The sequence below is a fragment of the Trachemys scripta genome, chromosome 1 (assembly GCF_013100865.1).
Source record: "Trachemys scripta elegans isolate TJP31775 chromosome 1, CAS_Tse_1.0, whole genome shotgun sequence".
Classification (NCBI taxonomy): Eukaryota; Metazoa; Chordata; order Testudines; family Emydidae; genus Trachemys; species Trachemys scripta.
In genome coordinates this window covers 233370455-233442543 of record NC_048298.1, presented here as the reverse complement: position 1 = coordinate 233442543, position 72089 = coordinate 233370455, and positions in this window count along the sequence as shown.

The window sequence follows — 72089 nt, the reverse complement described above, 5'->3', positions numbered from 1 at the left end:
TCGGGATGGTTTGTTCCTGCAACCTCAATAAGGATTCTTTAAAATACAGCCAGCTCTCCTGGACCCCTTTGCCCTTCATGTTATTCTCCCAGGGGATCCTGCCCATCTGTTCCCTGAGGGAGTCAAAGTCTGCTTTTCTGAAGTCCAGGGTCCATATTCTGCTGCTCTCCTTTCTTCCTTGTGTCAGGATCCTGAACTCGACCATCTCATGGTCACTGCCTCCCAGGTTCCCATCCACTTTTGCTTCCCCTACTAGTTCTTCCCTGTTTGTGAGCAGCAGGTCCAAATACTCCATTAAGGCAAGTAAAATGTCATTAGTGTGGGATTTTTTTTCCCTTTCATTAACTTCATCATAAAAGTAAAGGGTGGCCGAATAGGTTTTGTTCCTGGGCTGGTAAAATTTTATGACAGTTTTGCAAGGCTGTTTTCTCCAGATAAAGCAAGAACAGCAGCAAAAGAGGAAACTTATTGTTCCACATTTCATTTGCCTGAGTACACTGTGAACTGCAGAACCTAACTGGGACCATGAAACACCAACATCAATAAGCAAAGGTAATTAAAAAAATCTTTTAAAAAAGCCTGGAAATGAAATGAAAAATGGTTAAATATATTGGGTAATTGCTGTTTACAGTATATTGTCAAAATGCCACATACTGGGTGTGTGTTATGTGGTGATGCTTTGGCCCGTAATATTTTCCCTTTAACCTGATTTTATTTAGGATTATTTCAACGCAATATAACATTGCACTAATTTGGCTTTTTGCATCAAGTATTTTATTATATATATATATTATATAATATATAGTATTATATATTATAACATATATATATCCTTCCTCCAAATTGACCATAAATATACAATAGCTAACTTTCTGTAGTGCAGTAATGATGATATATGACGTTTGTGTTTATTATTATGCATTTACATCATTAAGAGAAGTGACATGTGTGATGAATCTTTGACTTTTAACTAATAACTTAAATAGGTAAATTAAATTGACTAACTTATTCCTACTTCACAAAAACAATTATTTGGCATTTGCTGGTGCCTTTTTATAAACGGTTGAATGTAACGCTAATAAAATAATAGTGTCTGGTTGGTGCATCAGGTAATGCAACTACATAATTTGCCAAAGGGACAGGTGCTAACAAGTGTTTTGCTTTTCTTTGACAGAGTCGTTACTGTGCAGTGAATATTTGGCCTTTGCTTTAAAGTTTTGGTTTATAATATAATAAAAGCAGATTTGCCGGGGCTGCTGAGAGAAAGCGGCAAATCTTTTTTCTTTTTTAATTCTGAAAGAAACAACAGTACAAAAATAAGAGAGGTGTCCATTCCTTTGTATTTTAAAAGTTAAAAATATTAGGCTGCTGTGCTTTACACACACACACACACACACACACACACACACACACACACACACACACACACACACGTGTTTACTCACAGGTAGCAAAGCATTATGTACTGCCATCCATCCAAAAACTAGGCTTTGTCATGACCTGCATGCAGTTGAACACCAGGGAAGCCATGAGCAGCCTGTCCCTCTGATTATATGGTCTGTGGAGAACAAGGGATTTAAAAGAAATGGAGCCAACATTAGCTGTTGGTTTAAGTAGAATTGGTTGGCTATTGCCAGAATTTACAATACAAAGGGACGTCCATTGCCAGGCATTTGAAATATAATGGGGTCTTGCCAAAAAGCATGATTGGCCTGAGTCAGAGCTCCTTAGTACTATTTCTGGGAAAGGCACTTTTCAAAGGAGGGACTGGGGTTATTGTACACAGCATAATTACAATGTGTGGCTAAGTACTAAATCCTTCTTTCCACAAAAAGCCACTAACAAAGCTGGCTGAATGGCTGCTATCTACTCTTCTGTCTGACTTGTAAAATGTGAATAAACCTCTTCCAAGCTTGACACTAATCACAGTATTCCATCCTTCTCAGTGCCTTGAAGATTCATGGGAAATGGAAAGGAGACAATACTACATGATGTTTCTTTATTACAAAACCATGGTAGGGACTCCATCATAGAAGTATAAAACACTTCTTATGATCAGCCTGATTTTTGACTCTTCCTCTGACTTCCACAAGTGTCTTTCCCACTTCAACTATGTAGTATCCTGCCAGAGAAAATGTTTTGGGAGTGGGGATGAAGGAGCAGAGTTTGAGGAAGATTTGACCCATCCTTTATGAAGTATAATATTAAATATTAAATAATAACAATTAGAATAATTATATATCTACATTTTGCACTGTCTGTCTCAAGACCAGAGTGTTCTAGGAAGCTGAACTGCCAAGTGTGATGACTAACAACAACAAAAGTAGACAAAGTGCAAAAAAAAAAAAGAGTGACCATTTTGTCAAAATTCTTTTTACATTTTTTCAATGAAATTAGAAATATTCAACTATCAAAATTTTGATAGTTAAAAATATTAAATACTTTTTTGATACTTAAAAATATTCTACCCGCTCTGTAGTATTAGAAAAACACATCACAAAAGTGTGAAAATGTCATCAAAACTTTCTAGGTGATGGTCAGAAACTAAAAATATTGATACAATTTGTTGAAAATTTGAATTTTGGAAAATTTTGACCAGTTGTGGTCATGACACTCACAAATTTTTACCTGTCCATGTGTTTAAGCAGCTCTGCTGGAATCTCAGGCATCCAGCTGCAGTGGGAGGAGCAAGCAGCAAATTCCTCTGCTATATCTCCTCCTGGGCAATTAGGACCAGTGGGATGTTTGTAAGCAGGCAGCCAGCCTCTCTTTCTTCCTCCTCTCTCAGTGGCACTGTTCCCTCCAGTAGGGGGCAGAACGGTATAGAAGGGATGGAGAGACTGAGGAAGAAGGCAGCCAGCAAGACTCATAAGTATGGCCTAATATCACCCTTCCAACCTTGTTGCCATGCTAAGTACGTAGTCAGACTGTAATCACCCTCCTGAGGGGACAATGGAGGAGAAATCTAGTTAAGAACTTTACAAATACTAATTAGTCAGCAAAGATACTCCTTAAATAGACACTACCTGGGTCCAAATGTATGAACTCCACATTTTGCCACATCCCTATCTGCCTAGTAAACAAGAGTCACAAAGGCAACTTCCAAGTCTGGGTCTCCCAGTCACTTAAGTATATTGTTTTTTTTTTTAAATCATATCTATAGTTTGCAAATTCCATTTTAAGTAGACAAAGTCCTAATAGGGCCAGAACATGTTGAACATTCGTCAAAAACAAAATTAGAACAGGATTCTGAACCACAAATACAAATGAAAGCCATCTGCCAATTTTGTAAAATACTTCACCTAAAGATCTTGTAATTTTTCTTGTACTCTGAGTATAAAAGACAACCTACCTCTTAAGCAACCTTTCTTTGATGGGTTTAGTAGGCATCATATTTTCTAGTCACTGCTAACCATCCAAGAACTATCTCCTTGCTGATGTTTTCCTTCAAAGAGAACATTGGTAACATGTTTGCAGAGAAGGGCCACACTTTTTGTATTATTTATTAGTTTGTTTTAGGTCACTAGAGAGCTTCTGAAAGACACCTTTTCCTTTTTATCTTATAAACCATCAGAGAGTTCTCAAATAAGCACAATTTACAGTTTGTCATCCTAAAATAAAATCATGATATGTTCCTAAATTGATAGAAATTGCATAGCACCAAATGAGAAATAGGGATTTTTATTCTCTCATTTATATATGCCTGTCTCTATGTCTATAAACATATGTTTGCACATACTGTGTATTGATAGATTAACATATAAAATTACAATATTGCATTTGCAACACTGTACTTAACGTTGTGTCTGCATTTTTACTTCAGGGGTTTATATCTCAGCCATAAAAATTATCTGTAGGCTGAAACTTGGCATAGATTGTCAAGATAGGATTTTTTTATTTCTTTATTTTTTGTAAAATTAGAAGAAAATTTCCAGGGAACAGTCTCTCTCCCCATCATTTCCTTACTCCCTTGCAGAGCCAAAAGAGGCTCGAGGAAAGATCCTGAACGGTGTCAATTTGGCATAGCTGAACTGAATTCCATGGCGCTAGGGTAATTTTCACCAGCCCTCTGTCTTTCAAAATGAAATGTTGCAATCCATTAGCCATAAAGGTGGAATACATGATTTGTCTATTTTTGATCATTTAAAGAACACATTATTTCATTTAAATCATCATCTTTGTGCATGTAGGACAGCCTTGCTTACCAAAAAATCCATACTGAATTTTAACATAAAATATTAGGATAAATTGAGTAAGGAGCAAAACGTATCCCTAATCCCCAGTAGCTGCTTTTGGTGTTTGGGAGCCATCAAAGGATTTCTGCAATAGGTTTCTGATGTCTCCCATGAACCAGCCCATGCCTCCTCTCCTGCCCTTTGTGCATCATCTTTCTGTCCCATGCTTCCATGGAAAAGGGGCTAGATTTGCCCCTTTACTGCATATATGTGATAATACCAGCCTCAAACTGCCATAGTTGCTCAGATCAATGATTTGCATAGTTCAACTGATACGTTCAATTTGCTAACTATACATGTTAGAATTTATACCAATAGAGCTTAATAGTTTAAAAGGAAACAGCGTGGCCTGTTGGGCAAAACATTGACTTTGAAAACATCACAAAGTGCAATGCAGATTTACTCAGATGTGCATAGAAAAAAGCTGTTGAGGACAGTTAGGCACAGAACACATATTTCTAACATGACTGCTTTTGTACACATATGTCGTCAGCCAATCTCTCTGGTAAACAATACATGTATGTAAACACTGTACATAGAACACATAAATAATCAGTATACCCGGCATGATAAATTCTGCCCTCTGCTAATGGATGTGGGTGCAGGGAGTGGAGACAGTCTCCCCCTGCATCAGGTGGTAGGCAGAATCCTACCACAGTTCAGAGGAGTGGGTCAGAGACGAGCCAGGCCTGCTGATAGCGGGGGGGAAGAGTGAGGGCAGCCAGCTTCAGCTGTGTTACTGAGCATGCTTAGTCCGTGTGAGCATGAGATCATGCTCAGTGGAAGCCAAGCAGCATGCGTCGCCTCTGAAGTGGAAGGTAGCTAGGACATGTTACTTTTCCCCATAAGGTGTGATCTGATGCAAAAGGTGATGAGTCCAGCCTCCTAGCAGGCTAGTGCATATGCTGCAGTATGTAGTGGCTGAGAACAGAACAGGATGCACCTCACTCCTGCTCAGAAGCAAAGCACAATATGTGCCACATCACAAGCCTCCAGCCTGTCATGAGGTATCTTGTCCTGCAGCAGCCGGATGTTCTTTGCCAGTGTGCGTGATCAGACTCCTTGTGCCAACTACCTTCAACAACAGGCATTATTAGCCTTAACGTGTAACATATGTGCACTCTATAGAATAATGTACACAGCTAAATAGGTGTAAAGCATGTGCTTTAATACAAGCCTAAGTATTGATAGAATAGAATTGCTCATTCAGACTAAAGAATGTGTTGCATCACTTTCCATAAAGCATTTTATTTGTCTTCATTCAACATCAAAGCCTCAAATAAATCCATGTGTCTAATGTATTTTAATTAAGCAGAGGGCGGATAAAGAGTTTTCCTCTCAGAATCCCCAGTTGCACTCTACTGCTCTCGTCAATGGGAGCAAAACTAAGAAACCTCCTTCACTGTTAACAGTAATTTTAGCTACAGTAATTTATTTTAATTTCCATTTCCATAATGGTGGGATATTATTCATTATTGACCAAAACAGCTTTATATGTATAATAAACTAGATCACCAAGACCAACTGTTTGCATGTAGCACTTGAGTTTTCCCTGGAGGGCTCATCAAAGAACCGACCCAGCCTGATCCACTTAGCTTTGAGATCACAGCTCACATTTTATAGATTGGCCAGCTGTAGAATCACAGAAGCTCTGAGGGTTTCCTTGGCTCTCCAGCCCCAGAAGCCATGTAAGGGGAAAAAAAATAATTGCCAGACTGCAGAACATCACAAATAATGTATGCCTTTTCTCCTATCCCATGATTTAGAACAATAGTTTCATGTCACATTGTCTGTTAGGTGGGTAAGTGGTGATTATGAAATACTGTAAATCATAAGGGTATGGGTACACTGCAATAAAACACCCACTGCTGGCCCATGCCAGCTGACTTGGGCTCGCGGGGCTCAGGGTGTGGGGCTGTTTAATTTTGATGTAGATGTACTGGCTCAGGCTGCAGCCCACGCTCTGGGATCCTCCCATCTTGCAGGGTTCTAGAACCAGGGTTCCAGACGAAGCCCAGATGTCTAGACTGCAGTTAAACAGCCCCCTAGCCTGAGTCTCGTGAGCCTGAGACAGCTGGCATGGGCTAGCCCTGGGTTTTTATTTGAGTGTAGACTTACCCTAACTGTTCAAGAGAGGAAGGCAAAGATGGGCTTATAACCAGAAAATACTATCTCTAACAAAACATTCACTTTTCCAACTATGAAATTGATTAAACATTTTCCCTAGAGAAGAAAAACAAAGAAAGAAACAGCTTTTTCCCCCCCCTCACATCAGCAAACTCCTTTGCCCACATCAAATTAGTCCACTGTGCAGGCAAAGCTACTCTGTACTCATTAGTTAGAAATTGGCCTTACACAATGAGTAAAATGGTAATAGTTGTTGGACTCCTGGCTCTTCTGTATGCTTTCTCAGAGTCTTCAAATGGAGCCAGTATGATTTCCAGGAAAATATAAATTAAAAATCCAAGCAAACAACTGTCCCCAAAGTCATTGCAAAGTCACTCTCAGTCATATTCTACCTACCTGTTTGGTCATGTACTGGATGGAAATCAGTTGTCCTAGAATGATGTTGGTCAGCTCCTTGAAGCATCCTCCAAAATGTCTCCGTTATCAACTTTAACAAGGGCAAACTCATCTGCAAGTGATTGACATTACAGAATTAATTCGCTTGTAAGTTTAGGACAATTAACGTTAAGAAATTAATCTGTTTAAATGAGTTTTTCCCCCAATAACTACTCTTAGATAGCAAGCAAAGAGACATGCTAAGAACAAGGAAAGAGTATGGAATACTGTTTCGGGGAAGACTTTCAAAGACACAAGTGGTAATTATGCAACTAACTGTCATTGAAAGTCATCGGGAGTTGGGCACCTCACTGTAATTTGTCCTTTTGAAACTTTGCCTTTAAAATGCTACGTTTTTTGCTTGATTTAAATAAGGTCATTGTTCAGATACCTCAGTGTTATATGTTTAAAGGAAAGAAACAGATGGATACATTGATAACCTAAGCATTTCCTTAGAATGGTAATTGTTGTATGCTAGTTATACTGAATTAGATAGTCCCGTAACACATTCATGAATAGCTCCTCCTGAATAGTTACTGAAAGATACTTTGAAATCACCTGGTAAAGAGGTCTATGGCTGGGGTTTGTAGGAGAAAAGGGATTTAAATAACGTATAAGTTTTAAAGCAGGATATGAAGGAAAGTGTGTGACCAGGAAGTGGAAGGATATTTGAAGTCTAGGGAAAGCAAGGTTGCAAGGTCAGAGTGGGAAAAGGAGACAAAGGGAGAATTAAAAAGAGAGAGACTATGCAGATCACAGGAAAGAGGAGGAGATGAGAACAAAAATATAGTCAGAGGCAAGACTGTGTGGAGCCTTGAATGTGAGGCTGAGTAGCTTGAATTGTATATGGTAAAATACGGGGAGCCAATGAAGTGGGGAGGAGATGGGTTAATAAATAAAGCCCAGAAACAGAACGCTCTAACTCAGCTCTCATTCATTGTATTAATTTAGCCTAATAAGTTCATACATCTCACATAATGCACCTATAGTAAATATTTAATGCATGGAGGAAAATGTTTCTCTGACCCACATGTGCAGAGCTGGATTAACCTTTTGGGGACCCCAGCGCCTGGACATGGCCGTGCTCCCTCCCCTGCACCCGCCCACCGCTTGCACAGGGAGGGGGGGCTAAGAGGAGTGAATAGCAGGTAGGACCTCGGGGGGAAGAGACCAAGCGGGGGCAGTGCCTCGGGGCAGAGTGCGGCCGGAGCCAGGGGCGGCAGGGCCATGGTATGGGCACCACGGCCCCTTCTGAGTATGGGCCTGGAGCCATTGGATGTCGGTACTGCACTTGTGAACAATATGGTTGAAACATGAGGACTCATAGCATATCCCTCTGGCCCCTATGAAAGATGTACATTTAAGGTGCATGTGCTCTGCATGTGTATGTACAGTACACTTCTAAATACTGCACTGATCTTTCTGAAAATCTACAATGATAAAAATTAAAAAACCTTCCAGCAAGACCCTTGGGCTCTTGTGGAGTCCCACTAGGGTGACCAGACATCCCAATAATATTGAGATTGTGTCAATAGTAGAGGCTTTGTCTTTTATATGCAACTATACCCCAACCACCACCACCAGAAAAAAAGTGTCCTGATTTTTCACATTTGCTATCTGGTCACCCTAAGTCCCACCCTTGGGATTCTGCAAGGGTTCAAGGGTCCACACTAGTGCTTCCTATTGCAGGACCATGGCAAGAACAAAATCAGCCTTTTGCTTTAGGGAGTGGAAAGTTATTTTGCTGACGAGTGTAAACCAAAGCAATGATGGGTTTTGCAAAGAACTTTAGATGCTTTACAATAAATCTGGATGTGCTTAAAAATCCCATAAGAGTTTTAAAAAAAATCTGGATGTGTTTTCTCAAGTAACTATTTAAAGCATATTAGAGTTTATTTAATTGCACTGGGATTTTTCAAAGCATATCAGGGCAAAACAGCAGACTATAGGCCCCAATATGCTAATTAATAGCTAGCTAGACCCCTGAAATAAACCTGCAACACTTCATTAATCAGACAGTAATTGAATTGGCACAGTACTTCTGTGCAAACTGTATGTAGATTGAAATACCAGTCTTGACAAGGGTGAGGGTAACATCCTTCACAATAGTATGTTTTTGGACATTGAATTTACATTGTTCAGTGGGCAGTTGGCCTTCATATTTCATTTTCTGCACAGAAAATCCCACATTACTGAGCCCAGTGAAATATTCCACATGCTGCCATGGTCTTTGAGGTATGTACTTTTCAATGGCCACAAGATCAGCTCAGTGGAAAAGAACAAATCAGAACTAATACATTTACTTCATCATCTAAAGACATCTGCCAATTAATGCTATTATAAAATAACAGTGTTGAACAGATGTTTCATTTGCTGAGTTTATATTTGACTGTTTGAAAGCTAACTACCTGGGGATTTAACTGACAAATACTTACGGCTTTGCTTATGAAAAATGAAACAATAAATTTTCCTGCAGAATTGATGAAGTATAATTCTGGATATTGATTGCCCATAGTAAGAGCTCACTGAGGAGCTGATTGCCCCTAAAGGAAGAGAACAACAACAAAAAGGTACTTTAAGCTGTTTGCTATGAAGTGATCATTAAGTATATACCCATGCTGTTGTGTGAGCTTCGGTGAGTCACTTGGCCTCTGTGTCTCTGTTCTCCTTCCCATGGAGGTCAGAGGGATTGTTCGCAATCTTAAAGTTAAGAACGTGTTTAAGTGTTTTGCTGCACTGGGTCCTGAGTGCCTGCCAGTTTCTAAGTCTCCATCATCTTCTGTTGAGTTGCTAGAGCTGGTCTAAAAAGATTGCAATTTCTGTTTTGTCTTAGCTGAATTTTATTCACTCCTTCTATACTTGCAGCCATTTTGATGAAGCTTTCCGAAAAAAATCCACTGCAAGCAAGCATATCAAATTTCAGCTGTAAAGTAAGAGAGAGAATTTATAAGCAACAGAAAATGACCCATGATAATGAAAGCAGTTGGGCATCCTTAATTAACTATAAGCATTGACACTTACACCAGCTATAATGTTTGCGCACTCAGTGTACTTCACAACCCCAAGAAGCTGAATTCCCATGCCAAGATGAAACCAATAAGCTATAGTAAAAAGAAAGGAGTAAATCTTAATGTATTGTATATGCCTATGAAGAACCAATAATGAATTGATTTTGGGTTACAGGAACTAGGAAAGCAAACAGCTGTGATACTCACATCATTTATCAGAGGAAGCTACAGCTCTTTGATCTAAAAAACAAAGAAAACTACCTAGTGTTTTTTCAACAAACAGTTTAAACCGATTAGGTAGTTTGAACTTCCATAGCTGTTCAGGGAAACACTATCCTTGGAGCTGGCTTGTTAACAAAAACTACTGTAACACTTTGGGGAATATATTCTCTAGCTATCTGATTTCTTCTAATCATTGTCCTCTTTCACTTGAGAATTTCCCATTATTCAGGAACATATGGACTAAACATTTCTTCAGTAATCATGTCTGAACAAAGTAATCATTCCCTCATTAACCAATTATTCCTCAGAATCAAATGAAACAGACATATTTGCTAAGACAATTTTCATTAATAAACCCTATGGAACCATACCTAACATATCTCCCATTCAAATGGCCTAATTCAAAGACCTCAGTGTAGATAACAAAGAGGGATTCTTGTTTTACATTAACAGTAAATGATCTCAGGAACAAGGTTAGAGATGGAATGAATACCAGATTAAAGAAAAAAGAAATGTTAAAAGAGCAGTAATTACTGGTTAAGTTATTTAACCTTTTGTGTGCTGTGAGCCTCTCTAGTATGCTCAAAACTTTTAGTACAAATCTGTTGATTTCAAAGACACTGTAAGAGCACTGGGAACACAGGCTGACCAAAGGGCTTTGTATGATAACTGGAGGGGACTTGGGGGGTGGGAGCGTCAATTGGAGATGCATGTACACAGCCAAACAAAATAAAAAAAACAAGAGAATTTTTCTAACCACCAAGGAGGAAAACAGACTGCTGCTGTAGTAGCACTGAGTATGATATTTCAGAAACCACGCACTTAAAGTGTATCCAAATGAATCTTGGAACACTGCATGTTATTTGGATTTTTAAATAGCTGATGAAAAATCTGACATTGAGGAGTTAAAAGAAGAGCGTATCTAGCACATTTGTTTTTAATTACTTGTTGCACACAGTAGTTTGATACACCTGTTCAGATACCATTCAGTTCTATGACAGGGCAGGAACTTCTTTACAACACCAGAAAACAATGTAATTTTATCCCCGCCTCTTTCATTTGACTACTGAAACAGATAGTACTGAAATACAATGCACTCCCTCTTAAAGACATTGCCATGGACTCTGCATTCTTCAGTTCATTTCTCTTTTCTCAGCCAGAAGTACGCATGTACCTATCTGAGAGTTATGTTGTAAGGTTAATTAGTTAAAGAGCCAAATCCTTCAGCCCTTACTTGGGTAGAATTCCCAAGGACTCAAGGTGATGGCCCATAACTTGAGAAGCACTTTGAAAATGTAAAGCTCTACTTAAGTGCTACATATTATCATCAGCATCTATTTCTGATTTACAATCTGGAGTCTTCCTGATGCCCATACTAACTTGAATATTTATTTGCAGTGGAAAACAACAAGTATGACTGATTTTTTTACCCATCAGATTCTTCACCATTCTCTCTCCAGTATCTTACAATTCTTTAATTTTTATTGCTGTCTTCACTGGGAACAAAGAAGGTGTTATTTAGTGTTGTAACTTCTGGCCCACTTGGCAACAGACTTCAGATTGCCAATCTCGAGAACAGCTAGGATACATACACCAAAAATATCTTCAAAATTGTTCATATAGCTTAACAACCTGAATTTATAATCAGGTTATCCTGTTAGTGGAAAAGCTGATTTCAAAATCCTTACATTAATTTCATTTCCCTGTCTGTAAGTCAGAATGTTTCAGCCTATTCCTTGGTTAGACATTCATGAGTGCCAATGGCAAAATGGTGATAACAGCTGTCATTCGATTGAGAAAGATCTAAAAACAGTTTTATCCATTGCCCCTTGAGCTCAGGATCTGGACACTTGATGCAGGACTACCGTTTTGTGCTGGAATTTTCTATATATGGGTACCCCCTCACTGGCCAGCTGATTCACAGCTGTCTTTACTAAGGGATTCCTAGATAAAGTCAGTATATATATATATATATATATATATATATATAAAGCACAAACCATTCATTTCCATATCTGGTTTTATTTTTGAAATAATAACAGTAATCATTTTTCCTTATATTTTAGAGGCATTTTCTTCATGTTATTATAGTGTTGTCTAACAGAGACACCGTAGTTCAGGATCAGCCATCATTTCTATGAAAAACAAATAACTAGCCTTTAAAAATCTACTCAGGTCTGAAGTTTGGCATGCAGGCCTTAGCATGAAAACAATTAAAACAAAAACTTTGTTTAACGCAATTGGCTATTAAATCAGGGCAGGGCAAAACATATGTTTGTGGATTAAAAGAGAGATATTTTTAACACTTCAAAGTCTTCTCTTATAACACAAAATTAGACAGATGCTTAGTCCATGATCCTTTTAATACCTGAATTTGCAGAAGAGATCAAATGGTGCAAGGCGGGACAGAAATGAAACTCCTGGAGATGCTTATAGGAATTGAGTTGCTAAATCTTTGTATACCAATTTTAAAATTTAAGATTTTTTTTTAAGTAAATCTTGACATATTGGGGATTTATAATCACCTGCTTAATACATTGGGTAGACAGCAAATACAATACTTTTTCAGTACACCTCTATGACATGTACTAGTTATGGATGCTAGAGTATTACATATTTTATAGATAAATTATGCAGCTACTATTTTTTAATTAATTTTCTACTCACATATTGTACCATAATTGTTCCAGGGTTATTATGACAAACTGAGATCCATAATCTACACATTAAGTATCCTTAATAGTGTACATTGATATGATAGACTTTAATGATTTGGAAGGCAAACATGTCAATGGTCTGGGGGTTAAAGACTCTCTATGTACTGATTCATATGATAGATTGTTACAGTTCTGGAAGCCTCCTTAGGGTCTGTCTTGACAAAACTCAATCCATTCAGACATTAGAAGAGAACCCATTGCAACACATCATGGCAAACACTTACTAATGCCTTCATACTATGGATTCAGGCTCAGATGCCCTATGATGTTTTGTATGACACAGCCTTGGAAAGGATTACTAAGGTCTGGTCTATACTACCCGCCTGAATCGGCGGGTAGAAATCGACCTCTCGGGGATCGATTTATCGCGTCCCGTCAGGACGCGACAATCGATCCCCGAATCGGCGCTCTAACTCCACCAGCAGAGGTGGTAGTAAGCGCCGCTGACAAAAAGCGGCAGAAGTCGATTTTGCCGCCGTCCTCACAACGGGGTAAGTCGGCTGCAATACGTCGAATTGAGCTACGCTATTCACGTAGCTGAATTTGCGTATCTTAAATCGACTTCCCGCTGTAGTGTAGATGTACCCTTATATACACTGGTATGCAGATATCTGCACATGTGCTTTAATACATACGTGCCTGCATATATGTACGGTGCAATACTGTTTTTAAATGTGAAAAGGCTAGGAAACTATGTAGTCCAGTCTCTTCTCTGATTTAGCATATGTAGCCACAATGTCTTCTTATTCAAAATGTGAAGCTTGCACTAGTTACTCCTGTTACTACTTTTTCTCTATGCACTGAATATTCTTTTATATAATGATTGATTGTACACTTTGTTTTATATACTGTACTCATTATAGATATTTTTCTAACTTCTTTTGTGTCTGGCGGTTTTCTAGTTTATGTTGATGGTGTTCATTCCTTTTATTTGGAACTAAATGTAACTTGATTCCTCTAATAAGGCCCCAATCCAGCAAAGTACTTAAGGATGAGTTTAAATGTAAGTACATCAGTAGCCTCTTGACTTAACAGCATTACTACGGTCACCATTAAAAGTCAGCTACCCAGTAGGCCAGTATTGACTTTGTTGCGGTGACCATTAAGCCTCAGTGGGGTCCCCTTTAAGATCATCTTTTCCAAAGAGCACAGACAGTTTCCCTAACACTCCTAATAAATTAAGAACCTTGAGCCCAAGCATGACTGCCCTTTACTGCAACTTTTTCTATTTTAAATTGCTATGGCATAGAGGGTGTTAAAATTCTATAAAATACAACTGGCACAAGAATAAAACAAATGAAAAACTCATAACTAACCATAGGTTACCAACCTAAGAGAGTGAAATACATATCAATAACTTAGAGGGCAACATAAAAACAACCCACCAAGCCCTTTGCTTAGCCTCTAAGTCCTCTCATTGCTTCTGTAGGAAATTATAAGAACAGCTGCCAAACTAGTCCAAAGACTAATGAGAGCTGAGTCAGGTGTTTGAAAGCAGCAGTTACTCTCATTTCAGAGAATAGGTTTCAGGTGACAGTGTAATAACCCGAGGAGAGGCTGCCGCCTGAAGTTTCTTGTGGATATATACAGTATATTGTTGACATTTTCCCAAATAGATTTTGAATGCTTCAGTATCAGAGCAGAGTTCAGCCATATAATCCAGTTTTTGATGATCATATTTAGTAAGGTGTCTTGCCATGAACTATATTTACTAACAGGCTGGTGGCCAAGGTCAAAACAGGACATACCCTTTCCATTCTTGCTGAAAACAAGTGCTTCAGCTCCAGGTCTGTATTGAGGAGTCCTCCCTACTCTCTTTGTACTGTTTTGAAGAAAAAATAAAGTCTTATTTGGAGATCATAGAAAACTATGCATGGTATGTAGTTCTTTGAAGCAAAAGCACTGACAAAATAAACACGGAATCCCACAACATTCCATACCATTATTTAGGGCCAAAATGTTGCTGGCCCTTAGGAGAATAGGCAGGGTCGGGGAAGGGGACAGAGTGCAAGCAGCCCGAATCCCACCCCCTCTTTGCGCAGTCCACATAACAGTCAATCACAAGTGTGGTTCCAGTGCTCAGGTGACTTCTCTTCCCATGCATCCCCTTAAAGTCAGGGTCTCACTTTTATTTTTTGGGGTCTGGAGGAGAATATTATATTTACTGGTATTTTAGATCCTTTATATTGACATTACAAATACAGTGTCTTGACACACATAGGGACACATCTTTCTTCAAAATTAAAATTTTAAGCAATAACATGGCTATTGAACAGATATTGTGATATCATTAAATTTCCCCTCCTTTTTTTTCAAAATTATTTAAATATAACCTTAACATGATAAGCCATTCAATGATTTGGGGAGGAAGCTGGATGTTTTCCAAGATGGAAATAAGAACAGGAGTAGCTTCCTTATTTCTGGTCTGAATCTTTTTATTGAGGCCAACCCTCAATAAACATCTTTAAGTCCTGTTCAAGTTCTATTGCCAATATTTGTATTTATTTATTTCAGGATGGTTTTCCTTCTTTTTTTTTTTAACCATTTAGTAGTTCCATACCACACATATGAAAGAGAGTCAGGTTGGTTTGCATTCCATGCAGATACCTGGGATGTTATGTATTTTAGTATATGGAGATGGAGAAATATATATCTGGTAAACTAAATAGTATACTGAACTTGCATTCTTTTTTTAGCATTAGAACCAATATTTATTGTCTTCATTATCTCATTCCTTTCTTTCGCCATTATTTCATATTTACAGTCTGTACTCTATCACTTAACAGATGTATGTGATTTGTCTTTTTAAAAACACAGGGCTTGTCTATACTTACGCGCTGGTTCGGCGGCAAGCAATCGAACTTCTGGGTTCGATTTATCGCGTCTGATCTGGACGCGATAAATCAAACTCAGAAGTGCTCCCCGTCGACTCCGGTAATCCTGCTCACCGTGAGGAGTACGCGGAGTCGACGGGGGAGCCTGCCTGCCGGGTGTGGACCGCGGTAAGTTCGAACTAAGGTACGTCGACTTCAGCTACGTTATTCACGTAGCTGAAGTTGCGTACCTTAGTTCGATTTGGGGGTTTAGTGTAGACCAAGCCACAGTCACGAGATGTGTTTTAGACATAGTCTTGATTGCTCAAATTTCAAAGGTCTAGCCCTTAAGTTTTCTTTTACTAGGAATTACATTAGTTTCAGATGGGAAATTCTGTGATTCTAAATTTGTTTTGTTCAAAATTGGAATGAAAACAGAATTTTAACAAAATAAAATTTCAACAACTATTTGGTTGTGGATCAAATGTTTCATTTCAATTTTGACTTTTTTATTTTTATACTATTAAATAAAGAATGAAAAATCATTTAAAAATGAAAAATCCTCCATTCTGCAATTGTCAAAACAGAATGTTCTGACCTTATCAAAATGCCTGTTTTCAACTCCCCCCTACCAACATGAAATTTGGTGAAAACTGACACCTTCCTATGCAAAGTTTCAGATTTGACAAAACAGCATTTTCCAATGGAAAAACATTCCATCAGAAATTTTTTGACCAGCTCTAGTGATTGTATATTTGTGAGCAGCTTTAGTCTCATTACAAAGGGTGAGAACAGGTTGTTATTTGACTCATTTAATCTATTTTAAATTCACTATCCTTGAATACTCTCATGCATTAGAGTTTGATACAAATGCTCATGGAAATGGAGTCTCAATCCCTTGAAAGTTCATAGAAAGTGAACACAGAAGAGGCATGAACACAAGAAACCCATTTCTAAACTGGAGTGAATACTCATTACTCCCCCCCCCCTCTTTTTTTGCAATACCCATTCAACTCTCCAAAATATTCACTGTTTATAAATAAATCAAAAGAACTTACATCTACATATACAGTAAGTTTAGTTTCAGTTAGTGTGGCTAATTTTAGAGCTGTGCAAAAATGAATAAAAATATTTTCACAAAACTTGGCTTAGCTTTCCATTTTGTTACAGGCAATGTGGCATCCACAAAATGTTACTTTTCTGTTCACCCTGAAGAACTGAGAAACCACCTTTGGCTTGAAATTTTGTGTTCATGAACTTACGTGGAAGTACTGTACAACTTGTTCAATATTTTTCTTCTGTCTATTGTAGGTGAGCAGAGTCAGAACAGAATATTGTTATGCTGATGGATGCGGCTATTGCTCATCTCATCTCTACCCAAGTTCCTCAAAGCTGAATCACTGAGTATGCTCACATATACAGGGTGAAGTCCTGTCCCCACTGAAATCAATGGGACTTTTTGTCTTTGACTTCACTTGGGTCAGGATTTCACCCTGGTGTCAATACTCTGACCATGGGTAGGTTGAAAGTGTAAGTTGAAGTATTTTTCAAGTTGAAGTGTTTTGCTTAGAATTGGGCAATATTTTTTGGGGGGTGGCAAATAGGTTTATTTGCTGTAAAAGGCAGTTTCAGACCACCCCAAAACTATTTATGAATTTATGTTGCATTAGCTGAATAGTGATGACTGAATCAAAAAAACTGAAATGTTGAAATGAAACATTTAGTTTCAACCCAACTCTAAATTTTTCCTTCTAATTTCTAAATTCACATAGTGCCAGGGTGGAGAGGAAGATCTGTCTTATAAAAGTTAGCCCAGGGATTAGGGTACTCTTCTACAATTTAGGAGACCCAGGGTCAAATCCCTCCTCCACATCAGGCAGAGGGAGGATTTGAACTGGTTCTCCAACATCCCAGAAGCATATCTATATCACTAGCTACAAATTAGAAGGGAGTTCTGACTTTGATAAGCTGAAAATCTGGAAAAAAATGTTTTTGGTTTGACCCAAAACAAAACTTATTTTTGATTTTTCGGAACTGCCAGCCAACCAAAATGTCCATTATTCACCCAGTTCTAGTTTTGCCCATGCAGTTTCCCCAACCAAAATTCGAACAAAAGACTATCAACGTACTAGCATTTTGATCAGCTTGGCATGAAAGAAGAGGATCATGGGATGTGAATGATAGGATTTGGGCCAGGCAAGAAAGAGAAAGTTCTGCTTCATTTATCAGCAAACAGCACCAGCACCACTGAAAACAGAACAAGCAGACAAACAAGCATAGTCCCAATTGCACACGGAGTACAGTAGCAGCAGATATGTTAGACTGTTTCTCTAGCAGGATTCCAAATTGTATCCAAATCATTACTGATTCCTATGACATGTAGACGGCAAACAGGAGTCATGATGATGATCCATAAAAACTATAATAAAATGGTAAATGTGTATAGGAGCAGCGTCACATGGACGGAACTTCTGACCTACTTCCCCATGATCATCCTTTCTACTATGTGTAGCCAAAGCATTACTGAGTCATACTCTCTGTTGAAAAAAAACACTGGAAAATGCAAACTGGAAGGGAAGTAGGGAAGTAAATTTCACACTCCATGCAAGCACATGTGTTAATGCTGTCCAGAATTTCCTTTGCTTGCTTGTGAATCCTAACCTGAAATAGTTGTTTTTTCTCATTAAAAATATTCTTACCCTGTTTCTACAGCTATAAACATCCCTCTGATTTAGAGCAAAAGTCATGCAAATCTGGTATTGAATATCCCCAAGTTACATGTAACAGCACTCAGTAAACCAGTCCAATAATAGAAACACTACCGGTAAATACATGCAATAACCATCCTCAACATGGTCCAACCACATATAAATATAGTGATAGGGACAATCACAATATTTGAATATGTGGATGCTTATTCAAACTACTCCAAATAAACCTGGAAGCTGAGGAATGTTAGGAATGTTAGGATAAATCCTATTCTGACCCATAGGACTAACATGGCAATGGAACCACACATCAGCAGTTGAAGATCTTGACTTGGGTCTAAAGAATTTCTGATTTCTTGGTCATTTGTTCTGCCATGACTCTGATTACCTTCAGTATTTGGCTATTTCTGGGATCTGTCCTCCATTCCCTTTTGTGAACAAAACATCAAAGAGAACATTTAAAATCTTCAGAAGTATCTACCACCTCTGTCAATAAATCCTCCTACCATTTTCTTTGAGGTGCTGCTGTCTCCTTCCCTGACCTCTTGTTCCTTAGGCACTAGAAAAATGCCTTCATATATATATAAACTTTTCTGCAATCTTCCTTTCATTTTCACCTTTGCTTTCCTTATATATTTTTTGCACTCAAATTCATTCTCTAATATTTTCAGATCTCCTGTATACCTGGATGTCTTATACCTCACATATGCCTCTTTCCCAACCCTGATTACTTTTTCACATCTTTATTTATCCACACTAAGCTTTCCCCCCGCCCCCAATTCTAGTGTATTTATTGCTGAATGGATCACAGCACCCTTGGCCATACATTAATTTAGCATTGAACACTTTCCACTTTCCCTCTGTGCCCTTTGCAGAATTCCATTACTTTATTCCATTGGATTTCTCCCAACTCTTACCATATGTTTTCCGATTTCTTGATCTGAAATTCAGCATCCTTATCATCTAGCATTTCAGCCTGACTTTACTTTTGATTACAAAACCCAGGCCCTGATCATACAACCAGATACACACATGGTTAACTTTATGAATGCAAGTTGTCCCACTGAAGTTACATATTATGCAGTAGGATTTGGCCTGAGACAGTATATAGGACTACACACGAATGTAAGTTTAAGTGTATGCGTCACTGGTTGTGGGATAAGCAACAGAGGGTCCTGTGGCACCTTTAAGATTAACAGAAGTATTGGAGCATAAGCTTTCGTGGGTGAATGCCCACTTCATCAGACGCAAGTTGTGGGATGTGGGATAAAGATCATAGTTAGGTTATAGGCATTGTTTAGGTGCTTTTTCACCGACTTATCCACAGGCAGGTTCTGGATGGAATCTGATCAACTGAGGAAATCATAATGAATAATGCATTCAATTAATTTCACCTCTTTTTCTGTTTGTGGAATGTCTGAACACTTTTTCCCCTGAAAACTGTCATAAATTCTGTTTACTTTGGGCTTTCTATTACAGTTGTGCTGCCTAGCTGTGACTGGTCACAAGTCACATGGTATTATTTCTGTTCTGTATTGGAGGAGGGTAACACTTATAGCGAGGTTTCTTGTTGTTACAAATGCAGAAAAATAATTTTAAATGTTACTTTCCACAAGTAATCAAGTATCTGAGCTTAAACTTCACTTCCCACAAGCATTTGTGTTGAAAAACTAGATCAGACAAGTGTTCTCAGAGAGCAAACACAAAAAGGGTGTGAACATGACTGAAGTGAATTAACTGGAAATTTTAAATGAATATTCATAGGAAGTTCTCTGTAATATTCATCCAGCACTATTCACTACTGATTGAAAAACTGCTCTTTTCACTCATTTACACAGGACGAACTCTTGCCCTGAATGCTGTAGTGATAGGGAGCACACATGTAGCTTGATACATCCTTTGCTCCATCATCCTGCTGTTTAAGGAAGGAACCCACAGAGGGACAGGTCCAAAGAGTGTGTAGAGAGATGACTACTGCTTTTCTGAGCAGCAATGATGTGCCTAGCAAGTATCTGCTGGTTAGGGCTCACTGCGGATATGTGCTCGCTGGTCTGGGAAGTCGAATATGGCTCCTAATCTGTAGAAAATCCCTATTAGGGATGTGGTTTGTAGGTTGGTCTGTTAGATGGGCCTATCTCCCACCACATTCCTGTGCATATTGTCAATTGAAACGAATGGGAGCTACAGGTGCTCACCACTTCTGAAAATCAGGCTCCAGAGTACTCAAGTTGGACATCCAAAAAGGAAGGCAACCAAATTCAGGGCCCACTTTTGATACATTTGCTGATGGCATGTGTCTATTACTTTAATTTCATTATCTTTTACTGTTGTAGGCCCTGTTTTTGCCATATTCATTCCCACCATTTGGGCTCCCCCATTCACTCCATCTGTTTGTGGCACCCACTTCTAGCATATTTTATTCAGTTACATTTGAAAGCTCTTTGGGACAGAGACAATCTCATACTATGTGTCTGTACAGTGCCTAGCACAACGGGACCCCTTGTGCTAGGGCCTCTGCATGCTGCTTCCATATAAACAAATAAAAAACATGGGCTAAAATTCTGAGTATGAAAAACAGCAGAAGATTGTGGGCAGAAGTTAGTAGCTATAGTGCCAGAGCAGTGGTGAAGGAAGTCATGATGTCTAGGTAAGATGTAACACCTCCAGGGACTTTGGAGAGATGGTGTTCTGAAGTGGTATTTTCTTCACATGTACAAATGTGTAGCATGTACAGCTCTCCAGAATTACTCACCCTGGGCAAGCCTGGGTGGAGGAACGTGGATCTGTAGCCATTGTGTTTGCACTGTTTCATATTTAATAAAGATTTTGGTGAGCAGAAAGCATGCTATCACAAAGCTTATCCATTAGTGATGTTATAAAACTGTCTCACATGGCATCATATGATGGCGCTCCTATCTGCAGACCTCTGATAATGAAAATAGAAAAAGATATGACCTGAAATATCCATGATACATAGATTTTGAAACAGAGTTCCAAATATGATGTTATTTGTGCATTTCAGTGTTTGTTATTCATATTCATTCACATTCCTAGCAGGCATATGGGCAGAGTCTATACAGAAGCCAGCAGAGAGGAAGAAGCAACTAAAATAAACAGATGGGTGGACAGGGAGGAAATAATATTAAGTAGTTAAACCCATAATATAGTATCTAGAAAGAAAAATAAAAGGGCTAAGAGCAAAAAAAAAAAAAAAAAAAAAAAAAAAAAAAAGGGCAAAAAAAAAAAAAAAAAAAAGAAAAAGAAAAAAAAAAAGAGTTAAGCAATAGCCCTCCCTGCCTTTCTCCCAACACACAGAGAGAAAGTGGTAAGGCCACTCAAGGAAAATTATAAGGTGTCCGTAAACAAATACAAAGATCATAAAAATTAATAAAGGAGGCAGAAACGTAAATACATGGGCCAGACTCCACTCTTTGTTACACTGGTATAAGTGGAGAGTAACTGTATTGACTCTTTAATGGAGTTCTTCCAGATTTACACTGATGCAATTGGGACCAGAGGCTGGCCCAACAAAGGATTTGATTTTAACCAAAACATTATGATGAAGTGAAAATTCAGTGGAGGCTAAAGGAATGATGGATATAAACTTCAGCTGGTCAAATAATGAAAGACAGATTCATGAATAAGTGACTCAAATTTGATTTGTCATTATTGGTGCATAATATTATTCTCCTAATCTGAGTTAAAAGTTTCAGTCATCCAGTCAGGGAGCAAAAATAATGCCAGAACCTGGCGACATTTTTCAGATGAAACTTCTTTGTTGTTGTTGAAAAATGCAGATTCTAGTTAATCGAAACATTTTTCAAATTTGTGTTGAATTTGCCAAATTGTGATGGTTCAAAACAACACACAACAAAATTCCAACATTTCCAAACATCAAATATTTCAATTTGATATTTTCATATTTTAAAAAGGTAAAACAACCTCAAAATTAAACATTTTGTTTGGGGTCAAACAAAACATCTAGTTTGAGCCAAAATGAAATGTTTTCCACTTTCCAGTTTTGAAAACAAACAAACAAACAAACAAACAAACAAACAAACAACAAACAAACAAAAACCCCAACATCTTTGTATTGACCCAAAATTGATATTATTTGAGATATTTTGGTTTGGCCACTGAACCAAACACTCAGTTATTTGCACAGCTCTAAACAATACCATGTGAATAATCGTACCACAAATTGAAAACAATGAATAGTTCTAGTAAAAGTTTACTATCTCAGCCATTCAAACTGATTAGCAAATACTGATAAATATTATACATGATCATCAGCAATCTGGAGTATATTAATGGAAATGATTCACAAATGAACAAAACAAAAAAGTCCTGAAATTTGTCACATCTTTGGTTCAACTAATACTGTTCAAACAGCTCTAATATTAATTTATTATTATTAATTTGCATTACTGTAGCACCTAGGAACCCTACCTACGGACCATGACCCCATTGGCTAGGTGCCGTACAAACACAGAACAAAAAGACATTCCTTGCCCCAAAGAGCTTAAAATCTAAATATAAAGCAAGAGACAACAGATGGATACAGGGGAGTACAAGGAAACAATGAGACAACATTAGTTAGCATGATTGGCAGTGGTCTCAGCACACCAGTGACCTAAGTGTTGTCAAGTTTTATGCAGGCATCAGATCAAAGGAGAGTGAGAGTTTTAAGGAGGGTTTTGAAGGAGGACAATGAGGTGGCTTCATGGATGTTTATGCCAAGCGTGAAGGAGAGCATGAAAGCATGAAGGTGCTCTTTGAAAATGTAAGGGGGCGATGTAGGCTGGCATCGTTTGCCAGTTGGAGGCAAGAGTCAACAACTCTTCTTTTTAAATATAAGATATTTTTGAGTCCCTGTAATTCACATACATTTGGTCTTTTAATATTTGAATGTGGGGTGAGGAGAGAGCATAAAGCTAAATGTCAGTAATGACTAGGAATGCTGATGTTTTAATAGACTGTTACCTTGAAATATGCAAAACCCACCTTCGTAGAATTACTGGGGAGAATCTTGTAGATATCTTGTCCCCTTTAGCCCTTCACTTATCTCCTCCCATGGGAAAGGGTGATTTATCCCTTTGATATTATTCCTCAGTTAATCCAGTGGTTATCTGAATTGGAGACATTGGGACTACTGTGGTATTTCTGAAAAATAAAATAAATGGAAAGGGAGGGACAGGTAAGCTTAATTATCATCCTTCAGAGGCCAAGAAAAGGCCTCAGGGGCCTGTATTTACTGATAGGCACCATTTTTACTTCATTGTGACGATAGTGCACAGAGAGCTCTATATATGAAAATAAAAACATGACTACTCAGATTACTTGACTGGGAATTGACTTTGAGCTGCTGCTGGGAAGCGGTATCCAGGGGAGGAAAAAAAGACTAATACTGAGCTACAGGGGAAAGGAGGAGAAAGAGAGCAGGGGGAAAGAAAGAAGGGGAAAAAGGGAGAGGTGGGGAAAGAGAGAGCACTGAAGCACTGAATATGTTGTGTTCCTCAGGCAGGGCTGTGCTAGTGTTCCTTTAACCCACTGATTTCCCATATCTGTAGGCTAAAATCTGAACTCAGCCTTAATGTAGTCTATGGAAAATGACTTTTCTCAGCCCTCAGGGTTAGTTTAGCAGTAATTAAAGCCTAACACTGCATTTTTGTCCTCTTACTATTTACATGGTCTTGACGCTTTAAAAACAAAAACAAAACAACCAAAGTGAAAAAAACAGTTTTGGTTCTGAATAGAAAATAAGAACAAATTAAATGTCAGAACCCTACAAATGACTGGACCTTATCCCTAATATGTAACATACCACTGTCCCCTTTTTACTTTTGACTTTAAATGTTTACAGTCAACTCTTCCCATCTGTTAGGCAAATACATGGATTGTTTTTTCTATTCAGAAGAAGCTTAATACCAATAGAAGAGGCCTTATCTGCTGTAAAGGCGATGGAGTGCCCTACTGATTCAAAACCTTAACATTGTTCAGCACTATATTTATATTTTGAATATATGTATCCGACACCATACCAAGTTGCCAATATTATTCCTTGGAACAGGCGCAAACACACTCACTGAAATCATGGGTATTTTTAGAAATAACCATCTTGCCTTTCACAATATATAGAGTTGGTTATTGTTCATTTTATACATTTTACTGTGCATATGAAACTCCCTGATTTTCAGTTTCAGGAGTGGCTATTATATCTTTATGCTACTATACCCTCCAATTTTAAATTAAATGCTTTCTTATTCTACCCCTGAGTAACATAAGAGTAGGTTTGCATAAACTTGTCCTTTTGGAGTCATTTGTTCTTCACCTAAAGATGAGTAAAGAAATTGGGAAACAGGGACTTTTTGGGGTGTAGTTTTACTGTGATATATGAAAAGTTTTACCTATATTTATAAATAAATAAGACATTATAAATTATGGGGATTATCCCCCCTTTGATGTGCATGCATTACTGCCATTTGTAAGAATTACATGTACATATCAGTCGGAGAATACAGCACTTCATTTCAGTTCAGAAAACATGGGAATAGGTCTTTATTTTCTTAATTATCATTTGGTCTAAAAAGCATTGGTATTGTCTTACAGATGGTCACCTATGCTGGAAGCTCATGAAAGAATCCTAAATTGTGGAATGATTACTCTGAATTTAGGGAAGCATCAACTCCCTAATGCTAAAGGTGGATCCATGCTGATAAACATATTAGTATTTCTTAATTCAAACACCTGTTCTGCCCGAAAGATACATAAAAAAGCTCTTATTTATTGCTTGCATCTCCGTTTCAGATTTAATCTCACTATAAATTCATCTCATGTTAATTTATGTGCAAACAAAGACACACACATTTTAAATATCTGAAATGCTGGAAATAAACTTATTTTTAATTTTGTGCTTGTTTTCCATTTGTCAACCAGCAAATGAAAGGACTGAATAAATCATGCACTAATTGCCAGCGGTGCTAAATTTAGTGTGAGATCTGGAATCCTTTTGATCAAAACCGCTGAATATGAAATCGTCCTCAGCTCTCTAGGCAACTTTATCCGCCTTTCTATTCTCCATCTGTCAGTCACCTGGGAATTTGTGAACTATTCCATATGTCAGGCTTGTCAATCACAATGGAATGTGGGAACTATCTGCCTACTGCATAGGAATTCTTGTTAAAAATTAATCTGCTTTAAACTGGGAGTTCTATATTTTGAATACCATATTGTTTAGTGTTTCTAAACATTTTTACCTGTATAAGGCTAATGAGAAATTATAAATGACATGGTTATTCACATATCTTTATAGGCTATTTTATATATACAATATATATTCCTCTGGTTTTGAAGTTTACATTGGTTTCTATCATCCACTTTCAGTTGCTCAGAGCTTTCTCGATTAATTCCTTAGGGGCTGAAAGTTTAGATTCTTTATCTTAGCCCAAAGGTGACTTTTTTAAGTATGAGTAAGATTGGTTTAGCCATTTTTGAGTAGGTGAGCATGAAAAAAAAAACCATTTTCCCCCATGTGTTCTGACTGAACTTTTCTTCACAATTGGAGCCAGAAACTTAAAATTTGGCATGTTTTGTAGTCTGCATTAAAGAAAGCAGAACAGGTATCAAGAAAATTGTTGCAGGAGTTTAAAAATTTAGGTAAGTTTCAAGTTGACATTTTTTATATAACTTTGTATTAGAATTTTCAGTTAGTTGCCTCTATGCCTTCATAAAGGATACTTCAGTTTAGGACAGCTTTCATTACATTTGGATCAGTACAGGACATATTCATTGGGTCTTCCTCGGTTAATGATGTATTTGTTACAGATACTTCTTTCATTAAGGAATCTTCACTTACTTGTGTCGAGGTTATGTCCATATAAGTTTAAGTCAAATCAACAAAGGATAAACTGCAACTTATTAGCAATATTTCATATAAAAATAAGGGAGATTAAAAGTACAAGCTAGTGCCAAACATCCAAAAATCCCAAAGCTAAAATTTCTGCTAAGACATTTTTCCAGCTGTTTTGTACACATTTTCTTGCTAAATTAAACCTTAGTGAGTTATTCTTTTATTTACTTTAGATCACTAAATATACAGGATCCATATATACAATACAGTGGTGAAACAGGTGAAATCTTTCTGGGTGAAATCTGGCCCTGCTGAAATCAATGGGAACACTCACATTGACTACAATAGGGCCAGGATTTAATCTCTTACATTTTGGAATGTCCTGATTTATGAGTGTTTGATTTCTCAACCATATATGTTGTCCATTAAGTATAAACAAAATGAAAATATACATGAAACATTAAGGATCCAATCCTTCAATCACTTGTGAGTAACCTTATTTATAGTCGTCAATGGAACTACACATAAGTTAAGTTTCTTGTGTGCCTAAGCATTTGCACTGTTGAAAAGAGAAAGCAAAGGCAGGATATTATAAAGTAAAATCAAAGTACCTACAACAATGTTAACTCAGCAACACTGCTAACAGACAGTATTTTCTGTACACGCTTTTTTCTTCTGGAATATGCAGCTTAAAACATGATATTCTTCTTGTGTTATTCCACTGTATCCAATGCAATACATAAAATAAGAAAGGCTTGATTGAGATACTCCCACTAGCCCTGAGGAAAGAGTGGCACCTAATTGTACTCAAACGGTGACAACAATTCTTCCCCTGCCTCCTCCCTTGCTGCTAGCAGGTGTAAGAGTGGGGAGGGCAGGGGACAGGAGAAATTTCTACAATCTTTTACAGCGTGTAGCATAGATTTCCTCTTGTACTCACACAGTTCCACCAGCTGATGCACTCAAAGCTCCACCCATTCCCTACCCCACCCTGATCTCTTGCAAACAGTGAGTAGCAGTATACCCACAGAGTCTGCTTGTCTCTGCACCTTGTGATCTGATTCAGGCAAGCTATACAGGGCCATGGTGCTGACTGACTCAAGGTAAGTAACAATCTTGTCCAAAGCATCCACATTATCATTGATGTAGGAATCTTAACCTTATTTCTGGTTTTCTTTGCACTGAAGACACAGCATTACTGAATATGACACTGTTGCATTTAATTTATATATTTAAATAAAAAATCAAGTATTTTATATGTAATGTGTGTGTTTTGCATACATACACATACACTTATACATTCTTATATGTCATTTAGAAACTTGGAATCACTGTGTTATCAAAAGAAAAATGCTCCTTAACCTAAAATATATGTTAATATGCTTAAATACACTTAGCAAAATTGCATCTGAGTGTATCCTATATCAGACGTCAAAACCTCATGAATGTAGATACACATATTACCAAATTCATGGTCCATTTTGGTTAATTTCACAGTCATAGGGTTTTTAAAATAGTAAATTTTGTGATTTCAGCTATTTAAATCTGAAATTTCACAGTGTTGTAGCTGTAGAGGTCCTGATCCAAAAATGAGTTGTGTGTGTGTGTGTGTGGGGGGGTCACAAGGTTATTGTAGGGGTGGTTGCAGTACTGCTACCCTTACTTCTGCACAGGTGCTGGTGGTGGTGCTGCCTTCAGAGCTGGGCCGCTGGAGAGTGGTGGCTGCTGGCCAGGAGCCCAGCACTGAAGGCAGCACCACCACCAGCAGCAGCGCAGAAGTAAGGATGGCATGGTATGTTATTACTACCATTACCTGTATGCTATTGCCTGCAGAGGTGGGCCCTCAGACAGCAGCTGCCGCTCTTTGGCTGCTCAGCTCTGAAGGCAGCAGTGCAGAAGTAAGGATGGCATGGTATGATATGGTATTGCCACCCTTACTTCTGCACTGCTGCTGGCGGGGCACTGCTTCAGAGCTGGGTGCCTGGGCAACAGCCACTGCTCTCTGGCTGCCCAGCTCTGAAGGCAGCACAGAAGTAAGGGTGGCAATACCGTGACTCCCTGAAAGAACCATGCGACCCCCCTGCAACTCCCTTTTGGGTCAGGATCCCCAGTTTGACAAATGCTGGTCTCCTCTGTGAAATTTGTATAGTATAGTAAATGCACACAAAAGACCAGATTTCACAGTCTATGACATGTTTTTCATGGCTGTGAATTTGGTAGGTCCCTACATATTATCTAATGAAAACAACAGATGTTTAACAAATTTATGTTTCAATGCATTCTATTCATACTTGCATAATTCCACAAAGCAAAAGTTAGTAATATTAAACTGAAATAAAGGTTAGCGCACTTTATTACTTTCTTTATGTTGTTTCTCTCTATGCTGTTTCTCTCTATGTAATCTGCTAAACCATACAAAATAAGAGATACCAAGCTTCATATTCAATTTTTCCCTGCAACATTATCAAAGTTTCTCAATTAAATGTATTATGATTTTTGTGGTATACTAGTCTCTGTCAAGATCTATGTGCACCACATTTTTTTCTTTATCTGTTTTTTCCCCCCAACTTTTCCCCTTCTTTTGAAGCTTCAGATATTTGCTGATATACCTCCATTTCATTATTAAGGTTGCATCTTTACATGTAACTACAGTACTTAAATGTAAAAATCCCCAGAGATTCCCTGGAAATACTTGGCTGCTTTGGATAATACCATACATCTGTCTATCAGTCCAAGTCCTTCCGATCATTTCAGATTCTGAGAAAAGGCATGGTGTTAAAATAAAACAGTATGCAGTAAATACGTATACTGTATTTCCCCCCAATACACACATAGGGTCAGATCATGGACACTCAGCACAGGAGAACAGGGCCCACAAATGTGGACTGGCAGGAACAAGTCTGGTACCAAAACACAATGTATAACACCCTCCCTCCATACTGAAATTGACCAATTATTTCTACTTCTTATTTTTTCTCTCTTAATCAGATTATAACCCATGAAAGTGTTCTTCCTCTAAATTTATGACTACTTAATTTCCATCATAACCTTTTATTAAGGAGTTTATTAAAAGGCTTTTTGGAAGTCCAGTTATATTTTGCTGACTGGTTCTCCTTTGTCCATTACCACAGTGACTACCTCTAAGAATGCTAATAGGTTGAAAAGGTAGTTTTCCTTTTCAGAAGTCCAAGATGCTCTGTGCCTATCAAATCAGACCCATCTAAGCATTTTATACCTTATTCTCACCCACTCAACTTATTCTCTGCTGCCTTCATGTTAACTAGTACTTGACATGCCACAGAGTGCCCTAACCTTGTGTTTCCCTAGTTCCTACATTACCAGCAGCAGAGCCTTTTACTGCCTAACTGCTGTTGGATAGGTATGGAAAAGCAGCCTGACACGCCATTGGGGGAAAATGGGCCTCTTGAAGTTAGGTCAGTGGTCCATAAGGCCATTGAAGCAGGATGCTCTGTGTGGTCGATTAGTAGATGTAGGTTTCTGGCCTATTTTGTCCCAGCTGGCTGGTCTAGGCAGGCAGAGTTAGGAACACTGGTCAGCACTCAGAGGTGCAGCTGGCTGCTGTGAGCATTGATGAAAATAACAGACACAGAGACGGGAGTCTCAATATCCATGAGCTGATAAATAGCACTGATATTCGCCATACCTTGCAAGTCTATTATGCAATTCACACATCCGGCATCAGGAATGCTACTCTGAATTTATACAAATTTTTAGTGGAATTTAAGAATTCTCAAAAATTTCCGTCTCATAAATTTATAGTACGTTACTAATGTTTCAGCTCCTGGAAATATCATTGTGAGTTAACTGGATGGTTTTGGTTTGCATTGTTCTTTACTGAACATTTTACAATAAAGCAGATTTTTTAAAATAAACAACTGAAATTAACAAAAGATGCTTTTGCTCTACCATTTTCTGTTCTAGAAAGAGAATACCAAGTTGTCACAGCATCTTCCATGAAAACTGGAATCCAAGTATATATTTCTTCTCTCCTATTGTATTGTACCTGTTGTAGTAATGCCTTTTGTACTTCACCTGTACTTCAGGTTATCACATTGTGTTTTCTAAATGCATGCATTATTCTAGGTATTGTAGTGGTAAAACAGTAACTATGTGGTCAAATTAGACAGCTTAATGCTGCCAATATAATTGTTCACTCAGGACTAGATTCACAAAAGGAGTTAAGCACCTACCTGCCACTTTAGGCACCTAAATTCCAGAATCAGTTCCCACTGGGATTCACAAAACCCTCACACAGCTGCCCCTGAACCATGTGGGTGCCTAAGAATCACTCAGTGCTTAAATTTTTGCAGCAGAAGTTCCCTATGTGCTTATTATTCTGCCTCTACACATGCATACTACAGCCCCATGCCAGGTATCCCGATGCCTACCCTTAGGTCCTCAGGGAAACCATTTTGAAGCACTTGGAGGAGAGGAAGGTGATCAGGAACAGTCAACATGGATTCACCAAGGGCAAGCCATGCCTGACCAACCTGATTGCCTTCTATGATGAGATAATTGGCTCTGTGGATATGGGGAAAGCAGTGGATGTGATATATCTTGACTTTAGCAAAGCTTTTGATACGGTCTCCCACAATATTCTTGCCAGCAAGTTAAAAAAGTATGGATTGGATTAATGGACTATAAAGTGGATAGAAAGCTGGCTAGATTATCGGGCTCAATGGGTAGTGGTCAACAGCTCAATGTCTAGTTGGCAGCCAGTATCAAGCGGAGTGCCCCAGGGTTCGGTTCTGGGGCCGGTTTTGTTTAATATCTTTATTAATTATTTGGACAATGAGATAGATTGCACCCTCAGCAAGTTAGCAGATGACATTAAGCTCGGGGGAGAGGTAGATATGCTGGAGGGTAGGGATAGGGTCCAGAGTGACTTAGACAAATTTGAGGATTGGGCTAAAAGAAATCTGATGAGGTTCAACAAGGACAAGTGCAGAGTCCTGCATATAGGACAGAAGAATCCCATGCACCGCTACAGGCTGGGGACTGACTGGCTAAGCAGCAGTTCTGCCGAAAAGCACCTGGGGATTACAGTGGACAAGAAACTAGATATGAGTCAACAGTGTGCCCTTGTTGCCAAGAAGGCCAACGGCATATTGGGCTGTATTAGTAGGAGCATTGCCAGCAGATCGAGGGAAGTGATTATTCCCCTCTATTCGGCATTGGTGAGGCCACATCTGGAGTACTGCGTCCAGTTTTGGGGCCCCCACTACAAAAAGGATGTGGACAAATTGGAGAGAGTCGAGAGGAAGGCAACGAAAATAATCAGGAAGCTGGGGCACATGACTTATGAGGCAAGGCAATGGGGGAAGGGATAGCTCAGTGGTTTGAGCATTAGCCTGCTAAACGCAGGGTTGTGAGTTCAATCCCTGAGGGGGCCATTTAGGGATCTGGGGCAAAAAATTGGTCCTGCTAGTGAAGGCAAAGGACTGGACTTGATGACCTTTCAAGGTCCCTTCTAGTTCTATGAGATCGGTATATCTCCATATATATATATATATATATATATATATATATAACTGGACTTGTTTAGTCTGCAGAAGAGAAGAACAAGGGGCTGGGATTTGATAGCAGCCTGAAAGGGGGTTCCAAGGAGGATGGAACCCAGTTGTTCTTAGTGGTGGCAGATGACAGAACAAGGAGCAATGGTCTCAAGTTGCAGTTGGGGAAGGTCTAGGTTGGATATTAGGAAACACTATTTCACTAGGAGGGTGGTGAAGCACTGGAATAGGCTACCTAGGGAGGTGGTGGAACCTCTATCCTTAGAGGTTTTTAAGGCCCGGCTTGACAAAGCCCTGGCTTGGATGATTTAGTTCGTGTTGGTCCTGCTTTGAGCAGGGGGTTGGACTAGATGACCTCCTGAGATCTCTTCCAACCCTAATCTTCTATGATTCTTCTATGATTCTATGATTCAGTGCAATGAACAAACCAAGAGAAGATAGGCCTTCCTCCATCTAACTCACCTGCAGGGCTCAATCTGATAAGTGAGCCCAGACTTCACTTACTGGATTGGGCCCCTATAGGTGAGTTTACACAAAACGTTGTGGGGGAGGAGAGAGAAGGAGGACAAGTTCCCTCATAACTGTTAGCCCAGAAGTGAGGGTACTCACCTTAGATGTGGAAGACCCCAGTTCAAGTCCTCCCTCTGCTTGAGGGGAAAGAGGGATTTGAACAGGCATCTGCCACCACTGAGGTGGGTGCCCTAACCATTGCGATAGGGGATATTCTGATGTGGGGCTCCCTCAGTCTCTGCTGATGAAGCTGAGGATAATAAATACAAGAAGTCATTGGAGCATTGGGCCTGGATGGTGTCTCCCCCAGCTTCTAGGTGAGTGCTCTAACTAGACTACTAGAGGTATGCTCAAGACTAAATTTTAGGCCTGATTTAGACCTAAACTGGACTGAAGCCCACACAACCCAACCTGAACCTAAGAGGGTCAAGTCATTTTCTGACCTGACCCTTCTCCCAAACCAGAGTCAGCACCGCCACCACCTCCTGCCTGTGGGGTCGGCACAGTGGTAGCCGTGCTGTGCTGGCAGCTTCTGTATGCTGCGAGCCCTGCTCTGGCCATCTGCCACTTCCTGCTGCAGTGTGTGTGTGCTGCAGAGCGATAGGCCCTGCAATTCCTCAGCAGACTCGCTCCAGAGCGCACACAGCATGGCGAGGTGGTAGCAGCTGACAGAAGTGGGGCGCGCAGCTGAAACCAAACTGACTACCTGGACAGGACGAGGAGAGCTGCCCTGAGCCAAGCCCAAGAAGATGTAATGGTTTTCCCACCCAATGTGGCCCTGACACTGGTAGCCAGATCCCATTGGGTTTGGGTCAGGTTGCAGGGCACTAGCTCTAACAATCAGGCTATAGAGTCGTTCTTGTTCTCTTTTTTTCTGGCCCAAGTGAGAATATCCCAGAGTCCTGTGGGCTGTGGCACTCACCCGAGAGGTGGCAGATCCCTGTTCAAATCCCTGCTCACCCTCAAATGCAGGGGGGACTTGTACAAGGGTCTCCCACAACCCAGGTCAGTACCCAACCACTGGTCTAAAAGTTATGAGGAAGCTTCTCTGTCCCTTCTCCCTCCCACCCGCTTCTTGCTAAAACACTGGAGGTGCCTAATGCCCAGAGAGGGTTTGCAGCTGAGAATGCTAAGTAGAGGGAAGTGACTCCCTGCAGCCCAGACCTAGGTGCCTATCTCCAAGAGAGGGGTAGAGCTTAGCAATGCCCCACCCCTCTCAACTTGGCATCTCCACCGGCTAGTTTAGGTGAGAGGAGCCTGCCAGCGAACTGGCTTTTGTAAATCCCATTGTGAAGTGCCTCGCTCTCCCCATTCATGTTATAAGGAACCTAGATGCTGAACTCAGGCTTTGAGAATCCCAGGGATTGTCTAGGCACTAAATTCCTTTGTGAATCTATCCCTCTGAATGTACGTCTACACTGCCCTCCGTACAGCAGCATGTAGAGCACATACACTATAGCACTCCCCTCTACCCCAAATGGGTATGAATAGCAGTGTAGATAGAGCAGAACTGCTTAGGTGAATAAAAACATGCCTGAATCCTGTGGGCATGTACCTGACTATGTACCACACGGTTCTCTTCTTGCCCATCTACACTACTATTTTTTGCAGAGTGGAGTCTTGCTGTTACCTTGCTGCTGGAGCCTTTTCCTGCCACAGGTAAAGGGTCCAGCAGCGGGGAAAAGAGTCTGGCAGTGGGGAAGCAACTGGGAAAGGCTCTGGCAGCTCCCTACTGCTGGAGCTTTTCCCCACTGCAGAGACCTGCTGGAGCCTCTCCCTGTCACAGGGAAAGGCTCCTGCAGCAGCAAGCTGCCCAAGTCTTTCCTTGCTCTGGCAGCTTCCCTCTGCGTCCGGAGTCTTTCCCCACTGCATCCACCCGGCCAGAGCCTTTCACTGATGACTGTAGCTGCACACCGCAGCGTGGACACAGCTTGCTTTTCACTGCGGCATGTAGTTACACATACCTTACACACCAGTGCAAATGGTGTGCAGTATAGACATAGCTGAGTCTTGGACATCTGTTTATACTGAGAAGATATTTCCAACTGAGAAACAGAAAGTTATTCCGTACTCCTTTAAAATATTATTATGGACTCTAAAACATCTTTAAGATAGCTATCAGAGCTAGAGAGAGATGTAAGGGACAGCTATATGTTTTAAACAAAAGACTGCACCTCTAACAACACAGTCCCACAGAAAGACACTGTGGTGTAGCCAGTGTGTTTTGTGTAACAGTAGAAATATGTTATCAATGAAATATATGATTTCTTTTGAAATAAAAGAATAGGTCGATGACACTGCAACTGTCAACATTTGTTTTTACTGTTACTACTAGCAGCAACCGTTGTTTGAAAAGGGAGCAGCAGAACTTTGCTATAGAAGAGAATGAAACAGACAGTGTACAAAGAGCAGATATTTTTAAGATTAGACACCCTCTTTGGCTGCACCCAAAAATATAAGCATCCCAGGTCTGAACTTGATTTCTCCATGAATTCTGAATTCTTATCTACACTCAAATTAAATTGTTTCCCCTGTTTGATTGTTGGAGGCTGTGCCGCTTCTGACCATTCCAACAAACATCTGGATAGCCAATGTAGATTCTCCATCATCTCTGACCCAACATGCTTTGAAGAATTAGCAGATGATTCATAAACTCATGACAGTAATAAATCTAACTGTAAAAAATTCATTTTTCTTCTATTAAATTCAGCTTTAAAAACATTATACAGAATTTATTGGCCTTATTTTTCCTGATGTTTAAACAATGTTATATACACATTAATACTCAGTGATCATCATTAAAAGTCAACATTTAACAACAGCTAGCACATTTTTTTTTAATATAAAGGACCAGAATGTGATGTAGGAAATAAAACTGATGAGTATCGTATACACACACACACACACACACACACACACACACAGAATCGTTGCTATGAAGAGTCAACTTTTGCCAAGAGTTACAATGTGTATGACATACCATAGCATTTTCATAATTCCAAAAATAACTAAAAACAGGTCGTAACCGGTGACTTATTATGACAACCACTGTATATCCAAAATACACTATCATTAACATTTGAAATCATCTTTTTTTTACTTGTTAAAGGTAACTTAATTCTTGTGCTGCTGCCTAGCACATACTCCTTTGTGCCAGTTTCACTAATTTTCAGCTATGAGTAAATTTCACTTCAACTTCTGGCTGAGAACAATGGATTGGCATCAATGTCAGAAGAGTCCCTGCATAAGACAATATGAAGAAACATTTCACTGTAAGAACACAGACATATTATTTAACTTTGGTGGATAGTTGCTTTAAAAAAATTACTGTTGCTTAGCCTCCTACCTCCAGTGTTTATTTTCCATTGAGGAATTCTGCTCAAAGCCTACATTCCTTTTTCTCACTATAGTGGAGATCTTCAGAGGATACCCACTCATGGCTTGAGCTTATGCCCACTCCCAGGACTGTCCCTCACTGTCTACTGTAGTTATCAGGCTCATGCAAACTATGAGCAGTTTTTGTTTTCTTCCACTATAAGTGATAGACTTTGGACCTTATTACATCATCTACAAGATATTGCACTTTGTTTGCACTTACAGGAACTCAGAACAAGATATTTTTATTGTCAATAAACTTCACATTTTTGTTACTGCTTTGTGTTTCAAAATTTCACGCTTGGATTCTGCTAATAACTACTGCTGTATTTATTTTATAGTTTTATTTTGAGGTAGGAGATCTTGTCTTTTTAAAGACAGTAGAACACCAAAGCAATACTTTGAAAAATTCTACAATGTATAAATAGCACTTCTGAGAACATAAAGTAAGCTTTGTTGTGTTATCACACAGCAGATCCAACAATATACTACAGATCTGTCCTGTCAACAGGAAGAATTAAAAAAAACCCACCCCACAACAGTTCTACAAGAATGCTTCTTAGGAAAACCACTCCATTTACTTGTGTGTCTCTCAAGGCCCTGGCATCTCATCTCCGCACAAATAATTTTTTTCAGTGAGTAACAGCAATACTTTTCCAAGCTATTTTCTGTTTTGTGTCATAACAGACTTTGTGTTGTTGTTTCCAGAAAAGTCTCTTCCATGATGTTAAAAAATCTCACACTGGGTATATTATTAGTGTAGAGTAAAAATACTTTTCTGGATTAGCAATTATTGATTTTTTTATTTTACTAGACTGCAAAGATGACCCTTTTATTACACGAAGTCTTGAGACTCTTCTCTCTCCCCCCAAAAAGAAACCAGTTCACACAATGACAGCTACTTCTAATTGTGTAGCCAATTGCTCAGTTACTCTAGCCAATGCTCAGACTTTGGCTTCAGTATACAAGACCAATTAAAACAGGAACACTGGCAAGAAAACATAATAATGCTTCCTTCAATTTATTACTTACGGTAAATGGGTTACAACAAAACAAAAGCCTCTAACGGATTCTGGGACTGATGCATTGCTTCTGTACTGTAGATAATTAAGTGTTTTAGTGGGAAATTGTTCATAGGACGGATATACAATTAGACAAATTTGTTCACATATCATGTTTCATTGAAGTCTGTATGAGCTTTCTATACTTGGCAATGGGTCCTGATCCTAGATACTTTTATGCCTGATTAATTGTCAATATTAGGCAGGAGTTTGCTCATTAGCTCCTTGCAGGGCACATCTCAAATTGCAGCAAGCTCCATTTAGAGATGATATGCAAACTGTTAATAAACTACACTGTGTTTCACAAAAAAAAAAAAAAAAAATTAGCTGGATATGCATACCAGTACATTTGCTATGAGAACTGAAAAAATACAAATTATTCTCTTGTATACACAAGTTGTGGCTGCTAGTACTGTTCATTTATTAACTTATTCAGGACTCCCTAGTGAATAAAAGCATCCCAACATAAATTTGCTGTGTATTATTCATGCTACATTTTAAAGTTTTCAATCTGTCATGTCAACGGCTTTAAATCATATCTACACCGATGTGCTACACCGGCGTCATTTTTAAACACAAGGAAGTAAATTAGAGAACATCTTGCCGCACAACAGACATTTATTTTGTATATTCCTTTCCAAGGACTCATTGCCTTGATAGAGAGATTGAAGGATGACAGAAAAGTGGATATATATTTGCATCTGATAACATACTTTTTTTTACATTAGTTTTGCTTTCAGTCTAGTAAAGTTATAGTTCACTCAACAGTTCACTTTCAGTGGCAAAAGCCTGTTCTTTCCCATTAAGTAGTCTTAAAGCACTTAGCGTATCTAAAATTTAAGCATACTTTATTTATAATTGGTCATGCTCCTGGATTTTGAAACCATTTCTGATAGCTGCAGACAGAAGTCATGTGACATTATTAGTGCAAGTCTTTGCCCAGCAAACCAGGAGAAGTCAACAAGAGAGGCAGCAGACTACCTACATCATCAGATGGTTTTAGGTGCTGAGCACAAAACAAACAAACCCCGGAAAGCACCTATTAGATCTTCACAAAGGTATCAAAGTAGCAGCAAGGGCTATTTTTTAAGCATAAAACAATAAACTTATGCGGAGAACTTGCTGCTGTCCCTATTCAGTGGGACAATGCTGCCTCCACATTCTCTGATGCTATTATTACAGTTCAAGGATGCTGACAGTGAAATACTTATCCTGAGGTCTTCTATAGCAGAGAGACTAAAGAGATAATGCCAAAAGTCTTCTGACAGGGAGTGGGGTTTTGCAAGGAATTCTACTTAAGAAGCAAAAGTTATGGAGTTGGCTCATTCAGTACTTGAGTCCTGGACGAATGTAAAAGGAATATGCAGGAATATGCAGATCTCTGTAGGGAAGTAAAGGGAAAGCTGGAGGTAGGGGAAGGGAAACTTCTCTTCAAGTATCTAGCGCTGGCACTAATTTACTTAATAACTTTCAAAGTATTTACCAAACATGGGCTTCCAGTATGACAAATAATGACACTAACTCATTGACACTTACCCAAAGGAAAAGATAAGAGGACAGTTGAGTCGCTAGTTGCACAGTCAAAACTCCAACAGTCTTCACAGGCCAAAGCAAGTTCAAGCACACTCACGCTATGCAAGTATTAAAATAGTGGCCATTACTATATTACTCGTTACTATCTTCTAAACCAAACAAATGTTGCAGGATTGATTGGTGGACGGGGTTTATGTGATCAGAAATGGGAGGTGACTGAACAATTTGCTTGAGAGGCTGAAGCACTTTCCAGAGTGATGTGTTTATGCTAAACATGAAGCCCCATGAACCTTCCTTAATTCATAAGTGCAATACCTTCTCTCCAATTCTTCAGCATTCTGATTAAACAGGTTTTAATGGTTTTAATGGAAAAACTGATGTCATGGGAAGAGATAACCTACTGCTGTTGGACTGCAGATTGACCTGGGACCTTTTTTGTCAGAACTTTTTTTAAGGACTAGAAAGAGGCAGAGATTCCTAGGTGATGCATAGAGAAAGGATGCCTGGATGGGAGTCTCACCAAACCTCAGTGCCCCACTGCTTAAACAGATTATAATTCAAGATATAGCTGAATCTTGACACAAAGTAATCTTGACTGACTAAATTTTCAGATGTCCCACTGGAAATATTTTTAAGGGCTCTGAGTTTCAGAAAGTACTGAACACCTCTGAAAGTAAGGCCCAATTAAGGAGTTTCAAATTGGGCACTGAAAATTAAGGTACTCAAAATCTCTATCACTTCTGAAAATCATTGCTGGTAACTTTATACTTCCCTAGATCTTTTCCAAAGATTTATTTTGGGAACCCCTTTTCCCCTGAGGACGGATCTGTAGGTGATATCATTCAGGGTAACTTAGTAAATATTTGTCTTTGTCTAGAAAAAAAGCTTAATTCTTAGGATGGCCCTTCTCTCCACCAGCACAAAGTACTGCTGCTTTTATATTTCAAATACATTCCAGGAAGCAGGCAATAGAAGTGTTTCACCATTTTTAAATTATTCTATTTTTTAAAACAGTGCTGCACTAGATTTGAAGACTTCTGCATTAGACTTCTGTTTTGCACATTTTTCATGCAGGATGAAAATAATTAAAATAGCAGAAAGCCTTCCTTCATTACAAAACAGATTCATCCCCTTTACAACTTGTTTGACAGAGCAAGAGATCGTATAATGGAGAATCCGCCTTTTTTCTAATGACTCAAATGCTTTCACACTCCATGGGTTGCTATAAAGCGGAATTTGCTTCTACATTAATGAAACCACCTTAAATATTCTGAAAGTAAATTATTCATGCATCATCTTCTTCTTCAGGTGACATCTTCGATACAGAGACTGTCCATCTTTCACAGTAGTAACAAAGTTGTAAAACTTCCACTCGCCTTTAGCTACCAGTCCATCTTGCAATGTTTCTATCATCACTGACTCTCTTTCTTCCTCTTCCTAGTTTGTCTGTGATCTGGCCTGATAGTATGAGCCCTGGAATCGAGTTCCTCTGGGATAGGTGAGCAATGTGTCTGCAGAGACATGTTATTCTCTGACCTCAGGTCTCACGTAATTGTGTTCTTTTTAAATTCATCTTTCTCATCACCTCATCATTCGTTGATTTGGTTATTAGCTAATTTTTAGCATTTTTCTGTAATGTAAAAACTCAAATGCACTGAGTCTTTTCTCAGTGGCCTTTTTAAATGTCCAGTTCTCACATCCGTAGAGGAGAGTCGACCATATGTAGCACTTCAGAATATAGTGCAGATGTGTAGCTTTAGTTTTTGAAAACTCAGCGGTCTTTGGAAGTAGCTGAAAGCATTTTTTTGTAAGCTGTATCCTTCCCTTCTCTTGATTTCTTCATCACATCTTCCATCTGATGTTATCAGAATCCCTAAATAGGGGAAACTGGTCACTTGTTTCATCCTTTGATCGTCAAGAGATAGAAGTTAACTACTTTGTACATTACTTTGTTTATTTATTTTTTTAGTCCTATTTCAGAACAAAATCTCTTATGGGAACATTCCTGCACTCCATAGAATTGTTCCTGTTATAGGGCAGCAAGTGTGAGCTATGTCTGTCCATCGATGGTCATTACATGGTAAGGAGGGAGAATAGGAAGGAAATATTCTCACAAATTCTGCAGGAAAAGAATAAAGTCAGAGGAAAGAAAGATAGAGAACATTAACCCAAGTCTCTTGGGCTATTACAAAAAGCCTTTTGAAAATAGGATGAGTTATTTCCACCGTAGCTAGTAGTACAATAAGTTTCTGCCCAACTCTTTGAATGATCAGCACTGATGGATACTTTAAAAAAATCATCTTAATCCCTGATTTTATCCACTGATTTGCAGATTTTAAATACCTAATGCAAGATAACAAGACAAAAATATATAATAATATAATAATGTGGAAAAAAGAGTAGAACACTTAGCCAGCATTACGTACTGATCACCAGCTGAAAGGGAACTGATATTTTGTGCTGCAAATCAGTGAATGGTCAACCGACTCTAACATTCGTTCAAATGGAGCCCTCAGCTAGTGTTTTGTTGGCATGCAGATTTCTAAACAGGTAAACACTCTTTTTTTTTTTTTTTTTTTTTTAAGACACCTAGAAACATGATTGGGTATGGAAACTAGTGGGAAAAAATGTGAAAAATAATAGTGTACAAGTACTGCCTTCTTCTAAATGGAATTATCATTCCAGCGTGTGTGGGCAGTGAATTAAAGGTCTGTGCCCCTGTTGTATAGCCCACTACACAGGGAAATAGGATTCTCCTTTAGCCATACCAGAGTGCTAGCGTAACTCCTAAACACACCAACTGCAAGGTACCTTAAAAATTGATGGCTAGCTCTTCAGCTTTAAAAATCTGATTTGTTCCTGTTGAAGTCTCACCACTCATTCTGGTTTCACACTCCTTGACCTACCAGGCATCCTCTATATGTCTACTAAAATATAGCTTAACTCTCACATGCACTTTGATGTTAGCTGTCTATATGGGTGGATAGTAAGAATTAACCCATATTGGGAAAAGGAATTAACAAAGACAGAGAACCTTCTTAGTACAAGATGTCAGGAAGGAGAGAAAGCAAGAGAGGGAAGGAGTGGACGTGTTGAACAAAAAACAAAAAAACAAAAAAAGGAGCAATTCATTCTCCAACTGCCCAATCTAAGAGCTGTCAGCTTCTCAGGTGAATGGTCAGCTCCCCATGGGAGTACTCAACCCATGCTCAGCTCTTGGAATACTGAAATTAGCTGAATTTGTAACACTAAGAGAGATCATATTGGTGTAATCAACAACTTTTGAAACCTTTTAGTTTGCAAATTAGCAGCTAACTGTTAAATGACTGGCAATTTTACTGTTTCATCTAGGGTATCTTCCAATTATCTACTTGAAAAATTAATATAATTGTTATTTCATAGATACTAAAGCTTGTTCTGTAAGAAAAAAAATTACAGGTTCTTGGTGGGAAAGCTCGGTAGGGTTTTACTTGAATTCCATCAACCAAAAGTTTCCTCTGCCCCGTATGGTAAAATCAAAATATTTTTTTGACTTGTATCAGAATTATACATGATGTTTACTGTTTAGAATCACTTCAGATAAACTATTCTTAGGGCACAGTGGGGTCATGTGGTCTACTGGAGTTTGATTTCTAAAGTGTACTAATATGTTGTGAGTTAACTGGTCCATGTAGACCTTGCTGGTGTGCTTTAACATAATACTGTTTCAAACAGCACTATGTTAAAGCACACCAGCAAGGTCTACATAGACCAATTAACGTGCAACACATTAGTATACTTTAGAAACCATAACCCCCATAGAGTGCACTACCCCACCATGTAGGCAAGACCTTAGGTTTATTTTTTTTAAAACAAACAAACCAATGAAATAGAATTCTTGTCTATAACATCACTGGAAGCACTACTGGTAGTATTTTCATGATTTATAACATTTATATGGTGATGGTTGCTGGTTCAGGGACAGGTTGTATAATCAAAATATTCTTGGGCTTCAGAAGTTTCCAACATGCATTTCTTTGTTTCGGTGTCTTTCAGGTAGGGTTTCACTTACCAATTGTCAAGTGGCTCCTATATCACATTCAGGTATGTGTACATAGTTTCCTTAGTTAGGGTCTGGGATTCCTCTATATGCAGGAAAGAGGCCTCTCTCTCTCTCTCTCTCTCACACACACACACACACACACACACACACACTGAAGTCTGTCTTTACTATTTTTTATTATTGTTCGCATGCTGAGGTTTAATCCAAGACTAGAGTTGAAAATGTGAGAGAAAAGTATTAAAATTAAACCCAGGAAGTACTGATAATCTCATCAGAAAGTCTGTTACTATGAGATCCCTTTGCTGTCTTTCCCACCAAACAGGTCTCAATAAGTTAGGCAACTTCTGAATAAGAATCCATTCATATAAGCTAATCCTCCCACCTGTCTAAATTGCCTAGGTGCATTGCACAGTGCTCAGGCTTATTTCACGCAGCTTTCTCATTTGTCACATACTGTAGATCATGCTCTTGGAACTCAAAAAACAATTAATGGGAAACCAGTGGGGATACTTGTACAGACAGGTACTTTTCAATTCAAGTAAGGGTGTTATAACTGGGCAAAATTCTTCTCACTAAAAAGCTTGTAAGTGACAGCAGAATGACCAGGTTTATACAGTGTAACTCCATTGACTTCACTGGAATTAGTCCCAATTAAGACCAACTTTAGTTAAAGAAACATCAAGTTTTTCTTCTTTTTTCAATTACTTATGCTTCATTGTCTAACTTGACTAGCTGAACGTGTTTACCCTGGGAAGAATTCTCCTTTGCATTACTCTTGTTGTGTGATATATAGGCTCCTTTGAAAAGTTTACACACTTTTCATGGATTTAGTTGAATGATCTCAACAAATCTGCACAGGCAGTGAAAACTCATTTCTGAGATCCCAAAGGTATACTCTCTCAAAATCTACTCAGGGTAGCTAAGTATGTTTTGGTTTGTATTTTATTTTGAAGGAATGAAAGAATCAAGAAAGAAGTCATCAGAAATGAGCTACAGAGGGCCATCTCTATCACATTCAAGAAAACATGGCAAGACAGGAATTATGTGCTAATCTGGGCTAGCTGAGAAGTTTGGCCAGTCTTTGCTTAAATCCTGTAAATCTAGAGGCAGAATCATTGCTCCTCTCTGTACTTTTCTCATGCAGAATGTGACAAAATCTCCAAGATCTGTGACAAAGAGAAAACTTCTGTATTTTAACTCTAGCTCTGTTTGATTTTAATCCATTTGACCATGGATTTGTACAACAGTTTGCTCCTCAAATTCTCATTCCTTTTTTCCTACACAGTCTTCCAGAGGACTTATGTGTTCCCACTAGACCAGATCCTTGGCTCAGGTACATCAGCAGAGCTCCATGGAAATCAATAGAGTTACACTGATTTTTACTAACTGAGGATCTGCCCCAGCGTATCTCACTTTTATTTAGGAAGTAAACAACAAAGGCTTTGTTCTACCCTCCAAAATAATCAGTTATCCCAATAACTTAAGCGAAACATGTAAAATTATATAACTGTAGAGTGGACTTTTCAGGTAAGTTTTCTATATTTCTAACAGCAGGTAGAGAATAGTTTAATCTGTTACAGTGCATGTTATTGTCTCATAAGTGACTTTTATTGCTTCATGCTGTGTATTCTGACAACAGGCCTCATAAAATTTGGCAAAGATGGAAATTTTTACTTTAAGAGACTTACTATGACAATAGACTCTCAACATTAAAGTTTAACTGTATTAGGAAAACAGAGCTTAGAAAAATCAAAGCACCCCAGGACATCTTATCTCAATTTAGTGAAGTGAAGGGGAATCCACCACAACCCTTGATAAGTTGTTCCATTGGTAATTACCCTCATTCTTAAAAAATTGCACCTTATTTCCATTCTGAATTTGTCTAGCTTCAACTTCCAGCCAGCTAGATTCAAGAGTCCATTTTCAAATATTTGTTCCCCTTGTTGGTACTTACAGACTGTGATCAAATCTCCCCTTAACCTTCTCTTTGTTAAACTAAATAAATTGAGCTCCCTGAGTCTATCATTATGAAGCATATTTTCGAATCCCTTTAATCATTCTCAAGGTTCTTCTGTGAATCCTCATGTCTTTCTCTTATTTATCCTCTCATTTTATTATCAGTTAAACACCCTTATGACTACTCTAGTCAGCTTGTCCCAGAAGAGATTGACTCCCCTTTTACTGAGGTGGAGGCCATCCAAACTATATTCTCCCCCTAGAAGATGACCAATGTTCTACAGAACAAAATTCCTCCACCCTACACCAGTTAGAATAGGAAGGATCTCAGAGAAGATCCTTGGACATTCTTCCTCAGCATGCTTCTGAGCTCCCTGAAGTCATCTATTACCTGTGAGATATCTTGCAATGCAATATAATTAGCACTCATATGAACTGTTAACAATGGATCCTTGCCTATCAACTTAAGTAGTCGATCCAATTAGAGTGATAAATTGTGTCTTGGTTCCAGGAAGACAGCACGTCTTCCTTTTGTCCATCTGTTCCTTGAAGAATGTTTTTATTTTTATTCTTCTGAGTACTGAAACATCAACAAAGATCATCTCTCTTCCTTTGATGGTTGAAGAACTCTTTGAGGGCAAGACTGATTTTTTTTACAGGTTGGTCCAAACTACCATCTATAGGTTTGTCCCATACCCCTTTCCATTCCCTTGGACTGACTGGATCTTGAGGGATATCTTCCACCATTTCTATGTTGAAGACCTTATATCAATTGGAAACTGCTAGATATGTGGAATTCCTCCTGGTCACCTTCTCTCTGGTGGCCACAGCCTGACTATCCTCATCTATCTCCAGCTATGTAGAATGCCACCATCACCTCTTGTCTCTGGTTGTTATGACACGCCAAGCCTCCTCTCCAACTTCCTCTCTCTCTCTCTCTCTGACTCCTTGATGTCCAGCTCCTTTCTTCCTTGAATCTGGGGTTCTGAAGTTGCCTGAACCTTGCTGTTCAGGATTTTTTCAGCTCCTCTGATTCTTCCTAGCATCTTTACTTTTCCTTCCAGTCCAAGAATCTTTTCTTGCAGCACAGCCACCAACTTCCACTTAATGTACAGGAAATCCCTTCTGGCTTCAGGCAGGAAAGAAAACACAGCACTTCCATTGCAGGTCACCATCACTACTCTATTGCTGACCATCATGAAACTGCACATAGAGCTGGACCTGGAAGGAAAGCCTCTCATACACCCTCTTTAAACTCCCTCCAAAACTCTGCTGCTATCTGTCTTTATTTGCAGCAGTATCCTATTCCCCCTGCCTCCCTCCCTCCCCCCATGCTCAAGTCAAATATTTTCCATGAAAAAAGTGACTTAGGTCTGAATCATGCCACCAGCACACAGATTTGCTTTGGGGACAGTGCAGTACCTCTCCACAAGAAACTCCTTAAGGGAACATGTCATAATCCCTCCTCAATTATCTTGATAATAAAAAAGTATCCTGTTCTCCCTGGGACACACTGTGGGGTGTTAGGATTTGGGCAGGATGCATGCATCTACTTCCTCCTTGCAACTCCATAATCACTTTTGGGGCCCTTCTTTCCTCCAAAGGCATACAGTGTTCCCCCAAGTATAGGCACTACAAATATGGCTGGCTGTCATAATTATAAAGGGAAGGGTAACAGCTCTCCTGTGTACAGTACTATAAAATTCCTCCTGGCCAGAGACTCCAAAATCCTTTTACCTGTAAAGGGTTAAGAAGCTCAGGTAACCTGGCTGATACCTGACCCAAAGGACCAATAAGGGGACAAGATACTTTCAAATCTTGGGGGGGGGGGGAGGCTTTTGTTTGTGCTATTTGTTTGGGAAGTTGTTCGCTCTGGGGACTGAGAGGGACCAGACATCAATCCAGGTTCTCCAAATCTTTCTGAACAAGTTTCTCATATTTCAAACTTGTAAGTAAATAGCCAGGCAAGGCGTGTTAGTTTATCTTTGTTTTCTCAACTTGTAAATGTACCTTTTGCTAGAGTGTTTATCTCTATTTGCTGTACTTTGAACCTAAGGCTAGAGGGGGGGTCCTCTGAGCTCTTTAAGTTTGATTACCCTGTAAAGTTATTTTCCATCCTGATTTTACAGAGATGATGTTTACCTTTTTCTTTAATTAAAAGCCTTCTTTTTAAGAACCCGATTGATTTTTCCTTGTGTTTAGATCCAAGGGGGTTGAATCTTGATCCACCAGGAGTTGGTGGGAGAAAGGAAGGGGGATGGTTAATTTCTCCTTGTTTTAAGATCCAAGGGGTTTGGATCTGTATTCACCAGGGAATTGGTGAAGAGTCTCTCAAGGCTACCCAGGGAAGGGAATTAGCTTTGGGATGGTGGCAGTGGACCAGATCTAAGCTGGTAGTTAAGCTTAGAAGTTTTCATGCAGGCTCCCACATTTGTACCCTAAAGTTCAAAGTGGGGAAGCAGCCTTGACTCTGACTGATACACAGGCCCACAGATCACAGTCTATAAGCTATTTGCCCACTTTCCCTTATGCACCTCTTGAAGGCCAGCCACAACCTTATTCTTAAAGAGCAACTGTCAGATGAAGCAGGTTTAAAATGCACTATTCCAGAAGCAGTGACACAAAAATATGGATACAGAATACATTTGTAAGTGAGATGTGTAGTGGCCTGGATGGTTTAGGGCAGGGGTTCTGAAACATTTCCATAGTGCAGACTACAAGCTTAAGAAGACTACATCAAGGCCACCAGGAAGTGTTCCACAGAGGTCCAGTGTCCACAGACAAGCCTGTATTTTAGGGTCTGTCTACACTGGAGCTAGAAGGTATAAGGAGATGTACCCACACTAGCTATTCTTGAGCTAGCACCTAATAACACAGTGCACGAGGGGCTAGCTGCCCTGTGTATGATCCTGTCCGAGGTAGCTGTGGCACACTAGCTCAATCACACTTAGTGTGCATATGTCTTCCTGAGCTGGAAATAACACCTTCCCGCTCCAGTGTAGACATATGCTCAGGGAATTGGTAACAGGATACTGAGCCATTCAATGCTGGACCATCAATTTAAATCCAATCCAGATTAATAATGACCAGTTATCATTACCATCAGATAGCTATTTAAGGACATCGGTAAAAATGAGTTGGTAGTCTTCATTCTAGTTCTTAGATTCTGCTTGCTCTGCTCCCCGGCCTTCACTATTAGAACTTATTAGTAACATCTGCACAGAAGCCAAAGACTGAAGGAGTTTATAGAATTGGCTTGTTAAGGTTAAGGCACATTTGCTCGGTGGAATATGAAGCATGCACTGAAAACACCCATGTTGTTCTATAAAGGACTTCAGTCTCCAGAACTGCAAATCTGTGACCTTTTACACACACTAAATTGACTAAAATTGTATTTTTAAATATAAAAGCTCACGCAAAGTACAGAAAGAGATCTGTTATGAATATAAGAGTCAGAAGTCATAACAGAAACAGATACAAGAACATCTACAGTTATGTCACAATTTTCGGAAATGCAAAGCTGGTTTCTTTGACATAGCATTCTATCTTGGGTCCTATAAGCCCCTTCATTGTCCCATCTGATTGCCTTTTTTCTGGCTCTCACACACATTGACACAAAGAAGAAGCTATTTTCTTTACAGGCTGAAAAAGAAGAGATTGTTATTATATTTTACAGCTATAGATAGATGGATGGGAGGTGCTCAAATATTACAGTCAAACAATAGATATTTTCTACAGTACTTAATTCCCCATTTAGATTCTGAAGTCTCATCTTCCATAGCAACACCTAACAGTAGTAGTGTAGCATCTGAGCTTACACTGTAAACATTCCTGCAACAAGCTTTGCCAATGCAGATTATAGACCCATTGTTTTGCACCAGGTTATTTGTAGGTAAATTCAGGAACTCAACTATTTTTAAAAGAAACTCCCTTAATCCCCAGTAGCTCCCCATCCTTTGAGTTGTATATCCCCCCTGGGTCCTTTTATGATTTCTCTGTAATGTGTCTACTAATATGGATGACACACTCTACAAAATAAAATTTGAAGACAAAATTCCTTTATTTCCATATTGCAAAAAGCTAGTCTTAATCTTTTTAATAATGTCTAGCCGTTCTCCAAATTTAGGATTTCAAAGTAGATTGTACATATCCACTTCTGCAAAACTTAAAAAAAAATCAGCAATTTTATTTTTAAACCTAATGACCACCAGTTTGCACTCTTCTGTGCCTATCTGCATCATATCCTTTAAAGAGATAATGAAACAATTGCCCATCAGCTAGTTATTCCTTGAGTGTCACGTTTTGTTTGCAGGCACAGATTTTAGGTTACATATTTTATTATGTACCTCCGACACATTCAGGCAAAACTTTGCTACAATTCACTGAATGAAGCTTCAGTGAAAATTTTTGTGAAGTCAATCTCCAGATAAATGAGAAGTATTCATTTCATTTTCCCTTTTGGAATTTAATAATGCTACTGCTGTCCTTTTTTTTTTTTTTTTTTTTAAAGAGAGTTTACTTTATGATTTGCAAATATTTTGTAAGCTTGAGACTAAATTCTGCACTTATCTGTAAAAAAGAGAAAATGTAGAAGCAAACAAAATAGGTCTCCTGACAAAGACTTTCTGAAATAAACTGTAGCTTTGTGCATTTACTTTTGCCACGAACAATAGTAAACGTAAGATAATTCAGCCTTTACAACCAATGTAGAAAGCTGTATCTGTCTCATTTTCAACATTAGGCAATACACGAAACCCACCTGGGGATCCTGGGAAAGCCCGTTCAACACTTGCTTTATGCTTCGTTTTGTTTCTCTCCTCCCACTGCCAGGCCTACATGAACTCTGAAGGACATACAATCCTTCTAGTTTTCCCACCTGTAATGAAATATACAAGAGCAAAAGACCTATTCGTAGAACTCAGTTACAATTGCTTTTTTAACCCGTTATGGGCATATCAGTCATAAAATGTGGTTGCATGTTCTGTACTGCACATTATTAAGTGCACCACAAACCTGTAAGTACTTTACTTTCTAAGCTACATTCTGTTGTCCCTATATGAATGGTTGAATAGTCCTAGCCCTATATGAACTAGAAAAAGCAATTGACAGGGACAGCTTGTGTCCCAATGACGTGACCTACTCTTTCTCTTAACATGCAATGGAATAAGCATATTCAACAATATTTACATATGTTGGGATATTCAGCTCTACTTTTAATTTACACAGTACTGCCATTACAGACGTATACAACCCTAAACAGTACACACATTGGCTTATGATATATAAGGTGCATATTCCACATTATTGTAAAACTTTCTTATTTCCTATAAAATAAGGAGTAAATGAATCCTGTGTTGCATAAAATAGTTTGTGCTCAAGTGAACTTTACTAAATACAAAGTTTCAGGAGCAGGTCTGTTTGAATCATTAACTTTTCAAAAGGCACCAGTTCCCTTCTGTCACTAATGACATGCATAACAGTTTAATGTAATGCTACTTTTAATTATCAGAGCCCTTTCTTTTAAATATCAAATTTCCCTCTCTAAATTGTCCTGAGTTCTCTTTACAGTCTCATCTGTCACTGTAAATGTCATCACTTTATTCCTCCTTTGGATGCAGTGACAGGCCCACTCTTATCCACAGCTTTATCTCTTTTTCCATCCTTTATGGTACTACAAAGATCCCTTTTTCATAGTTTACAGCTGTATCCGCTTTCCACACGTGGCAAATGATTGCCTTGGTAAAGGTATTTTCTGTTTCAATCTTGCATTTTCCCAAGGGAGAACAAAAGGGACAAGCTTTCTGGAGTTGGTTTCACTGAGAAAATTGTTTAGAATTGCCTCATTCCTCAACAGATTAACGAATGCATACAATCCCAGCTTAAGTGCTATTGTACAGCACAATTTGTCCATTATACTTTGTCCTTTCCATTTAGAAACCCCCCTCACCAATTAAAGTAATACAGCCTTCCAGTACCTGCTCCCAATTAAATCTGAGCTGTATTACCTGCATTGATGCAGCTGGTCACAGATTCCTACCACTTACTAACATTCATTAGGCCTATTCATTATAAAGGGGCTGGTGGCAGGAATTCAAGCTACTGGCTTTATTCAGGGCCCACCAAAATTATCAGCTTTCAGCACAAGGCCCCAATAAGAACAGGATTAAGTGCAGAGAGAGGGAATTCATACAGTAGCAAAATATCATTGTTTCCGCTTTGCTCTTGTCTCCGCAACCTCAGTGCATCAAGGGCATACAGTAAATGTAGAAGAGACAGTCAGTCAGGATTGAAAGGAAACATTTTTCCTTATTTCCTTTTATATAAGCCCCAGTTTTGTTTCTTATGTCTCTCTAGCCCCCTCCCCCCCCCCATCTCCTTATCTTGAGAGGAAGCAATAGGTATTGTACAAAATGATCAGAAGCCTGCTTACAGATGTTGCTTGGTCATTAACCACTGAAGTTTCCTTGCTGTAGGCTGGCTCAAAACTGTTTAGGAACACTGTTTGACTTACCAAGATTAAATACACTCGCTTTCTAGCAAACAGAGAGTTGCTAAAGCCTAGAAGTCTAGTACAGTATGTGAACTGTTAGAGTCATGTTAAATTCACAATGTCCCGTATTAGATTATACCGCATAGTGGGGTTACGTAGGGTGAGTTTCACTGGATGCAAAACTTATTTTGCTATTCTGAAGAATTTTAAATGCAATAACAGCCGAGGGTTTGAGTAAAGACACACACTGGAATCAGAACTTCTAGGATTTTCTAGGCTGTGGCCATGGTGGGCAAAAGGGTCATTCCATAACTGTTTGGTTGCATTAAGCAGGGAGGTAAGACTTTGAGGGTAAAATTAATGTAGCCTTGAGTGTGGAACTACCACAAAATTGTTAGGCTAATGCTGAGCCTTAGCTCTGCCCACTGTAGTGACATCATAGCCCTGGCTGCTGGATATTTCTAAGGATACAGTGACTATGAAGATTACAAAGACATGAAAGAGAGCAATAATATTAGTAGTAACTAGGGTGCATGTAGACCCTGAAAACTCAATCTAGCCAATTTTAGGTTTACTGCAAACATACAGCTCATATCAAGATCAGTGACATATCCATATCCATAGCATTTTTAAGGTGGGGGAGGATGTATATTAGTGTTTTCCTCTCAATTAACTTCTAGGCAATTTCCCAGCTAAATGCATAACATCTTTGGCAATGTGCCAGACAAAACCTTAAGACCCAATGCTAAATTCTGCACTTATCCAGGCAGCTTAGATTTTCATGCAGTGAACTGGAAGAGTGCCAGTAACTCCCACCATAAACCTAGCAGTAGGAATGCTATATATTTTTTTTTAATCAAGGAACTCTACTTTACATTTCCAAGATCACTTGAAAACTGCACTATTTTTAAAGTTCCTCTAACACAAAATAAAAGAAAGATTTAACCTGCTATTAAATTAACCCAATTAGCCATCTATTCCATGTAACCTTACACTTCTGATGGCATTAAATCAAACACACCAATATGGCAGATTTTTTGTGATAAATTATGGAAATTACACACTGCATGCTAGACAATAAATTTTTTTAAAGCTTTTGCCCTATTCTCTCTGGAAGATTATTAGAACAGAGATGTTAGAAGGATCCATCTTCCTTTATCACGTTAGGACAAACCAGCGTGCATTTACATTATAAAAACCAATAAGTAACAAAAATACTGTAATAAACATATGACATTGAGGATTGCTGGTAAGACTTATTTCTATATACTGGTCCTAGTCACATGATATGGGTCACATGACCAGTGTAGTGTCTACGCACTGTAGGGGCTACTGTTACATCCCCTCCCTCTTTCGTCTTCTTTTTGAAAATCAAATGCAGTTAAGACATGCACCAGAAACCAATGTAATCAATTAATAACATACACAAATAGGAAAGTGTAGAAGAAAGAATGCAGGGTATTGGACACCTGTCAGAAATTGCTATCTCTGATGTTCAATGGCTTTCTGGTCACAAGGCCTTTTCTTTTTCTCAAGACAATTACACTGCAGTGACCAGTCCACAGCAGAAGAATCTGATCCCTTGGACACTGTGTTTGCTGCTGCAGCTGGTGTTTCTCCATTTTCAGTGACTTCTGAAAGGGCATAAACACTCTCAATAGTATATTGGATGTCCTCAGGAAATAGACAGTGTCCTCCTGGGTTTCGTAAAGCTGTCTGAGATGGTTGTGACATACAACCTTGTTGCAGATGGCATACCTGCTGCTTTGGCAGGTTTCCAGCCACTTGTCCATTTCAAGTCTAACATTCTCTCCCACTTGCAATGTGGGTAATTCTGTGCCTTACCTGTAGTACTTCTTCTGTTCTAGTTCCCTGATAAACAGGGGGGGACAGCTCAGTGGTTTGAGCATTGGCCTGCTAAACCCAGGGTTGTGAGTTCAATCCTTGAGGGGGCCACTTGGGGATCTGGGGCAAAATCAGTACTTGGTCTTGCTAGTGAAGGCAGGGGGTTGGACTGAATGACCTTTCAAGGTCCCTTCCAGTTCTAGAAGATGGGATATCTCCATAAATTAAATTAAACACATTTCTTTTGTAACTATCAAGATTGTCTTCAGCTCAAGAAGACTGTGAGATGTTAGTACTAAAGCTTTTGTCCTGCTCATAAGTCTCTGAACTAGTGCTCCTAAGTATTCTGAAGGGTGTTTCTACTTCCTAACAAAAATGGGGAAAGCTTTCCATGAAAAGTTAAGTTTTGTTAAGTGTCAAAATTTGAATATTTTGAATGTCCCACCCAACTTCAATTCTAATACTAAGTATTGATCCCTTGAACCCATCGGGGTGCTTTCTTTCTTTTTTTAAATCTAGTTATTTGCTACTTGCACATACTTTTTTGATAGGCTATTGGACAGTGCATAGTAAGGGCTTGACATAGTGTGCTTGAAATGATATGTCAAAAATGATTGCCAAAATTAATCACTTCTGAGCTATTATGTGTTATTAACTCTTCAGGAATCACAGAAAACTGAGCAAAGTGACATCTGAGCAGAATACTCCATAACAGGCAATTGTTCTTTTTAATTCAGAGATCTGCTCCAAACCTAGAGCAAGGTTGAATATCATGTGGTTGTGACGGGTTCCCTCCAGGGTGCCATTTGGAACTGGGATACCACTGAGCCCCCTGATCCACCAGCCTGGGCTCCCACTCACCATGTAATGCTGTGACAAGCTGCAGACATGCTCCTGGTCTCACACTTTCACCAGCACACAGGTAGGGACACACCCAGCTGTAATAATATGTAGAAGGCTTTCTGTCCAGCCCCTGCATGGGAAGACTATACAGCTAGGACACTTTCCAGTGTCTCAGGTGAACAGCCCCCTCTAGAGGATGAACCCAAAATTATACCATCTTGTGCTGCACAGAGGACTGTACAGTGTAAGCTCATATAATTCACCCTCTCCCTTAATGTGGAGAGAGATATGCAACAGCTTTCTGCCCCAAGTATGAATTCCACAAACTGGTTTTAGACAAAACAAAAACAAGTTTATTAACTACAAAAGATAGATTTTAAGTAATTATAAGGGATAGCAAACAGATCAAAGCAGGTTACCTCAGAAACAGAAACACAATCTAAGCTTAATATACTAAAGAGATTGGATACAAGTAGTAAATGCTGATCCTAAATGATGATTTAAGCCAGTTGCAGAGCTTCTTAAAGGGCAAGCTGCACTTTCTTGCAGCTTAAAATCCCAGGTATTCATTTCACAGGCTAGAAATCTGTCTAGCCTGGGTTCAGCCCTTTCCCCCAGTTCAGCTCCCCTTCCTCAGGTGTTCTCAGGAGTCTCTTTGGGCAGGGAATCAGTGAAGAACCATGATGATGTCACTCCCCTGCCTTAAATAGCTTTTGCATATGGCAGGAACCCTTTGTCTCCATGGTTGGTTCCCATGCCCAGTCAGTGGAAAAACACTGGTATTCCAAGATGGAGTCCAGTATCAGGTAACTTGGTCACATGCCCCTGTAGGGTCATAGCAGCCATAACTCAGAGGCTATTTGTAGCGTTCTCAGGAAGGCTTCCCAGGAAGGCTCCCTGGTGGGAGATTAGCTTCATTCTGCCTAGTGGACGTTCCCCAGATGTAAACACATTTGTAATAGATGCATAGACAATATTCCTAACTCCAGATACCAAAATGATACAGGTATACAAATACAATAATCATATTCAGTGAATCATAACCTTTTCAATGATATCTTACATGACCTATCTTACATAAAATACATCTTAGCTATACCATAATCATATCATAACCATCTCTATGAAGAATATGGGGTGTAGTGTCACAGTGGTTTCAGTGTCTCTTTTGCAGGCAGTTTCCTATAGATTCATTGCAGATTTCACACTGGGATATTTAGTCTTGGATGGCAGTATTCATGCCTGGCCAGCACAGGACCTCTCGGGTTCTGTGTTTACATCTCTTAATACTCAGACACTATGGATTATACCTTACATTTTTACCTCACACCTAGTAGTAGTGGGGCACAATGTGCTTTATGCAGAATCCCATCACATGCAGTGATTTAATCTCTGTAGTCCCAATGCATGTTGGAATAAGAAGGTCCCAGTCCCGCCAAATCTATGCCTTCTTTATGCAGTGGGGATGGAGGTGGCCAGAGTGTCCTGTATGCCACTATCTGTGGGCTGTGAAACTGTCCACAGGTAGCTGGGTGATGCTGCTGTATGTCAGCACAGCCCCCGGAGAAGACACATATCAGAGAGGTGCAAAGATGATTTCAAGCTACCTTTGCTCCCCTCTTCAAACTCTCAGTTGCATTTCTAGGCTGCATCTCTTGAAAAACACAGCCCATGGTCTGGCCCCAGAACTTTAAATTCTCTTCTGAAACAAACAGGGGAGTTGGGTTGCTTGCAGCAGAGCTGTGATGTGTTTGTATTAGCTTTTGTTGCTACGAGGTGCACTACTGCAGACTATACCAATTTCTGCTTTCTTGTGATGAACTCCCAGCTGAGAGTTCAGGAGGCTATCTTGGAGGAGACAAGAGTAGCTAGTTCCCGAGTGAGAGGAGAGATGTCATGGTTTCCTGGACAATTGGAGATTAAAAAAATCCTTGCTCACTACTGTGGGAATCTGCTGGTCTATCTTCACACTGAGGTTTCCCGCAATGTTAAACATCTGTGGTCTGATCCTTCCACAGACAATGGTGTTTAGATGGCTCACCAGTTCCTCCAAGGGTTTTTAATCTTCCTGTTAACATTATTTGTCTTTTCTGAACAGAGCTGGAGTCAACTTTTCTTGGTGTTGGAATATGTTGGTGATGGCAAAGTCTATATCAGAAACATACAATTGAGTATCATCCACATATTGGTGAAACTTGGGCCTTTGGAATCTCATGATGTCCTTAAGTGGTCTCACTTAGATGTTAAAGAGGAGGGATTCAACAAATAGATTCTTGGATGATGATGGGCAAATGCCTGCCATGATTCTCTGGACTATGGCTAAGACTAATGAATGGATCCAGTGTAGTGCCGCCCAATTCAGTCTTGCAAGGTCTTATATACGTCACCAGTATTGTATGCCCAATACTGTTAGAGGCTAGAGAGAGACCTAACAGTATCAGTATGGAAGGACCATTGCGTCACTGCCATGAACTGGTCTGAATCCTGGTTATGTAGAATGCAGGAAGCTGCCAAAGGATAGCTGAGCTTTCTCACTTATCACAAGGGCCAAGTGATCTTAACAAGAGTTTACCAGCCAGTACAGGCAGGGATCCATTTCAGAAGCAATGGGTTGGACATTTCTGAGAGATTCCAGGGCTTCACTTTGGGTAATCAGTCCAGTTTCTGCCAGCATAAATGGGTACAGCTGTGTTCTGTAACCCACATCCTTCAACCCTACTACCTTCCATCTCTACTGGCCATTTTGGCCCCAAACGTAGCTGGTTATGGGAATAGTTTATAGATACAGAGTTGTTAGGCTACTCCTTGCTCCTCTTTTCTGTTCCCCTGCACTCAGCTCAGGTGACACCAGTAAAGGTACCCCACCCCCGCTGCACAGCATGTAATCTTCTGGCTAGTCAGAGGAATTGGAAAAGGGACTGGAGTTACCAGGCAGAAGGTGGAGATGAGAGTTTCATTCAAAAAGGTTGGGAGCCATTACCATAAGCTTTAAAATTGTATGCCCTCCCCCTCCATTTAGCTGTTTACTTAAGAATGGTTGCAGGGCTCCCGCCTCACTCTTCTCATTCTTTCACAGAGCTGGTTTTCGCAATGCTGCAGAATCTTCCCTCTAGATCCCATTTCTTCTTCCATTACAGGCCTGCCGTTTTGCTCCCAGCCATCAAGCTTTACCTTCACTGTGAATACAGTGGCATACAGCTGCAGCTCCTCCCTTAGGAAGGCAAGTGCAGCTTCTTTGTTAACCTGTGTGGAACTTGGAGGGAGGAGGACCAGTTGCAAGAAGGAAGAATTTGGAGGAGGCATCAGGAAGTCACATGGCTAAAATGCTAGCTGTAGTTGCAGCATCTCTGTAAACAGTTTTCTTAATAAAGAGCCAGGTTAGCTGTACAAGCATGGTGTCCTTTCATGTCATTACTCAACATGCAATACATGAAACACAGTGGCAGCGATCAGTCTAATGAGACCTGCAGCAAGGAAATGTGTGTCATTAACAGGCAAACAAAACACCACCTAGAAAAAAGAGAAAACAGGCACCATGGAGGAATTCAGATCACCAGGAATGCTGGATTTCTGGACCAAAAATCTTGCACAAGCATGGATGCAGTGAAAGAAAGAATTGAGTCTGTATACAGAGTTGACCATCAGAGACAAAGATGAGAAAATGAAGGCAAATGTTGTTTACTATCTCACTGGGGGGAAAAGGATGAAAAGTGAGTCAGACACTGTCGCCAGGAATAATGCCCACAAGACGAGCAACTGATTGAAGTGGTTCAAGAGTCTTGTGACTCCAGACAAAATGAAACTGTTGAGAATATTTTTTTTAAAAAACACCAGAAAACCAAGAAACAAGAGAGAGAAGATACTTATATTACAGAGCTGATAACTCTCATATCTACATGTAACTGTGGAGATATAAAAGATTCTTGAATTAGAGACATGATTGTTTGTTAGAGGCCTGATTCCGTTTTATGAAGGAGATTTTTGAGGAAAAAAATCTAACCTTAAAGAAATGCCTCTAAATAGCAATTGCTGCTGAACTGTCCAGGAAAAGGCTCAAAACAATGACAGCTGTTAGTGCAGAACAAGTATACAGGCTCAACCTAAAGGAACCAAGGAAACAGGGCAGAGAGAGAGAGACTGACTGAAAATGTAGGCATCATGGTCTAGCGTACCTACTGTGCAAAGCAACACAAAAGGCAGAAAGGAAACACCCAGCCCCTCGGCAACAGTGCAACCACTTTAAATCCCAATGCCACAGTTACTCCAGGAATTAAAAAAAAAAAAGAACCCATAACATGCTGTAATTGAGGATGCAGAGACATTCAAGAGGAAGATGTCTTCTGTATGACTTTAGCAGATCCAAAGACTCTCAATGTACATACATTGCAGAAGAAGGACATCAGCTATTCAACTGCCATATTTACAACTATGCTATTAGATCAATTATCAATGTATCCAGCCATATTGTGGAGCTGGCTGCAAGGTAATCCCAGTAACAATGATAAGCAGCAATAGCCACCTGGAGAAATGTGACCAAAGTAGGTCTTGGTTAAAGTAATTTGGTGTCTCATAAACACAATAATGAATCAGGAATAGGAGTTTCTACCCACACAAAGCTGGATCTCTTTGGCCATTCACCAGAATATACAATCTATGGCTGCTGCAGTAGGGACCTACATAGCAGCTTGTGATTTAAGGGCTTGTCTACATGGTGCGTTACTCCACACTACAGAGGTATACAGTGTAGTCTGCGCTAGCACATCATGTACTAACTGGCCTATGTGGACCTTGCTGGCATGCACTAAAAGTTCCCTAGTGTATGTTAATGCAGTCCCGTTTCAAGTTAACATGGGCCAATTAGTGTACAACATGCTAGTGTGGACTAAAATTTACACCCCACTGTGTAGACAAGCCCTCATACATTTCAATGGTCAAATGATTTTAATCTTTGTAGGACATTCATTCATTATCTTTTCATTCCGCACCATTTAAGATCAATGCCAACATCAGTGTAATGCAACACGTTGCATATGTGGTAATATATCGAATAAAATGAGGTGTAAATAAAATAACAAATGGTGTTGCAGAAGGAGAGGCTGGGGAAAAACATTCCAAACCCCTTCACCACTAGGTTATCTCTCCTTGAACCTAGCATGAAAGGAACAAGGACCAGTGAGTGCCCAGGTTCAGATGCTCAGGGCCAGAGCTGTAAAAAATAAATAAAAAGATCCAAGCACACACATGGTATTAAGAAAAAGGAGACTCCAAGGCCCCTTCCTTAAGCTCTTGCTATAAATCCTGTTGCGTCTATTTTATTTGGCAGCAGGCTATTTCAGTATATAACACTGACATTTTTCAAGTAAGTCAGCCATGATTTTGGACCCAAAAACACTGAGAAAGGTGACAGTGTCTTCCTTTTAATTCTTCATTCCTGTGATAATAAGGAGAGTTTTATTTTAATTCTTATTTTGAAAGTTTCTAAGTGAAACCGAAGTGGAGCTTTATATTAATAGTCACAAAAACTGATCCAGAGTTACTAATACAAAATCACTCGATTAACAAAACCTTTGCACATTGGTGATGCTATTAATAATTCTTTCACAAGTGTGGACTCGGGTGTCATGATAATTACAATCAATAATGGCACTATCCTCTTTGAAATGGATTATCATAGCTCTGTCCATAGTTACTGAAAGACTGCTACAGCTATTCAGATTTCCACCTGAAATTTTTTCATTCCTTAGAAAGTCGCTGTAAATTAGATGGATGTCATGAGTGCACAATTTTATTTCACAGAAAAATTCAAGCCATCAAAACACACACAGCCTTTCTTCAGCTGGTATACCAGCCTATTTTCTAGAGTAGTGTTTATTTTGTGGTGGATTTTAGACAGTGGCTCTTCATAAGTGTGGATAATATGGAACATTTCAATCCCAATAGCACCACTCCATGGCATGCAGAGAGGGAAAGGCTCCTGTGTGTGACTGTTTTGTCCACATTCCTCATCCTTTCACTCCCACACCATAGTGTGGAAGAAGTGCTTCCCCACCCCACCCCTGATTTGGATCTGTGGCCCCCAGGGTCATATTAGTCTCATAGCCTTATTTTCTTTTGTCACTGTAACAAAGGTGAGCACATTAAGCCATTGCAATCACTGACTACCCAACCTATTGTAATTAAATACAAATCACAAGATATAGTAAAACTTTTACCACCAAAAAAATTTTGTGGCCGGATATGGGATTTAATCAAAATTATTTGTGGGAAAACGTCAAATTTAACTACATTTTCCCAATTTTTTATAGGAAAATTCAAATTGAAATGCTTTGTTTCAAACATCAACATTTCAAATGCTGAACCATTCTGATTAAAAGTGTTGAAATTTTTCATTTCCGAATGGAAATTTTTCAGAACTTTTCCTTCTGTGAAAGTTTTCAATGTTTAGACTTTTTATCCTGTTTTGGATAGAAAACAAATGTTGAATATCAGAATTTACTGAGTGGTGGGAATTCTGTTTTCTGAACAGCTCTGCAAGTCATACTGTTTGTTACTGTGGTAAAGAAACCCATAAATGATATCAGATTTCAGTAATGTGTCACTTGTTATGACAGAGTTAATAACAGTGGATCATTTGCCAGAACAGTGAAGTTCAGTTCTTGCTTCTCTGCAACATTTTTGGAGGCCAGTGGTGAGTGTTATTTTAAGTTTAATATTAAACACATAGCTTATAGTCGCAATGCACTTGTAAAATAGAATATTAAATTCATACGCATTAATTGCCAAGTAATGAGGAAGCATTATAATATATGTGAGCACAACGAGACAAAGGCTGTCACATGCCATTAAAATATGTACCTTTTTAAATATATTGACACCCACACATTTGATGATGATAATAATAATAATTAACACTTATATAACACAACTTCAGTGTAAGGATCATAATTCACATCTTCAGTGTAAGGATTAGTTAAGATTATAAAGACCTTTGTATCTGCCATCTACATAAATAAATGTTTTTACTGCTTTTGACCCTGGGGAAACTGAGGCATGGAGCCATATTAATTTGCCAAAGCCCACACAGCATCTCAGTACAAGCGACAGAACTAGAACTCGGGAATTCCTGGATCCCCCCCGTGTATACCCTCCGAGTCAGCTGTCCTGAACCACTTTCTAACACCTGGCTGGGGCAGAACTAAGCTGCTGGTGTTGCCATTCGATGGCATTCTAAAATCCCAAAGAACCCCACTGCCAAGCAACTGCCATGTACAGTTGCTTGTGAACATTAGAGGGCAAATGATGCATTTTGCAAGAGGAGGGGTTTAGGTTTTGCCTAGAGTAAACTGTTCTCTTTCTAACCTGAAAGCGGCATAGCATTGCTATGCACGATTAGTTTCCACGTTCTCCATCACAACTGGCTGCATTTTAAGTGATGGATGAAGGGATTTCAGTACACTTTGCCAAAGCCAGACTCTGGTTTATTACCTAAATTGGCTGTGCAGCAGGCCTGTTGAAAGTTGACTCACTGCTTGGGTGGAGGAGCTAGAAAAAGGGTCCTTTAGAGCTGCTAGAGAAATGAAGATTTGTAAGTAAATTATGCAAATGAGCTAGATTGCCTCCCAGCAGCTCTCAGCATATGCTCAACTCCTACGCCTTCTACTGGGGAGTCACTGCAGGTAGACCTGGTCAGAAAACTGATTTTCCATTCGGTCCCCTCCCCTCAAATGGAGATTAAAAAAAACAAAAACAAACAAAAACACCAAACCATCCTGAGTCTGGACAAAAAGCCAAAAATTCTAATCTTTTTGCAGAATGAAATTGCCCTAAAAATGGTTTTGGTTTAATCGAAACTCTTCGTTTTCATCAAAATATTTCATTTTGATTTTGATCAATTTTAAAAAGGGTTTTATGTATACCTTTATGTGTAGCTTAAACATTTAAGCAAATTTTGTGGTTTGGAAATGAAAAATTCAACCTTTGCATTCCAAAAAATTGAAATGGAACATACTGAATTATTCAAAAAACATTTTTCAATTTTTTTCAAAACTAAATGTTGTCAAAATTGATCCAATTTCACACACAAAAAAAGCATGTTTATTAAAATGACATTTTTCCAGTGGAAAATATTTTTTCTAGAAACACATCAATCAGCTCTACCTGCAGCCAATTATACTCTGTGAAAAGTGAGATGGCATTCTGTTTTTTTGTCTTGGTGGTGTGTGGGGGGTACACAGAGGGATAGTGGTATCCTCTCTGCAGCTTCTTCTCCCAGTCCTGGGGTGCAATTCAGGCTAACGGGTCCTGGTTAAGAACCCTGGGTCAAAGCGCCATGTTGAGGTTATTAATAGGGTGACGAGATAGCAAGTGTGAAAAATCAGGACAGGGAGTGGGGGGGTAATAGGTGACTATATAAGTAAAACCCCCAAATATCGGGACTGTCCCTGTAAAATCGGGACATTAATAGCCCTAGCTATTAATCTGGCAGACTATTTTAGGCTTCATCATCCATTCAGTTTCTCCAGCTGCGAGGCCTCCTTCCAGCTTGGATTGTGGGAAAACACTGCCTCCCCAGCACCATCCTCAGCATATAAATGCTATATATTGAAGTCAGGCTCAGAAGAGTTATGTTCCTGGAGATCCTTCCGCACTGGTAAGGATTCTTGACTATTCAGTTCCCTGTTGCAGGCACTGCTGATGCCAGTATATGGACCATAGTTCATTCCAGGCCATTGGGCTTTTTCAAGGAACATGAGTAAAGCTGGCAGAATCTGATCCAGAGAGTTTTCCCATTTGGATCCTTTGGAATGAAAGTTGCCCTCTGCATTTAAGATATTATTAATAATACATTCTCTCTCTCTCTGTGTGTGTGTGTGATTGGAGCTGGTGCATCTGAAAGCAGAAACAGGATGTATGTGATACAATTTACATTTTAAATATATCAAAATTTTAAAATGTAAAACAATGCACATTAAGGAAAATGTCAAAGCAATTCATAATATAAAACCTGTTTACATGTTGCAATAGACACCGATCATATCAAGTTGTTATTTTTTCAACATTGCATTGAATGCCAATTTTATAAATTCTCATTTCATATTAATATTCAGTGTTCATATTGCATGTGGACACTATGTGAACATGAATGTTCACATTGTCATATTGTTATGACAATAGGGTTCATTTTTTATAACTTCCATAAATTTTCTATGAAGCGATAAACTAGCTTTATCACTGGCATTGTAGTTTTTAGAAATGCATTAAAAATGTTGTGTACAGTGTATCAACATAAAAGAACAAAGGGACTATCTAATCGTATTTGTTTATGTTATGATATGTATATAGATATTTAGTATGGTATGTTTTATGATTCCTTAAAATGCACTCATAAGAGAATGCTTTAAAAGAATGTAAGAATGTATATTGTTTAATGAATTTAAACAGGTGAGAAATTGCAAACAACAATCATACGAACAGGGTTCTGTGTCAGTACACTATAATTGATACCAGAGTTAATTGAGTGAACTGTTACACTTTTGCAGTTGGTTAAGTAATCATGATAATATTTGATTACAGAACGCTATAGCCAAGGTTCTGTTTTATAGGATGAGAATACCTTTTTGAACAATCTACCATAATCAGTGCATACAACCTAGTTACTGGCTAATCATCAAATAGTCTTATTCTTTCCAAAAATTTACTTTTTTCCAGGAGTCAATTGGCAGTTCCAATAGGATAAGTTGTACACACTTTGCTTTTAGAATTTTGTCACCTAATGCACAGGGAAACACTTTCAAATTTAATGTTCTATTTGCTAGTTCATAGCATGCAGAATTCCTGCTCAAGTAATGCTGAGAGAGAGAGAGAGAGAGAGAGAGATGCCAGTGTGTCCTTTCTTGTGCAAGATAAATGAAAGTCGCCTCAAGGGATTTTGGCAAGATGTCTCTGTCCAGATAGCAGCATGATAGTTCAGACATCCCTTTACTAGAAGTTCAGACACCACTAAAGGGCTGTAATTCACTAGACAACAATTTCCCTTGTAATCAGTGGGATCTTACCTAGGATATCAGTGCAGTAAAGTGGGGGCATTTTACATGATCCTTCAGATTGTTTTGGTGACATAATTTTCTTGGGCCTATGTAATTATGTCTCCAATTATCAACTGGGTTATGGCCTGTCATTTTTTTAGTGACAGTCACAAAGAGATAAACTATAGCATAGTTATTCACACTAGGTAAATATTAATCATAGAAAATAAATCCAATTAGTTTGGTTGACTACCAAGCAATCCTAGTAGTGGCTTTCACTGATCTTTTGGCAGTAAACAATTTAGTAAGCCAGCAGTGATCACTCCTTACAATATATGGTCATCTCTGCAGGTAGTTACAGAAATGTTGTACTCTCCAATAGCAGGCCAATTTTTTCCTCTCTGTGACTCCTTTCTCTCAGTGTCATTTACGACCCATGAGGCAAATGAAAATGTAGTTCCTTCACCATTATTACCTATCTAAGTAAGTACTCAATCCATTTTCATCTGTACTGAATACTGTTTTGCTGTCAGGATTAAATCCATTTAGGAGTCAAATAAGCATGATATCCTGTCTGGTCTATGAAAAACTTTTGGCAAATGACATCCCATTTTTACTAGTGATTTCTTTTACAATTTCTTCTTAACAACATCTCGTCTGGGATAAAACGACCCACACCTTTCCAGTAATATTCACAGATGCCCAAGTATGAGTGTAGCTCATCTTTTCAATCTACAACAGATGCTTTCCCAAAGTCAGGTTTTGGTTTGGTTTATTGCACTGTAACAAGTCATCTAAACTATGTGACAGAGTGTACACCAAATTAGTATTTTCCACCTACCACAGTGAGTGCATGATGCTTTATCATCTGTAGTATCTTTCTTAAAGTTGCATTATTTTATTCTTGAGTTGTTCCATCACCTTGAAAATTCTCTGCTTCATTATTTGGAATAGAGAAGCAGATGAAATATGGTAATTACAAAGGGCATACATATGCATCTGGACAATCCTTCAGATGTTACAAATGCTGTGCAATTTCAATACTTCAGTCAAACTTATTTGATGATATACAGGTGATAGTTCAATATAGTGAACACATTAGTAGCTTTCAGGCTAGTCAGAGTTGCTTTTATTTTGGAGGGGTAAGGGGCTATTCCAGCAGTAATTTATAGCACTGATGGCAGCAGCAAAGCTGCATTGGCCAGTTAGTGAGGGAGGAGATGGAGGAATGTGGATCTAACAGTCCTTCCATTCCCTCTCCGCTCCGCTCCAGGTTGGGAAGACGCTCTGTTTCCTCCTGTGTACCTGAGCCCAATATCTAAGTAGCCAGCATAGGTGTGAAAATGGGATTCTTATTCCCTCTTATGCCTTTGTTAAGGTGTATAGTCCAAGCCACAAACTAGCTTTCATTATGTAATGTTTTTGTCAACTTGTGCATTTGGGATTTGTTACTTAACATAATTCCTATCGAATGGTAGGAGATACTGATGTTGTATCTTAATGCAGGGATTCCCAAACTTGGTTCGCGGCTTGTTCAGGGTAAGCCCCTGGTGGGCCGCGAGATGCTTTATTTACCGGAGCATCCGCTGGTACGGCCGCTCGCAGCTCCAGTGGTCGCAGTTTCCCATTCCCGGCCAATGGGAACGGCGAGCGTCCGTACCTGCAGATGTTCAGGTAAACAAAGCGTCTCGAGGCACTCTAGGGGCTTACCCTGAACAAGCCGTGAACCAATTTTGGTAACCCATGCTTTAATGGATGCTTCGATTCTTTTAAGTAGTTCAACAGTCTAAGCAAGGATTAAATCATTCCTACTAGTAAGCATTCTCTACCTTTGGAATTATTTGACTTTTCAATTATGATCTGATCACAAATAATTTTCTCATATAACTTACCCAAATTACATGAAGACACTAGTTCACATAAAACGATTCTCTAGCAGTTGGTTCTCCAGAATTTTGGCTTTCCAATGGAAATAGCAATATTCTGCCACAACATAAGATCAAAATGCTCATGAAGAACAAAAAATGCTTTATCCAGGTTTGTTAAAACAGGTGAAACATGTGGCATGACAGGTAAGTTGTAAAATGCCTTTTGTCCTTCAGTGAAGGAAAAGTGCTTTTGTCCTGTTGAAATGAAATCACTGTTGATCACCTTTGCAAGTGATTTCTACTGTCCTCTTCCTCATGTCACACACACGTCACTCTCACATCCTCATCCTTGGTAACTTCAGTTTCCATACTCACATCCTGTCTGATTCTCTAGGCTCAACCTTTCTTTCACCTCTTTTTCCCCCTGCAACTTCAGATCCATTCTCCCCACTCACCAAAATGACCAGTTATTTCGTCTACTCTTCATCAAGGACTCTCCCTCTCTACTTTCTCCATTGCTGAATTCCCCCCCTCTGACCACATCACCACCCATCTGTTCTTTGTTCTTCTTTCCATTATAGGCTCTCTGGGACATAGCCTGTGCCTTCTGTGTTTGTAGACAGGGCTTTCAGAATATAAACATTTAATAGCAATTCACGCAATGTAACTTCAACTGGTAATGGACTAGCTGGCTCTTTAGCAATGGAAGTGAGGGAAAAATGCAGGTAAAGTATTGGTCTCTGGGTTAATTTTCTGTAGAAAGATGTAAAAGTAGCCAGACAAAAGCAGGAGAGGTTGTCATTGCTGGAAATGTTGTACTGACAAAGCAAACAAGTAGTTAATGAGATTAGACTGCATTCTTTATTCAAGGAAACCTCACAAAAATATAGCTCTCCAATGCCTGGTTATTTTCTTTTGCCTGTCTCCGAACCCATTCCCCATGCACTCTTTGATGGTCTCCATTACTACGTGACATTATATATTGTAGTACCATTTTAGCTCCATATCTGAGGAAGGAATACTCCATGAATTTGGCAAAAGGAGTGATGTGTGTGCACACCAAGTCGGAGACCCCAATGGGCAATCAAAGTGTCAATACTGTATGCGGATTGATGAGTGGAATGGGTTGGTGCAGAAATCCAAACCAGTCCAATTTCTGGCTGCTCAATCACCAAATCTTGCCAGGCCTTTTAGCAACTGCTGTAACTAAAAGTGTTTTAGATCGATCGATTTTAAAGCCAAAAGTGAGCGTCAGAGGCTAGTATGACCTCCTGAATAACACTGGCCATAAAATTTCACCCAGTTCCCCTGCTTAAAACTACTAATCCCCGTCTGAGTCCATCAAGCATTCATGTCTTTGTTGTGCAGATACAAAACAGTGAGGCGCTCATGGAATGTTGCCAAGCTGCAAATTCGCAGTTCTAATTTCAGGCCTTCAGTAACTTTCTGTAAAAAGTCCCGTATCAGGTACTGGGATTGAGTCCTATGGAGAAATGGACTGAAATCGACTACTTTCTCAAAGGACTCTGTTTTAGTTAAGTATCCTGGGTCTGAAACTTCTGGATCTTTGTCATTCACCTCTAGTAGATGGTATTTTTTCCCCACCTTGTAAGCTAAGATTAGAACCTCAGAGAAGAGGAACCTGAGGAAAGAGGCACATATACTGCCTTATTTAAGAGTGTGTTTTCAGGCATTTTCTCCCAAATTAACCAAGCAACTATAGAAGGCCAGAAAGGATAGAAACGACAACACCAGGCACCGAGGGAAGGTTCTGAGAACAGATTGTGTCATTGAATGAAATAAACTATAAGTGTCTAGATGTGATATCTGAATCTGAAACAGAATATGGAGAATGATGCCAAGATATACCATCTGATTTGGATGAGGAGCTTGATAGAAGTGTCTCCTCAGACCCTAAGCCATCAGCTCCTATTCAGTTCCAAAATTGAAGTATAGAGAAGATGGCTTTTGATGCACATCAATTCCAGTCCTTTCACACAAGGGCAGTGCTCTAGCTTCCGACTCAGTATGCTAGGTGGTCTTGAGCCAATCCATTGCCTTAGCCCAATGAACTGCCATAGACCTAACACTAGTGATTGCTCACTCAGTGCCATCTTCATTGTTGTTGCTGATGATTCTTGACATTGTATCCAAGTTCCAGCTTTGCACCAAATTTGTCAGCAGCAAAGTCATGGGATGGAGCTCTTTCTCAGACCTGAAACAACCAGATCCAAATGACTCCTCAAAGCTGTGTTCACTGAAGCCATAGCATCTAAGTGCCTCCTTGGGACTCATCACTAGCACCAAGTAGAAAGATAAAACATAATAATGGTATCTACTCAGAGGAAAGTGTGTTTAAGATAGGTCAGCAAGTGAAACCCTATTTCCCCATCCCCAAACCCAGGCACTCAGGGATATAGAGCAGTATCCCTCTTCATAACTTTGGTCATGCTGTTATGGAAGTGTGGTGACACATACCACCTCCTAGGGCTAGCAGCTTTCAACAGTTCTGTTTGCATGTGATATAGCACATGGAAGCCAAAAGAAGGGGCCTGAGGATGCAATTTACTTCAGGGAACCGTTCCTAGATACAACAGAAAGGCAAGCATGCTTCTTGCCGGTAACAAACAAGAGGGCATCTCTGGGTCAGATATCCTTAGTCGCAGTAAGTTTCACTTAATTCTGTGAGCAGTCCCACTGAAATCAGTGGGGCAATATGTGCAGTCAGAGACTGTCCATGTGAGTGAACCTGGCAGACCCAGGTCCTGCATTAACCCAAACTAACATATCAGCATTAGTGATGTAATGTGTAACTCTAACTATGTCAATCAAATAGAAGACTATGATTACATATGGTGATATTTGTCCCTCTGTCAAAAAAATATATATCTTGGACTATTCTTTGCAGATTCAACATTTACCCATGCACTATTTACTCTGGGTATTTTGTAAAGTGTTCCACACAAGAATGAAAGAAGTACAAATAACTGAAAAGTACAATGAGATATGAATTTCTGAAAATAATTTTGGGCCATTCAGTCCAGCTGTGCATTTCTTTCACTGGTTCCTACACACAAGTAGTCAATTATGTGAGCAGACATGATTCCGGGAATCATTTAAACAAGATAAGTTTTCTTCAAAACTCTCAGTATCATTTATATACAGTGCTGTGCCTTTGTATTAGCTTGGCTTACTTTGAGACTGAAATGAATAATTTTTACTACAGCTGTATATCTGTAGCTGGTAAAAGGGTGCTGAATTGAGAAAATGGACAAAAATGATGCATGTACATTCTAATTGCATACACATGCCAACTGTACATTATGGTTCTAACTGACATGGTAGTAAACAGCCAAAATGCCAGCTTTAACCCAAATGTCTTGCAGTGGTTTACAGATCTTTCTCCCCTCCCCCTTTTAAAATACATGCTGCCATAATGTTTTCCCAGTGTGTTTCCTTAAATCTTGCCTCCCCCTGCTGGTTGTGCAAAATGGAATGTATATAGAATGAATAAAAACACTTCATAAAAGATAGATGACACCAGAGAATCTCCCATGCTAAGAAATCAAGGTCACAATCTTGCAACTAGATTATTGTGGTCAGATCTCCGTACCTGCACAGAGACCCTTTGACTTCAGTGGAACTCCACATGAGCACAGAGTCTGTTTGCACAGATCCAGTTGCAGAAGCAAGGTCTAGGAAACTACATATATACATCGAAGTCTCATTTGAATCTGGACACACCTAAATTGATTTGGCTTTTTTCCTTTAGTTCAAAAATATGGTGTGATGAAATCTGAACACAGAAGATATACAACATTCATATGGTCTACACACATCTTGGTAAAGTTAAAAATGCACATTGGAAGAGCATTATGTTAGATTCCACATCCTACAAATCATTACTGAATGACTCTATATATAGTGAAAAAAATGCACTGTAAGTTAGTATATTTAGAAAGTTATGGAAAATGTATTGAGCAACCAGCATTTTACTCCTGTAAAATCTTAATTGCCCTTAACTATGATAGTTGTATTTATATCCTATTTTCACTTATTTATTTTGAGACCTTTATGTTTACAGAATGATTACATTAATGCTGAAAATGTTTTGCTGAATCAAACATATATGAACCACAGGATCTATAATTTTCAGAACTATGTCTACATGGGCTGCAATTTACATTAAATTGCTATGTTTTGGTTAAATGGCACCTTAGTTCCCAAGCAAGTCTTTGAATAGTTGTTTCTTTAATTATTATTTAATTTTGTGGTTATGACTGGTTTTCAGTTAAAGAGGGTACTACTGACAAATTCAATTAAATGAAAATAGAGGACTTAATGGTCCATGCTAATGATTCATTTCATACATAATATTTTATCATTTTCTGTGCAAATTTGAAATGAGTGCTTAGCTTGTATTAATAAATGCTTACATTTAGGCTACATAAAGTATAATGATTAAAATACTTTGCAAATATTTGTTTATACATGCTTTAAAAACAAGTAACTGTTTCCTTTCAAATAGTTTTATTAGCATATCTTTTTTACAAAAACTGATGCCTTTGCACTGAGAGAGAATAGTAGGTAGAGAGATTTCATGAAAAATCCCTGGGAATATTTTAATAGACTACACTATGCCTTTGGTATGTTCAGGAAAGCAAACTTTCAATAATTATGACAATTCTTTCAACAAAAGATCTGATTTTGGAACTTTGAATAAAGAAAAAAAAAGTATGGAATATTGCCTTTCCAGATATTTAAACTGACCAAATGATCTCTCTCTTGCACTGTGGAGACTGAAATTCTGGTTTATTTTGTTTTAAAAACAGATGTTATGTCTTTTTAAAAATTACATGTGGTTGGCGTTTTTTGTCATTGTTAATGAAGATCTACTGTCTTCCAAAGTGAATGGTAGTTGTGCCCCTAAGTGATTTAGGTGCTTTTGAAAGTCTCATCCAGAATCTTCCCTACTTGAGTTTCAGTCTATGATGCTTGCTGATATTCTGGAGGTGCTAAAGGATATATGGGTTTGTCATGGGGCGGCTGCCCCACTCCAGTAAAGAGGGGTTAAAAGCAGAAGTGGGCCAGAAGTGGAGAGAGTCTCTCTCTGACTCGAGAGAGAGAAGGACCGGACTGCCTGGTAGCTGAGAAGGGTACATGAGGTGCAGGGCCGGTGCTACCATTTAGGCAAACTAAGCGGTTGCCTAGGGCGCCAAGATTTGGGTGCGCCAAAAAGTGTTCCTATGCCCCCTCCCCAAGCACGCTGTCGCTGCTCCACTTCTCCCGCCTCCCAGGCTGGCAGCGCCAATCAGCTGTTTGGCTCCGCAAGCCTGGGAGGGGAGGAGAATTAGAGCGGGGGCGGAGTGCTCAGGGAGGAGGCGGAGCAGAAGTGAGCTGGGGTGGGGAGCTGCCACACGGGTCCCCGGGAGGTGGGGTGCTGCCGGGGGGGGGCACCTAAGGGCGGGAGGGGGGCGGGGATCTGCCGCAGGGCTGGGGGGTGGGGCGCAAGGTGGAAGTTTTGCCTAGGGCACGAAACTTCCTTGCACCGGCCCTGATGAGGTGGAGCAGTGCTGGGGTAGGGCAGAGGGAGCTGGGGAGCTCCAGCCTAGCAAAACCCCAGACTTCAGGCCTAGTTAAAGGCCTACAAAAGGTACTGGGCTGCAGAGGGGCAGAGATAGGCAGAGGCAGCTGGTCCAACCCCCCTTGCCAATGATGAGTGGTTTACAAACTGCAGTCTCTGCCCCAGGGAGTGGGGGCTAGATGATGACTGGCAGTAGCCACTGAGGCAAGGTGGGGATAGAGGGTTGGGGGTTCCCCTGGGAGTGGAGACCCAGAGCGAGGAGGTACTGTGGTGGACAGAACTCCTGGGCAAAGGACACTGGGGTCTGGGAAGGACACGGGGGCAGCGGCAGGTGAGACACTAGCCTGCAGAGGGCGCTCCGGGCTGGAAAGCGCTAATTCCAGAGATGACCAGCAGGAGGCACCATGCCGGTGAGTCATTTCCCCATCACAGGGTTGCAACCTGTTGGTTAGATTCAGGCCCCTGAAATTCAGCAGGGAAATATTGGGACTATCATTGGAGATTATTGTCAATGCCTTCTTATGGGGAATGATAAAGTGCCAGCTTTCTTTAAGAAGGAATTATTAGATTCTTACTCAGGAAACCAGCTCTTGACATTGATAGTATCTCTAAGTATCACTCATTTTAAAAATGCCTATTTTGGGGGACTTTACATTGACAAGGTTATTGCAAAAGAACTTTCCAGGTCTCTTTAACCCTAATGAATCTGGTTTTAAATTTCCTTATAGTATGGAACTGCATTGATAATATTGGTTGATATTCTCCTGGTGACATTTGACCAACTAGTGATGGTGACATTTTTGCAGACTTTTGAAAGGGCCAAAGGACCTTTTTGCAAGGGTTGTTTGCGTGGCTCGCAAATTGTTGTATTTGACACAGTTTTCTACCCTTACAGTTTTCTCATGCAGAATTCTTCAAGGCCCCGTGCCTTGTCACAGTAGAGCTGTCTGGAAAATGAGATTTTGTTCATTAGATTTTTTTTTTAAATTTTTGTCTAACTGTTTTGGTTTTCAGATGAAGAATGAAAAATTTTAGATTTCAGGTTTTTTGAAAATTGAATTTTTTTTTGAAGAAAACAGACACTTATGAAAAATTTGTTTAGTCAAAACCCTAATTTTACATAAATAAATATTTAATGGAAAATATTCAATCAGCCCTTTGTCAGACCTTGTATTCATCTTGTACATGGGAATGTACAACCACCATGACATCCAAATCTTTTTCAGAGTCACTGCTTCCCAGGATCGACTCACCTAACCTGTAAGAATGCCCTACATTCTTTGTTCCTAGATGTGTATATTTACATTTA